General features: G+C 47.0%; 1 protein-coding gene across 2 annotated transcripts; it reads left to right on the forward strand.

The window, feature by feature from the left end:
• The first annotated feature begins 6,399 nt into the window (after positions 1-6,399).
• AFAP1L2 (actin filament associated protein 1 like 2) lies at positions 6,400-60,676 on the forward strand. Of its 2 annotated transcripts, XM_039385127.1 has the most exons (20): positions 6,400-6,415; positions 33,132-33,260; positions 33,777-33,854; positions 38,394-38,485; positions 42,257-42,347; positions 46,051-46,134; positions 48,405-48,610; positions 49,161-49,340; positions 49,886-49,975; positions 50,771-50,855; positions 51,946-52,050; positions 52,690-52,901; positions 54,527-54,672; positions 55,270-55,381; positions 56,053-56,292; positions 56,383-56,560; positions 56,798-56,965; positions 57,230-57,411; positions 57,844-57,966; positions 58,324-60,676. In XM_039385127.1, the coding sequence occupies exons 1-20, from the start codon at positions 6,406-6,408 to the stop codon at positions 58,348-58,350; spliced, it is 2,538 nt and encodes an 845-aa protein (XP_039241061.1). In that variant the 5' UTR covers positions 6,400-6,405; the 3' UTR covers positions 58,351-60,676. The 2 variants fall into 2 exon arrangements, with proteins under 2 accessions (XP_039241061.1, XP_039241062.1); XM_039385128.1 differs by lacking the exon at positions 46,051-46,134 and having other exon boundaries at positions 6,401-6,415.
• The last annotated feature ends 272 nt before the right edge of the window (positions 60,677-60,948 follow it).

The following is a 60,948-nucleotide window of genomic DNA, read 5'->3' on the forward strand; positions in this document are numbered from 1 at the left end:
CCATGTCTGTTAGCATTCTGCACTGGTTAACTTCAGTGGATGTAGTTTTCATATTAGGTTGTTCAAACAGATGCTCTCTGAGTGTAGAAGAGACCTATTTCTGGAAACTGAAGTGGGAGTTGGCAGAGTGGGGGGAAGTGAAATGGCAGTCAAAATTCCCATACTTTATCCTAAAGGCTGAATTCCCATGTCTGGCTGAGAAGAGAAACAAATGCTTTCTAGACCCAGGAGGCTCAGCATTCCCCGAAACAGAATGATTTATTTTTAATTCTGATAGTTCACTGGAGCTCTTAAAACTGTCATTGCTCTTTTGGTTTATTGTACTACTTAGAAATAAGTGCAGCAAGCTTTGGACAATGCTGAGTTGACAAACCTGGGGTGCTGTAGGAAGGGAGAGAGCAGGTATGTCCAGCAGTCGGACATTGGCACCACTGGTGAGTCCATCCAAGCTGGAGCATGGCCTGAGTTGCAGGGGCAGCACTCAGAGGCAAAGATTGACTCTGGCTGAAATTTTGTATTAAACGGCACGGAATTTCGCGTTCATTTCTTTGGACTGGCTACGTCAGCCTTCCTTCAATTCTTTGGCTGAAATAATGACATCCCCTAAGCTTATGTGCTGGGCGTTTTTTCATTTGCTGCTGATACCATTTCAGCTGTGGCCAGCCTTTTATTCTTGTGGTGGTCAGTTACAGCTCCCACAGGAATGCCAAAGCCATAGGGACCGCCAGGAACACAGCTGGGTGTTGAGCACAGAGAATGTTACTTGTGTGAGAGGGTTTGAAGGTCGTATGTTGGGTGTCCTGGTAGTGCTGTGCAGGTGATAAAACAGACTATCCTCACAGTTAACATAGGCTGTTGACTGTCTCTTTGGAACTAGTGTTGCCCCAAAACCAGGATAAGGGCCATGGACTGTTGTGTACGACTTTCAGATTCCACGTTCGTACATCATTTGGCTGCTCGGTGTCTCCATTAAGAACTGCGTAGGTCTGGATGATACTCTGATGCTTCCTTTAAGGTATTCTTCTAACATGTGACTCTGGTCAGACAACTTCACCCTGACACTCCTGATAAGCTATGATAAGCTATGAAATCTTTGCAGTTTGCTTTGTTTCTATGCCTGATTGAGGTTTTTGTTGGAAATGCTCTGTTTCCAGCATATGTTCTTGTTTTTCCTGTGAACATGATTGTCTTTTGACCCACATTTAGGCAAGGTAGAAAGGGCCAAATTCATTCCTTGTGTCATTCCAGCATAGACAATGGGCTGACCACAAGGGTCAGATTGGATCTAAGATTTACATTAGGTTAACTGCAAGTTTTATCCATTTTTATTGATACATTACTTAAGAAATTACTTAGCCATATTTCTGGTGCACTTGATAAAGATGCCTTTGAATTTAATATAACGAAAGCTGATTTGTGATAGAGGAGGAATTTCTTAGCCAAGCAGCCACGCTCACAGTTCCGGGTGCTAATAGCGCTGACACGGCTGACCCTTGCTCCAGACATAGTTATTTGGACTGTGAAAGATGAGGAGGCTCTACTGCACTGGAGACATGCAGCCAAATCATCTGTGGACATCCCACCAAGATCTGAGGTCCCTGGTGCTGAGCTGGCAGTGGAGAACAGACCCCATGCATCCACACCATCTTCACCTTCTCTGACCCTTTAGGCTGAAGCCTCTCCAGCTGCAGATGAAATGGTGCTCCTAAGAATGTTTACTTGTCCCAGATTCTGGGTTGGAATTTCAAATTTTCTTTCAGCCCTTGATTGCACAATTGCCTTCCCTCATTCATACACTTGCTTTTTATCAGTTATTCCCAAATGTGCAGGCCTGCTCTGCCATCATACTGACAGAAGGAAGGATAATGTTCCATTTTGAATATGTAAAGGGAGTTGCTGCTTAGTACAGACAGAACTGGCTTCTAGATGAAAGAGTCAAATACCAAACTGTTTTGTTTCAGTTAGAGCAGGAGAAGCTTTGATCTAGAGGAGATGACTCAATCAGTAGCAGGAAACTATTCTTTATAGCGAGTTTAGAAATAAAATGTGAAGATTTAGGCTATGTTGGCTTTGACACGTCAGTCATAGTATATATTATGTGAAAATGAAAACCATAAAAAAGCCATCTGAAATGAAGTGTGAAGGCTTCTCTGAAAAGAGAAAAAACCACTTCTGATGTTGGTTGCCAAGAGTTTTCCTGAAGTCAGAAAGGACTGGGGGTGGGGGAAGATCATTCCTATCAAGATACGAATAATGAGCAATGTGGACAAAGCAGGAAGGGAAAAGACTTCCCGCAGCACAGCTCAGACCAGGCCAGGATAAAAATTGGGATCTCCTGGCCCCAAGTCAGGCTCCATAATCTATCTGTGCTGCCCCCTCTTCACCCTGCCTCAATGTATCATCCCCTTTGTCACCTCTCACAGCTCTCTGGATGAGAAGGCAGATGCAGCCAGACCTTGCTTGGTCACTGGGTTGGCTCCAGTTGCACGGAGCAGGGATGGGCCAGCATCTTGCTACTGAGCTGCTTTTATCTGGAGCCAGGTGACGGGCCCTGATCAATGCAGCTGTGTTTTGTGGCACTGCAGCTGACAGAATAAACACAGCTGGTCTGCGGCTGGGTCTCTGCGCCTGCTGCAGCTCACATGCACGGCCTGAGCCATGCTGGCGTGGCCAGCACCCTGGGGATGTGGTGAAACACATCTGGCTCGACACAGAGAGATGCTGGCAATTCCCGGTGTGAAAGGAAAGTGTCACTGGTGTTCATTATTTTTGCAGCTTTGTTATCCAGCCACTGACCTGTGTTTTGTTCTGTGCTACTGTCTGTGCTCTATAGGCTACAGACAGATGGGTATCTACCTGAAGGTGGCCTCAGAATGTTTCCTAGTTCTTTTGGGTGACTGCATGCAGGAGATGGGGACTTCTTTGGCACAGTTGCCTTGTGAAGTATCCTGCTATTAACAGTTTATTTCTGCTGAGGAGGATGGCCCAGCCCTCAGCTTCACAATCTCAGCTCCTTGCCTGCACCATCTCTGGCATTACTTCTTCTCACCAGCAGACAGCTACTGGCTTTTCACCAGGTTATTCTTCTGCTGGTTTGGCTTGCTGACAGTCTGGGCAGCAATGGGAGCAGGAACAGCGTGTTGGGGACAGGAACCAGTCTGTTGAGTACCAAAGCACTGTTAAGTGGGCTTACTCAGGATGCTGAGGGTGTGCAGGTCCTTCAGCCATGGCTGGCAGCAGGGACTTCCAGTCCAAGGGCTTTCCTTGTCTGTGTTGTAGCCCTAGTCACAGAATTTGTTACAAAGTAGTAGTCTGATTAGGTGGTCCAAGCTTTGCACCTATGGAGGTGACAAAATTAGAGAGGAAAAGATCCTTTAGGCCATCTAGTTTATCCCATTGTCTGGAAAGTGTGCATATTCTGGTGTTCTCCCTATCTAAATGCAAAATATTCCCAGTGAAGTGACTTGCCTCAGTTATTTCAAGGTCTTGTGTATTGGGAGGTCTTATTACTCCGGGTATGGTGTATAAGGGCATGTATTAGTGTTGGATATATATAATGGAAGAGTCAATTTACTTTCTTGGCATGGCAAGGAAAAAGCCATTTTGATTGATGCCAAAGAACAGCCAGTGCTGTGATGTGAGAAATGGAGATGGTATGTCTGTACCAGGGGATGTGCTGACGATGCAGCTGCCCACCTTGCATGCTGTCCCCAAACCAAAACCACCCTGGCTCTCAGTGTCACAGCCCACCTGCACTCAGCAGGCAGTGGCTGTCCCCCGTGACGTCACTGTGTGATTTGTCAGGCTTGTGCGCACATGAGTGCAGAGACTGTGCTTGGAGATGGGGCAGAAGCTCAAGGTTTGCAAACAGAAAGTGGCAAGAGTGTGGCTGGAGGGCAACAAGGTGCTTAGGGGGGGCTGGCAGCAGGGACCACCCCTGTGGTGGCTGGGAGGGCTCTGCTCAGTGCAGCTGCTGAGGACACGGCCAGGGCAGCCCTGCCGGCCTCTGGCAGGGTGTGCAGGTGAGGGACGAGGGACTGACTCCTTGCAGGTGTGCAGCAGGGCTGATGGATTGCTTCCCTTCCTCAGGGAGAAAGGAACAGGGTCACAGGTTCTCCCACCCTGGAGTGTGTGGGAGGGAGATGGCACCTGCTGTCCATCCTACAGCAGAGAGCGCTGAGAGCTCCCAGATATCATCAAATGCTTCTCTTCCTCTTCCAACTTCCCTTTGTACATACCATTATGATGATTTGTTTTGATGATGCATTTCCAGGAACAAACATCATTTTCAAAGACCTGCAGAGGCAGAAGGAATTTCCTTCTATGAAGGCTTGAGGAGCAGATGATTGCTTTAATTTTATTTTTATTAGTAGTCTTACTGTGGACAGTGGCTCTCCTGCCACAGAAAAGACTTCTTCAGCCTGAGGATCCTTCTATTAGATCGTCTTTCCCCTAAATCTCAATCTCTTCAATAGGATATTTTTGAATGTGTTTTTAATGAGGCTTTACTATTCAACTCTAAAGGGACTTGGAAAAGTCTCCACCCCAGCCACATGCTCAGAGCAGGGCCAATGCTGAATTCAGACCATCTCACTTGGGAATTTGTCCTGTCAGGTCTTGAAAACCTCAGAGGACAGACCTGTCACAACAAATTTTTATGGAGAATTTTTTTCCCCATATATCCAGTTGGCACCTCCCTGTTTCTAATCATGTCCACAGAGCTGGGTCTTCTCCTTAGTGTCCTCCTAGACGTTGGAGGGCTGCTCTTAGCCCCCCCCACCACCATTTCAGCTGTTCAAGCTGAGCCCTCCTGCTTTGTCTCGACTCCTTATTGCCAGGGACTGGGTGCTGCTCTTGCAGTTGTAGATGCTGTAGCCTTTCCTGTAACTTTCTTGAGTTTCTTACCAGGGCAGCTTTTGTGTTCTTGTTGAACAAAGTGCTGATTTGACAAGAAATCTGAACCTTCCTTTACCAGGACTGCCTACGCCTGGACTCCTGAAATTTGGGAGGTGGGTGTGAATACAAATAAGATGGGAAAGGAGGATGGGAAGAAAAGTGCTAGGTGAATTTAGCCTGCTCTCTGACTAGTATTCTCAGATTGGATCAACATTGTAATTGATCTCTCAAACCTTAATCTACAGAAGTCCTGAAGTACTTCTGTGAACTTCAAGTATGGGAATAGCTCTGGTAGAGTTTTGTAAGGTTTCTTGCATTAGAGTTAGCAAGAAAATGGAAAATAAGTTCAATGAATCTGGAAAGGAAGCGAAGGGATATTGCAGGGATACCAAGTGGGTTGTATCTTATTGTGTCAGTGGAGATGTTGTGCAGTTTTGGCTAACCCAAATAAAACTCCAGCAGTCTGTAGCATGACAGTGCGGGTGTACTCCTAGTTTCTGGAGGTGTTTTTGATGTTCCCATGCTCCAATTTACTCCTGTCTTGAGTGCATGGAACTGCCTTTACTATAAAAGAGTAGTGTGAAAGTTAATGGCTTTACCCAGTGGCATCATGTGAAAAATGTTTTCTTGTGAGTAGCACTGGAAATGTGTGCGCTCTCAAAGAGATTGGAAATGTGAGCTCCAGTTCTCCAAGAAACAGCCAAAAGGACTGAACCAAAGGTGTTGGTGTTATCCAAGTGAAGCTGCTGAGAGATCATGATTGTTTTACTTCTTGACAGAGAGTTCTGTCTATTGGGTGGGACACATGCAGTGAGAATTTTCATCTACAGCCATAAAACTTTAACCTTTGCAGTCAGTTGGGGTTTTTGGACAACTTCCAGATCTCATAAAATTGATGTTTATGAATTATAAATAAAAGCAAATGTACCTAAAAACTTGGATGCCATATTGGCTACTCTTAATGTATGTTGTAACAAAATGTAACTTCACTCCAGAATTGGTGGCAATCCTGAAATCTATAGCGGTGTCCATACTGCAGTATTGTCATGGAGGTCTCTCAGATGGAAGGAAATTGATGTCATAAATGTATCAGAAAACCATAACAAGTCTGTAGAAATTTCTGCTTGCAGCAAAGGCCACAATTTTAAGTATAGGACAAAGAGATAATAAATTATAAATTCAGCAGGGAACAAGGAAGTAATGTAGCAACTGCAAAAGATCCAAACATATGGAAAATTCAATTCTGTGGAGAATTAAGTCACTATTACGTAATGAGGATCAATGGAAATGAGCTGATGTCAGTATTGGACTGGCTTAATGCATGGATGGAAAATTGTTTTGTCTCAGAGAGACCTGCTAATAGGAGTGGAAGTTCCATGTATGCTGCATGTCCATTAACTGTTGGGGTTTTTTACCTAGGAGGGGCCTGATCCAAACCCGGCAGAAGTAAATAAGGTTTTCACTAACCTGAATCTCATTTGGGGTCTGAATCTAGAAGATCTGTAGGAGATGGCAAACAGTAAGAGCCTGGGATGCACATCTACCTCATACTGGTTGTTTGGGGTGAAATTTATCCCTTTCTTTCTATCTGTCTGAGCCTTTTGCACTACAGGTTACCTGTCTGTCCCTCCAAGTGGGGCCACAGTGGCCTGGCAGCCTTGGAAAGGCCCTGCCCAGGTAGGAGCGTGAACCCCCACCTGTGGACTGGAAAGGGCTTTACCTGGCCCCAGGAGAGAGGGGTGTTTCCTGTGCCCAGAGAATGGGAATTCCAGAAATGTTGCACACTGATACCATTGCAGAAGTGTCCAAAGACCTTCCTGGCCTTCCTATGGCATGACTGTGATCCTGTGAGACTGAGCATGTGGTGGGGAAGGGATGCAGAGCAGAAGAAAAGCCCCTGCATGAGCTGCATGAGTTGTCCTGGAGGAGGACATGCAGCTGAGGCACCTGGGAGAGTCCTGTGCTTGGTGTTCTGTTGTGACAGGGCTTGGCAGCAGCAGCAGTCTTGGAGCTTGTCCCTGAAAATGAGCCATCATTAGCCTGGCAGCTGTGCAGGGAACACCAGAGTGTGCTCCTTGGCGTGAGCAGGCTCTAGCTGATGTTACTGGAGGACTGTCCTTGGGAAGGAGTGGCAGCAGTGCACAGTCCTAGGTGTGCACATGTGTGTGCTCTGGCCAACATGAGGGAATTGGCACCACAGGAGTGCACAGTGCCACAGAGCCTCCCACCTGGAAGAGCAACTTGGGTTCAGTGGGAGCAGTCCTTCTTTGGCCACTGGCTATTGGGCACTTTGCTGGCCCTGAGAATCCAGCCAAGCATCCTTGCTGCCGATTTGAGAGCCAGGATGAGGTTTTGGGGGGTTCTAGAATGTGGTGGATTTGTGGGATTTTTATGGTTGATTGGTTGGGTTTTGATGGTTTTCTTTCTGGTTTGTAAGTGAGAATAATGGGGAAGGCACAGTATGTAATGGTTTAGTAAGAAGTTCATACTCTGGGTACCTTGGACATTGAGACAGTGGACTGTGACTTACTTGAAGGTGCATTTGAGTGATGAGTATCAGGCACATATTAACTAGAAGGGATCTTCTGGTGGGAATCAATGGGCTTCATGAGAGACTTTTCCTCATATGAAATAGGCTGAATATTCTGAGTTTTACTATGTATAAAAACATGCTTCTGAATCAACAAATTAGGGGGAAATGTCAGCTGTTAAATGTTAGTGGATGGAGCTGTCACATGAACTGAGCGTGTGGGTGGCTTTGAATTAAGAGATGTCAGAGGTGGGGAGAGTGGGGAGAAATAAAAAGGGATGGGATGGTCTGACCTTTGACGGTTCCCAGTCCAGTGAGAGCCTGAAGGGAGTGGATGAAGTAAGTGAGGCTTATAAGGGGGTCATCACAGGAGAGGACCTGAGTTGCTGAACATGTCACAGCCACTGGAAAGGGGAGCTGCTGTCCCTGCCCTTAGCTCTACCCCTAACCAGGCACTTCTAGTTGCTGTGCCTGCTCTGACAGACCACCTTCTGAGCTGATTCACCTGGCCAACCTAACACAGAAAAAAAAAAAACGCAAAACAGAACAACTCAAACCCTTTTGTTGCTGTGTGTATCTTCCTTTGAATGAGAGTTGATGTGGCTCATCATAAACTCAGGATGGATACCATTCCAAGTGCAAGGAAGGGCTGAAGCTATGTAGCCAAAGAGGAAAGAGGAGCACAGGAATTTAATTAGCTCTGTGGGTTCCTTGTTTGGAAGGTTTATGGGTCTGTGAAATAACCTTGATGTTTCCAAAAATGAACTCACTGAAAGGATATGGAGGGGGTTCTGACATGAAGAAAGCAAACAGGCTTATTTTCATTTCCTTATACATTTCTTTTGCATTTCTAGAAAGCCTGTTCATCTTAAGAAATATTCTCTATGATATGGAATAATCACTTAAAATTATGCTACAGAGGTGAAGACACCCTTGGATTTGTGAGCAATATTAAAGTGATTGTGTCCTAATTCTTGCCCAGCAGCTATGCAGATCCATTGAAAGCTGGCCATTGTCTTTCCTGAGAAACAGCTGCTCAGAAATTTGGGAGGAAAAATATTTTATTCCTCACATTCTGGTGGATTTGAGACTCACAGCTGGTTGAGAAGCCTGCCAAGACTCCACACTGTTTTGGAAATGTACAGTAAATGGGCATAAATAGCTCTAAGCCCTTCTTGGACTTAAGGGTGAAAATGTCTTAATGCTGGAAAGGTGTTGAATGTCTTTTTCAAAGTAGAAATAAATCAGAAGGGAATTGTGCTGTCTTTGCCAACAAATAAACTAATTTTGGGGAATTTACTGTCCCTGTTTCCACAGAACCTCTTAGGCTCTGCCTGTTGGCTGGAGCTGTCCAAGCCCTCCAAGGCCTTTGTGATAATGTTTATGTTTGAATACAATATTCAACCTAAAAAATGGTTCTTAAATTAGATTCTTTGACTGATAGTATACATAATTTATGTTACTTCAATCTGAGGACCAAATTCTCACTGTATTACTGAAAGTCTCCCATTGACTTCAAGGAAATTAGACTCTAGATCTAGCAGACTGGGTTAAACCAGGAAAGGCAGACAGGTCTCTGTCAAAATGACTTTGTGCTAGCAAATGCAATTTCTTTAAGTGCCCCCCTGAGTAAACTATTCTGATTTGCTTTTTTGAGCTCTCTTCCCCATCCACAACATGGAGAAAAGTTTATATGAAGTATTTTGTTTGACTGCTGTAAAGCAAGTATTTTGTTAACCGTAAATTGAAAAGAAATATGTTTGCCCCAGTCTTAAAGCCTGTCTCTGGATGAAAAAGTGGATGTTTTCTGGATTAGGATGCAGTGGTGGTACTCAGACATGGGGATGGTCTTGTCCACCTCAGATGTGTGCCCAGATTGGGATGTTATTGTCCAAGGGGGTGGGCTGTGGATGGGTGAGCTTGTAGATAAGTAAAGAACTGGCTAAATTTTGAGGCTGAATAAGAAAAAGATAGTGGTTTGTACTCAGCCTGAACTCCTGCCTTCAGGGTGTGTGGAGAGGCCCTTGCCTGAGTGGAATGGCTGAAGGCTGTGTGAGCTGTATTTAGCCATTTTGTGAGAGCCCTGCATACACATCCTGTCTGTCCAAAGCTGCTCTTATTTGTGGCCAGGAGCTGCTCATGTGTGGCTTTCACAGTGGGATAAATATTGTGTGTGCTGTCAGTATAGTAAGAGTTCTTCAGGTTGACTTCCTTCCTCTGGTTGTAATAGGTCAGTCTACTTGGAGCAACCCTGTCCATTGGTGAAGCTCAAATCAGGGTTTCTTTGATGTAGAGTGAATTGTTCTCTTGGGATGAAGTTCAGGCAAGAGGCCAAAAGCCCAAGACTTTAACAAAGAAACATCAACCTATTTGTATGATTTTTGTATACACTATACAAAAGTCCTGAACAAGATGTTCTTCTAACCCCATGAAAAGAAAGGGCAAGAGAGAAGGTGTGATGCATTAGTGGGAGGCATTCAGATGCTGCCAAAATGGGGTGATGTAACTTGACACAGTGCCAGTGTTTCTGCTCTAAACTGAATGCAGGTGAATGCTGATTAAAATGAGCCCACACAGTATCTATCTGCTGCAACTGTTGTTTGGTTTAAGGTATCATCCAGAAATACAGGTTGGGGAACCATGTTCTGTCTGTCTGATGATATATGGGTATTCTTCTCTCTATATTTTCATCCTAAAGCAAAAATACAAACAACCCACAGATACACAATGTTGCTTGCTCTAAATAACCCCAGACACACCTTACTACTTATGTTTGGGTTTTGATGATTAGACAGCTTGGGGAAATGTTGGCTTTATTTATTACACCCTCTTATCTTACAGTCTTGATGTGTGTAAAACTCTGGTAACCAGCTTGCTAGATGAAGGGAGAGCAGTGGGTGTTTATTGACTTAATTTCGACACTCTCCCATAACATCCTCCCAGGCAACTTGATGAAGTACAAGCTTGAGAAGTGGATGGTGAGGTGAGGCAAAAACTGGTTGAACTGCCATGCTCAATGGATTGTGACTGGAGACATGAAATCCAGCTGGAGGCCAGTCTCAAGTAAAGTGCCCCAGGGGTTGATACTGGGACCAGTACTGTTCAACACCTTCATTAGTGGCCTGGCTGAAGGGGCAGAGTACATCCTTAGCAGTTCTGTAGATAACACCAAACTGGGAGGAGTGGTTGATACACCAGGTGGTTGTGCTGCTTTTAGGAAGGACCTCGCTAGCCTGAAGGAATGAGCCAACAGGGATCTCCTGAAGTTCAAGAAAGAAGGGCAAAGTCCTGCCCAGGTGCCTGTATGTGCTGGGGCCAACCAGCTGGAAAGCATGTTTGCAAAAAAACACTTGGTGGACCTGGTGGACACCAAGTTTGAATGTGAGCCAGCAGTGTGCCCTTCTGCCAAGAGGCCAGCAGCCTCTGGAGATGCATTAGGCACAGGGTTGCCAGCGTGTTGAGAGAGGTGTTTTTAACCCTTTATTTGTCCCTGGTGAGAGACATGAGGAATGGTGGCTCCAATGCCGGTCTCCCCGGTACAAGAAAGAAGTGACCCACACTGGAGCTGGGTCAGGAAAGGGCCATAAAGATGATGAAGCCAATGGAGCATCTCTTACAGGAGGGGAGGCTGAGAGAGCTGAGACTGTTCAGCCTTGAGAATAGTCAGTTCAGGGTGATCTCTTCCATATATATGAACGCCTGGTGTGGGGGAGTAAAGAAGATAGACAGGCTTTTATCAGTGGCACCTGGTGGAAGGACAAGAGGCAATCGGCACAAACTGGAATACAGGAAAATTCCATTTTCTCTGTGAGGGCCGTTGGAAACTGGAATGAGTTGCTCTGAGTAATGTACTGCAGCTGACTCTGCTCCAAAGAGGGGCTTGGATTAGACATTCTCCAGAGGTGCCCGCCCACCTCACACATGGGAGCAGTGAAACCTCTCGGTTGCCAGCTCAATCCCTGTGAATGGATATCTGTGATAGGAGAGAAATCTGGGATGGAGCATACATTAGTCCAGGGAGTGTACATTACTCCAGTCCTAACAGATGCTTCTACATCTTCAGTAACAGAGAAGGAACTTTTAAAGAAAAGAGCACACAAGCCATCCTACGATGCTTCTCCATGGTGGCACAATCTGTGTCAGTCAACGGATTTTTAGCTTCCTGGAGCAGGGCCTGTGTTCCCATAACATGTGATACAGCTCTATGGATGAACACCCATCCCATTGCGCTGGATCTGCTTTTGAAACCCTCCAGGTGTCTCTGAATTTGTGGCTCTAAAGCTATTCTATAGATGCAAATCTTGAGTGTTGACAGTGTGCTGTCAGGGCTGGAAGATGAGGCTTTTCTGTGCTAATGAATTTACTGCCTCCCTGATTTCCTCGAAGCACTGCTAAGTGTGTCATACAGAAAAGTGGTTTCATTAGCAGTTCTGCTTGACTGGAGGAAAAATGCACTCATTTATTTATTTGGTTGGTTCAGTGTGAAGTCTCTCTTGGAAGGTCAGTCACTTCCCAGGCCCTTCAAGCTGCTGTTTTCCATTCCTTTGCTGTGAACAAAAGGTGAGCACCCACCCCTGGCCAGTTGTGGTTGATGTGGGCAGAGCTATTGGCCAGTTTGCCCTCCAGCCCAGCCAAGTGTGGTGTTTGCTGTGTTGATCTTCCTTGGCTGCCCTCTACTTTTAGAGATCTGGAAGTGTCTCTGGGATGCTCCTCACCAGAGGATTGTCACATTGGGTCTCTACACATATTGGAGTTCAGCTGGGCAGGAGGGACTTGTAGTGGAAAGGAACATCTGTTACTCCTTAGGTGTCACCACTGTCAAGGTTTCCATCCCTCCAGCAAAGCAGTCCTTAGCCAAAGGCTTGTTAATCTCTGATTTTTCAGGAGGAGAGGGAAGGGCTGTAAGTCTTTGGGATAACTGATTTTTTTTTAACTGAAGAGATTAGTTTTGTTTTAAATTACAGTATACTGAGTCAGTGTCTTTGACACCCACAGCTGTGTTGCTGGAGGGACTTGGTCAGGCAGGATCCCACGTGTCTGCTGTAGCTTTGTGCAGGATGCACCTTGCAAGGGGCCTTGCACAGCTGCTCATGGAGGATGCCACTGGCTCCTGTGCTCGGTTTTGCTTCTCCAGCAGGAGTGCTCCTGTTGGAGGGTGCGAGTGTGCCCAGCAAAACAAATGACATTGTTTTCACATGGTGTAAAACCACTCCCTGCACCTTCCCTTGCACCGCTGCCTGTATCCCGGCTGTAAATCCTGAGGGGAAGCAGCGGGCTGAGTCATCTGGCGCTGCATGTGTATTTATAAAACAGAAACACTGGAGCACTGCAGGGGCTGGGAGGAGAGACTGGTGCTCAGGAGATCTTGGCCAGAGGTGGTGGGTTCCCCCCACATTCCGTTCCTGTCCTCGGGCTTGCTTGCTGACATGGATTGCCGCTGAGGAGGCATCAAACTGCTAGGCTAATTTGCTTGTTTTTTCCTTGCAAAGCCTCACACGTGAGCTGAAGGCAGGGACAGAAGCACAAAAAAGGCTTGCACAGGGGAAGAGCCTTGCAGATTTGCAGTGCTCACAGCTAAGATGAGCTGGCTGGTTGCACTCACCCCACAGCACCCAAGGTGCTGGGGAGGATGCCTGTACAGCTCTGGCCAATTTGGCTGCTTCTTGCCGTGGCTGCAGCCTGCAGCAATGTAACTTTGATCTCACTTGCACAAGGGGTAAGCAAGAGGGAGCACCAGGGCTTCTCCTGGGGCCTCTTTGGAGTGGAGTAGCCTGTGCTGTGGCACAGAGGGGCTGAGCCCAGTCTGGTCCTGTGCTCTCAGGGTTAACTGGTGGTTTTGCAGCCTACTCACATTCCTTTCCATTCCCTTTCCTCCTGGAATAACAAAATCAGACCAGGGAGATTTGGGTTATTGTGCTGGGTCTCTCCTTCTTCCCTCTGCTTTGGCAGCTGATCTCCTCTTAATGAGCAAAGTTGCCTGGGGGTGCCATTTACCCAGGGGAGGCAGTTTCCCCTGCACTGTTGCATTGATTTCTTGTATAAACTGCATGTGCAGCCTCGCTTGCGGGTGCTGTTAGTTCTGTCCCTGCTTTCCCTGAAAAAGCTGGTTCTCAGCAGAAGGACTGTGTTTGCAAAGCTTCCCCCTTCCTGGAAGGAGCAGGGTGAAACAGCTTGTGATCCTGATACTGTGTGATGGGGAAGTAGAGACAGTGAAGGAGGAGAAGTACAGCGGGGAGGGATTGCTCCTTTCCTCTCCGTATATCCCACACACATATTAGGAGAACAGGAAGTTTTCTGCTGAAGCAAATGGGCAGGAAATGGTGAGTGAATAAAGGAAAGGGCTCCTTCACCTGCTGCGAGTGTGACCTGTGGGACATGCTGCTCAGGCCAAAGAATCCCTGCTCTTAACCTTGCTTGTGAAAAGGGCTTGCTAACTGGATATAACCCAAATCTGCCAGAGCTCAAAGCAGTAAGTCTGCATGGTGCCTTGTGGCCAGGCAAAATTAATCTGCACACTTGCAAGAAATAGAAAGCAAGTGTGACATGGGCTCCTTGCACTTGGGGGGTTGTACAGCAGCTGTCTGGGACAGTGGGGTCTTGCAGGCAGCACCTGGCGAGCTTGAGCCTGTCCCTCAGCAGGGCAGTGCAGCCCCGGCTGGAAGGAGACTGTAGGGCACATTGGCAGTGTCTCAGTAAAGACTCACTCTCCCATCTGGTCGGGGTCGTGTGCCATGCTGAGAATCAGAACTTCCTATGCTGAGACCCAAGATGCGGACCCAAGCCCTGTGTCCTGTTGGCTGTTTCACAGGTGGGTGGCTGCTGCTGCTGCCCGTGAATCTGCTCTGCTGTGGAGCACCAGGTATCGATTCAGGCTTGCTGGCCCAATGGTTTCCACCACTGCTGCATCTCTAGCTCCCCGGGGTCCCCCTGGTTGGGGGTTCAAGGCCAGGGGATTTCTGTTTGTTTGTTTAAGAATGTTTTATTCATTTATTCCTCACATACAGTTCTCATCATTGCTCAGTCTGTGGCTTTCAGCTATCTTGAAATGAAAAGAAAATACATGTTTGTCTTCCAGCACCTTGGGAGCCAAGGGAACCCTTAACCAGAGCCAAGATGTAACGTGGCAGTGCAAACTCTAATATCCGATGTTCCCCCAGATTTGTAATTAAAAGCTGATGATTTTCCCAAGGTTACCAGAAGGACACTAGTTGTCTGGCTGCCATAACACTAAACCTGTTCCTATGGCAATGAGCTGATTGCAGTTGGAGTTTGTGCTGATTTCAGGCCTTTTTTTTTTTTTTTGGTGGTTTTGTGGGTTTGGTTTTTTTTTTACAATGAGTGCTGCTATGCATCTCCCTTCTTCCTGGTGAAACCATGATCCCAGCACAATTTCTGAGGGCTGCAGCATCCCTAAAGGGCTGAAGGCAATGCCAGGCACTCTGCAGGGATGTCATGAGAAGCAGCCCTGTTCCCAGGGGTCCCTCAGTCCCAATAGCATCCCAGAGATGAAGGGGACCAGTGCAGCTCCTGTGGCTTCTGCGGGGAACTTTGCTGGTGCTGCCACTTGGTCATTTTTTCTCATAGTATTTTTGTCAGAGGAATGCACCTCCTGACCCACTGCTTGCAGCGCTGCCTGGGAGAGCAGAGTGCTGGGAGTGGGGGCCCAGCCATGCTCCAGCTGTGACTTGCCAAGTTGCTTCTATTTTGGGAATGGCTGGGTGTTTCCAGGTCTCCTGGGTACGTGCTGAGTTTGCCTGCTTGTCTTTGTTAGTGTTAGCTGGACAATAGTGTGGACCTGGAAACCAGCTATAATTTATGGTCTATGTCTTTATTAGGTAAGCAAGAGACAAAATGCATCCTGCTTACCCACCTCTCCTGTTTTTGCAGAAGGGATGCCTGTTGGAGTGGGAAGTGCATAGGGAGGGCTGTGTTGGTGCAGGTACCACCCATTCTTTTCACCTGGTTGGTGCTACTAACCCACACCTGGTGTAGCAAGGGAAAGAAAAGAGTTTTTTGTTCTATTGAAAATTTGGGTCCTGCTTCCTACCTGTATTAGAAGATGAAATATGTCAGGAATGAGCACTGTATACATCTTAGGAGTTCCTCTCTTCCCTGATGGCTGGTTGGGATGCTTTGGGAGGTTTTAGACTGACTACACAGGCATGTTCCTGCCTGCTTTGCTGCTGAGACATCCCCCCCCAGCCTGAACATAGGCTCAGATCCCATCACAGACTTGCCTAAGAGTGAGTTGTGAGTGCAAGGGTTCACCATGAAGGGATGGAGTTAACCATATGCTTTAGTTGAACCAGGGCCATCAACAGGCCAGTTGCACCAGCACTTCATACGTCTGCCCTTCCAAGTTGCTAAAAATGGGCTTATTAGTGATGGATTAGGGGAAATAGATGAATTGAATGCAGCCTTCACATCACCTCCTACTGTGCTTGGTACATGCAGGGACTAGAGGACTTTGCTTCAAGTTATCCACAACCCCTCTCAGCAGGGATAGCCATGGGAGTGGCTCCCTTGGGGCTCTTCAGCTTTAGCTCCAAGTCCTCCTGTTGCTGAATGACTGTCCGAGGCTCCTTGTTTCCATCTTTCTGTGGGCATCCTGAAATGTTTTAGTCCAGCACAGTTCCCATCTGAAGTCCTTCTGGAAACCAGATGTGTCAGCTCAGCAAGACATCCTGCCTAAATATTTTCAAACAGAAGTTCAAGATTGCCTTGTGACTCTTAGCAGTCAGACCAGGAGCAGCTCATACTGAATTGGGTTGCATGAAGGGGAGGTTGGAACAGACACCTTTGTCCACAGGGCCTTCTGAAAGATGACTGAGGACACAGTGGTTGTTTCCTAAGGCAAATACCTGGGGGCAAGCCCCTTGCAGAAGCTGCTGGGTCTCACCTTGGTAGGATGTGCTTGGTAGAACCACGGTCAGCAGCAGGAGAAGGGAGGGAATGCAGGCAGCTTAGGACATCAGTGAGGTTTTTCCTTCTGTAGCAGAAAAAAGGACACCATGGAAGCACTTCTTTGCAGCAGACTGTAATTTTTGAGATGTGCTGTGACACACAGGAAGAGGCTGTTTTGGGGATTCCCAGCTGTGCCTCCAGGTGGGGGTCCTCACTGTGCATCTAAGCAGGTTTCCATGCAGGATGCTGCACCAGGACACAGGCTGGCATGGCCAGCGCTGACCACTCTACTGGAGGAAAGAACACCGCTTCTACAGGAGATGAATTTGAACAATTCTATCCTTCTCCTGTCACTGTGAGAATAAGAGATTACCAGTAATGCAGCTGGAGTTCATAGGCCAAATTTATTGGTAATTCCCAGCTGCTTTGGGATTTTGAGCTAATGCAAAATGGCCATAAACTTAGTCTGTTAGTGCAGTTAACAGGAACTTATAAGGGCTTTGTAGCACCCCTCTGGGATGGAGTCGCTGGAGCGATGAATCTGGCCCAGGGGAGCTCTGCTGGCATGAAAAGGTCTGGTCCTGGTATCCTCTCACACTTACAGCAAGCAGAAGGTTTTGCTGGATCCTGACCCATTAGGAGCTTGCTGAGGTTTTTTTATTTTTAATATGGGAAGCTGCACAGAAACATTTTTCGTGCAAGTTCCTCAGGTCCTGGCTGGTATTTCTGAGTGTGAACAGCCTTTGTGGTGACAGTACTGACCAGGAAACCCTGGTCTCCGGCCTCTGAGCCTCAGAGGTCATTGCCTTTGTATTGCAGGGGCTCCTACCCCAAGGAACAGTAGCAGCATGTATATATGTATATGTAGGGGAATGGCTTAAATGAGAGAAAACGGGAGAGAGCAGCTCCAGAAGAACTGATATGCAGAGGAGGTGCCTGTGATGCTGTGCAGTCTGAGCTTGGTTTTGGTCCTCAGTCCCTCCCATCCTAGAGAAAAGCTCTACTTGGCATATGGGGTTGTTGTCTATTGAAAGGTGGTGGATTTTGTCTTTTTTTTAATTCTTCAAAACAAACAAAATCCCAAAGTTTGGGCTTCCCATTGAACATGGAGTGGTTTGTGGTTTCCCATTTCAGTGAAGTACAGCTTGCATTTGTTTGGCTTTCATCTTGGTTTTTCTCTGGTGTTTCGGAATCCCCAGAGCTGGACATCTGGATCTAATGTGAATTGGGAAACTTCTTCTGTTTGTGCCTGCATAAATCTGGAGTTTCCTGATGAAAGAGCATCCTTCTCTGTGCTTAAATTAAAACATTTTGATAGGCTTCAGTGGGGCTGCATAGATCTCTATGAGATGGAGATACAGCTCCAGTAGATATCTGTGGTGATTGCACAGCAATACAGTGCTACTGATGTATCCTCCAAGCATTTCTGTGCTCTCAAAGGAATGTTCCTTCTATAAGTAAACCAATTTATTCTAAGTGCAACCTTCCAGCTTCCAGTGCCAGTCCAAAAGTCCAGGTAGACCTGCTCAGCCCGTTGAGCTGACACCTCTAAGGAACACCCATTTCCAGGCACTGACTACAGAGGTGAGTACAGGGAGCAGCATTCCAATTGCCTTTGATTCATGGCCCAAACACCCAGGTGGCTGCTTGCATATGGGTCAAGCTGATGGTACCACTGATATGTCCTGGAGCAAATTTTGAAGTGGTATCTTCACTTCCATAGCAAGATTCCTTTGCCAATCTGCCGCTGTGTCAGGAAATGTGGCACCCTTCGTATACCTTCTTGTGATGAGCCTTTGTTCAACAGTAGCTGCATTTGTACAAAAGATTGTTCTGTTTCCCTCAAAACTGAGTCAGGAGTCTGTGAAAGATAGTCCTCATGAGACCTGTGGGCATAAGTGACACAGGGTGAAAACTTTCATTCCTTTGAGATTATGGTTGGATCAACAAGCTTGAAGCAGATGAGATCCAGCACAGCTTGAACTAAATCCATAAGGAACACTTAAATGCCGAGACAACTTTCAGTAAATACTTTGTGTTATGACATCCTGTGAGCTTCCTCAGAGAGTTACTGGAAGCCTGTTTAAGCTTGCCAAACTTCCACCAATTTTTTTTCCTGCTCACGTGACAGATAAGGAACTTGAGAGCCTTAGCTGCAGTGACCCACTGAGCTGGGAGTGGGGCAGTCAGGAGGGACTGGCTGTGCCAGGAGCTCATTCCTTCAGCCTGACTCACCACATCTCACCTGCACTTGGTGAGACAACACAAGCCCTGTTTGCCTTCAGAGAGCTGTTGACTCATTTTAGTTGTCTCAGTCACTGTCTGAATATGAACTGTTGAGTCTCTACTATAGGGGAGAGGTTCAAGAAAATGGGCATTAATGCCTTCAGGTAGAGAACAGATGTTGGGAAGAAATGGCCTTGGTGGAACACCGACGTTGGCTTCACTCCAAAGCTGCACTTCTTCTGTCCTTGGATTTTATTGCAGAGATCTAGCTTTGGCCTTTGCTTTACCAGAAATGTTGAGACCTCCTGGTGGAACGGGCTAAATGTTGAGTTTGTTGTGAGCCACTTCAGCTTGCTGAGGAAAACCAGAACAGACTTTTGCTTTTTTCAGCTGCAGTTTTGCTGTTGCAACCTCACATTTGTTTGAATCACCAGTTCAAAGCCTCCCTAGCACAGATCTCACAGCAGCAGAAATTTAGCAGTAATCCTTGGCAGCTGGAAACCACTGAGTTTTGCATGCAGTTTGATCTCTAACATCACACTTCTCATGCTGGAGCAGTGCTCCTGGCCTGGCAGGTCACTCACCGGCAGAGCAAACATCAGTGTTCACCAACTCTTGAAGTCTTTGAAGCCTTTGCTTCAAAAACACCCCCAAACCCTGTGATGAAGGAAGATAAACTGTGCTATGTACAAAAAATCATCCTCTAAGAAATGTCTTATCTCTGAGGGGTTTGCAGAAACCCTCTCCTCTTTGGGAATGATGAAAGCAAGACAGCTATTAATAAGCCAAAAAGAGAAATGGGAGCAGGAGGCATCTAGTTTCTGACGGTGGCATCTTTCTCATGTTTTCAACAACTGCAAGGATTTTCTGTAAAAGTGTTTTGAGACACAGAAATTCATGAAACTGCATTTCTAATACAAACTAGAGAGAGCTGGGAAAGCTAAAGAAACTTTTTTTGGCAGCAGTTCATCTTTCTTAGCCTAGTGTACTTGTCCAATCTGTGTCCCTTTTAAATTCTAATTACTTCCTCAGGCACCACAAACACTCAGGCCTTGTCACTTCTCCCTTTGAAGTTTGCTTCTCATAATGCAGCCTCTTCTGAAGCGCTCGCACTGTCGGTCAGCTAACTAGTCCAAAACATTTTCCTGCTTCAAAATCACTTAATTCTTTTTCAAGTACAAAGAACAGCTCTCCTGTTGCTGCCTGCTGACTCATGCGAGAAAAGGTAGCATGCCTTGTGTCAGCCAGGAGACAAGTTCCTGCAGGCACCTCAAATAGGGCAGAAAATTTGAAAAGTGTGATGACTGAGGTGGGAAGCAGAAGTCTGGATGCAGCGAAGTTTATTAAGGGGAAAACATGTCTTGGTGAAACCAGAGTCTGAGCATCAGTGAGTGCTGGGTGTGTATCTTTGCCAAAGTTTAGGTTATCAGCCCTGTTGCTGAAGTCATGTGCTTTGACCTAAAAGGCTGCCTGTGATGAAGGGCAAATATTGAAGAAAGTGCACTTCTGAAAAATCTCTGAAGTATTTAACTGCACAGAAGCCTTTCCCAGGTTTACCTGCACCTGGCTGGGGCTGGGCTCACTGGTCCTTATTGAGATGTCTTGGCCTGCATCAGGGATTTCACTTGTCTTCTGCTGCTTTATACCAACACCCAGCCTCAAATGCCCATTTGACGTGATGCCCTGAGACAGGCACAGAACTCTAGATAAGGATGGATAACCATGGGTAGGGAAAGTGCAATGTATTGTTTTGTTGCTGAGAGGTTCCTGTAGGTCCAGTTTCTCTTATACATCTCTGAAACAGTTTCCTGCACTTGCCTTGCCCCTCAGGAGGGGGGTTTTGTAGAAGCATAAGTTGGCATGTCCCACATGGAAATTTCATTATGTTATTTAAAATGGAGAGGAAATTTAGATCGTACATTTCTTGAATGCCATGAAGGAGGAGTTTGATGCTTGAGCAGCCTTTGAGAGCTTGGCAGCTCTTGTGCCTGTGGTTTTTGGTGCATTTTGTGCAGTGTGTGACCTGCTCAGCAGCTTACCCAGGCAGCTGTAACAGATGTCCCTGCTGAAGGCTGAGATGGAGCTGATTGCTGCTCCCTACCCTTTCCATCTGGCTGCCAGGCCAAGTGCTTTTTCCCCTTAGGTATTTTTTCACCCAGGCGAATGTGGGGAGGCAGCAAACTCCTGTTGGTGTTGTCAGTGTGAGAGAAATCACTGTTCTGGGGTGACTGCCTGAAAGAAACCTTGTTTTGGGGGCAAATAAAAGATTATGTTTGTTTTTCTTTTTAACTAATGTCAAGTGATGGACTAGGCACCACAATATATAGAAGCTTTTCAGTGGAACAGAAAGAGACACATGGCAGTTACATCCCAGTTGCTGTTTGAGTTGGGACTCTGAGGGGGAAAGCCCATGCCCCTCTGTAGCAACATAAGTGGTTGAAGCAGCCTCCAGAGTAGATGAATTCAAATCCTTTCAGTTAGGGGAGGGATCTAAATCCACCTGCCCACCTTGGAAGTAAGGGTGAGAGGGCAACTGCCCCATCTTTGGGAAATTTAGCCTCCTCCTGCCCCCTTTTCTTTTTCATTCTGTTTTCTTTTCCTGAGACAAACAAGTGAAATCCATATTATTGTTACTTTATCTCAAACACACACACATTTTTAATTGTTTTCAGTGACTTCTGCAACAAAATATGCCTAGTCCTAAAAATGGGGAGTGTTTTCCTAGTCATTTGTCTTTCCTTCATCTGAATGGCTGCTTCTTAGAAAGGCTGGGCGAGCAGATAACAATAAAACAAATGAAACTGCAACAAACCACAACAGAAGCAATCTTTGGTTTTTTCCTAACCCAAGAAGATTGAAAGACTGTGGCTTTGTCTCCCTGGCTTTGCCTTTGGGGCTGGAGCTTAAGTTCAGAGTTGGTGGAAGGAGAGTCAAAAGGTGGAGTAGAGGTTTGCAGTGGCAGCCTGTGATGCCCAAGAAGTCCTGCTCCCTAAACAGGTAGGCAAAGCGATGTCTCTGCCTCCTCTTTTTCTCAGGGCCATCAGCAATTCGAATGGCCAGCAGTTTTCTCTGCAGTGGGAAGGCTGCTGGGCTGGCTGTTCCCTCCCAGATGGCAGGCAGTGGTGAGGATATGCATCTCTTTATGCCTTTGAGTGCTAAAAAACTATCTCGAGGGCAGTTCTGTCATGCAAGATGCTAATCATGTCCTCGACAGAACAGCTTCCAGCACTGGAGGCAGAGTGGTGGACTAGCCAGGCTGCACTTAGCACTAAGTAAATAAAGAGTTCCTTCAGGTTATTACTCTCATTAAAAGTTACTAATTCATTAGTGCCAATGCCAAACTATATTGTGTTCCTCTTCTGGATGGAAAACACAGCAATGCGGTTTTGAGTGAGGATGGTGGGGCCTGCCCTAACCACAGGGAGCCAGGCATGAGCTGCTGATCCCAAACCACTGCTTCATGAATGAGATCCTTGGGTACCAAGGATGACATAAGTGTTTATTAGCATGTAATGCTGAGAAAAGAGAAATGCCAGGCTGCGTAAGTTATAGCCAAGCTACAAGGATGCTTTCAAAGTCTCTTAAGAGGAAGATGAAAGAGTCAAAAGTGCGTTTAGAAAAGTTCCAAGGAAACTGAACCTGCTGAAAAGGCTTGAACTCGTTCATCAGCAGTTTCTTGTCGCGTATTTTCTGCTGAAATGGTAAATGAAAATAATGATCTAACTTTTAAATTAGTGATACCTTTGGCCTATTTATGTAGTGGGTTTCAGAGGTTTAATTCAGAGTATTGTTCCCAGTCTGGATAATTGGCTCTCATTCATGTAAACAAAGTGCAAGACAGACAAAGTAAGAAAATCTTTTTTATCCGGTAAATGGTTTTTTTGCTGTTTTGAGAACTGTCTTTCATTTCACATGCCTCACAGTCAGGACAGAAAGGGAGAAGTTTTCCAATTCACATGGAAAAAAAGAAATGCTGGTCTTTGTCTTGGTTTTCCAGTGCCTCAGCCCCCAAGGCTCCTGCCGGGCCCTGCTGGGGAGGGCAGCAGAGGTGCAAAATGATTGTCTTGTCCTGAGCCTCCTCTTTCCCCCTGGACATCTCTGTGAGTCTGACTTGCTGCTGCTTGGAGATAAGCTCAAGGTCAGGGTGCAGGTGGGGGCTTCTCCTGTGGCCCTAATGATAAATCAAGGTTTATTTCTAAGTCTTGGAAGTGTTTTGGGTACTTGCCTCTACCTTACCTTTTAAGAGAGTCCCCCATGCAGTGGGACAGGTCTGTCACCATGGGTCAAACCAGGAGCCATCCATTAGGTAGGTCACTGCAGAAGTTGTTTATCTCAGTGGATAAATGTCCATGGCTTCTCTGATCTGTATTCCAGGAGTGTGGTCATCACACCAGGTGGGACCTGGATCTGTAGGGAGACAAATGGGAGCTCACGTTGTATCTCCTCGTGCCACTACTGGTTTGCAGCGCCAGTAATCTCCAAGGGCACCGGCATCCTGACCCTCTATCTTCCCTGGTTTTACCTTGGTTTGCATAGTATTCTGTAACTTATCCCAGTACATTCATGACTTATGAGAACTATCACCATTTTTCCTGCAAGTATTGTCACCTGTGTTTTAGCAGGACATGTTTCTTCCACGTGGTGAATGGGACCTGTGTTGACAGAGTAATGTATGTGCAGCCACTGCCTAAATTGGGTGGCTTGGGAGAGGTTCTCTTCTGAGGCTCCTCCTCATGAGTGACACTTGTTTTTCCCAAGGTCACCAATACTTGTTTTTATGAGTATTGGACAGAGAGCCTCCACTAAGAAAATATATTTGGGAGTTTCCTGGCAACATCAATTAATAACGTAGATGACAAATGGTACCAAAAACTTGAACCCCATTTGAAAACCTGTTGAGTAATGAAAGCGATGTTTGGGGTGTGAAGCAGGGCAGAGCCTCTCTTTCTCTGAGCATCACATTAGGACAAGGTGTTTCTCCACAGGGCACACGTGTCTTGAAACAGCTCGTGGTGCCCAGCTGCCTTGGGAATCCAAAGCAAACAAGGGAGCTGCCTGCTCCTGGGAGGCTGCTCTGCCACCCTGACTTCAGTGAAATGTCATGGTGGAGGTGTGGGAGAGGAATAAAGGTGGCATTTCTTAAATATAAGAATAGAGACTGTCCTCAGGTCATCTGGCAGCCATGCCTTCCCCTCGCGTGTGGGAGGGTGGGTGGGAGCCGTGGCCTCCTTTGGTGACAGATGTTGGAGCCCTGTTGGGAGGTTCTCACTGAGCACTGGTGACTCATGGCAGGAGAAGGTTTGTCATTTGACCTCTTTGTGGTATTCCTAAACCTTACCCTTCCACAGTTCTTAACCCTAAACTGAAGTTTAGTAGATGCTGCTTTGTTTTGAATCTTGTTAGGAATGAGTGTAAGCTTTGGTCTTTGGTGATGTCTGTAGATTGGGGAATTTTGGGGGGCATATTTTTTGGGGGGAGGGTAGTATTGTCTGTGGGATTTTTAGCAAATTTCTCTGCTGATGATTATACACTGGGTTTCCAGGGCAAAACAATCTCTGGTTTGCACATTGCTACGTGAAAACACTGCTCAGCACCTCAGCTTTATGATACTCCCTCCTGATGTTTAGGCTTTCAGATTACCTTGAAGAGGATGGATAAGGACTGCATGCAGTATTTGGACAAGGGATTGAGCAAGATTATTAAGAAAGAAATCTAGCAATCAATGATGATATTTCTGTAGGCTCTGCCAGCCTATCCTGATACATTCGGGATACTTTCAGAACCTGTTCTTCCCCTGCACTAGTGAAATAGCCTTGTGTGGTCATTCTGCTTTTCAGCTGTAGGCACAGAGGCCCAGCCCTGGCTGTTGTGGCCTGAAGAGCTCTTGCTGCAGAGGAAACAGCAAGCAAAAGACTGGGGACGCCCGGGCTGTGTGTCTGTCTTTCTCTCTGACCCCAGAGCTCTCGCTTTTGCTTTCTCAAACATAATTGCTTTCCCCTTCTGTTATGTTCCTATTGTTTGTTGGAGAAATGATGCCATTAAATCAACAGAGAATGGTGGGAAAATGCTTTGATATGAGGCCTTAGGAGGGTGTGTGCATGTGTATGTGTGTGCTTATCCTCTCTTAAAAAAAACAACACAACCCTATGTGTATCTGGCGGCTTCCTTTAATTTGTGTCTTGCCTGAGAGAGAGAAATCCATCTCAAAATATTTTTGGCAGTTAACCTCCTTTATTTGTGTTGAAGTGGTACAAACTGCAGGGTGTCATTCCAGGGCTGTCGTTCACCATCATTGTGATAGTTAATCTCGTTAGGACTTTGCATTTTCTCAGTCGCTGTTTTGGGAATGTGGTATTCCAGGCTTCCTTTTTCCATGGGAAAGAGGGGTCCTGTAGCTGTAGGCTCGGCAGGCATTAGGACAGTTGTGTGCCAGCTATTCTGCTGCTGTTCTGTAATGTGGACAAGGATGGAAATGTTTCCTCCAGATGCAGCCATGCAGAGTGATGAACAAGTCTACCACACAGATAACCCAAAGTCTACCATAGCATTTTGCCTACAACCATGCTCCTTAACCCAGAAGCCTTGGCAAAGACCTGAGCTGAGGTCCAGGGAGCACGTTGCCCCATTCATGGAGCAAGCACTGCATTGGGGCAGAGGAGAACGAGTCTGTGCTGAGCAGGCAGCTCTGGGTTTCCTTCTTTTCCTGTGTTCCAGCAGTAGAGCCCCATGTGTTTGTGGCATGTATTTGAGTTTTTTGCATGTTTCTTTTTCTTGAAAGCAGCTGTTCTATTTGATTAGACGCCTCTTAGGAGCCCGTTCCTGGATATAGCTGTGCATTACATTGGATAGCAAACAGCGGATGTACTTTAAGTTGCAGGTCAGGTGGTCACCACCACCCCCCCCAGTGAAATCAACCACACAGAGTGATGGAGAGGAGAGCAATACTCACAAGGCAGAAGAAAACCAAACCAACCAACCACCAATCTTAGCTCAAAACTGAAGGAGTAAGGGGAAAAAACAGTAGAAAAGACTGCAGGGACAGAAGAGAATCAATGGTAGAAGCTTCAGAGGAAATCGTGTCTCTCTCTGTCACACCACTGTAGGATTCAACTCTGGGGCTTGGCAGCAAAACATGATTTCTGCTTTGCACAAATTGTTGGGATTGTTTTCCTCCCCACTGGGAAGAGAGCCCACCAGGCCCTGCTCTTGGGGATATTTGCCTTAGAAAGAGTGTTGTCTTTAACATACTCCCCTGCATGACTTGGTCCAAATTTTTTTAGTTGACAGATATCTTGATTTGGATTGATCATTATTTCATCTCTTGACTACTGCCCTGATGTTTCTTTAATTGCTTCCCTGATGTTTTCCTGGCTCAGTTCTGCCCCAGCAGGAGTTAACGTGTTACACAAGTGGTTTGTGACCTGGTCCCCCACACGCTGAGGATGCCGCAGGTCTCAGGGTGACAGTCTGATCCACCCCAGGTCCCAGCACAGTTTTCCATGACACTCTGTGATATGTTCCCATTTGCTGATGCTATGTACATCACTAAGCACGTGAGCACAGACTTGCAGTTTGTAGCCTAGTAAAGCTTTGGGGATCTTCTGAGTTTGATGGGCAGTCTGCTAATATGGCATGCTCCAAAGGGAAGAGATGCCAACTTCTCTCAGATGTCATCCATCAAGTTTATTTGGCAGTGTGAGACCTCCAGTGACTCACCAGTTGCTCTGTCATGGAAAGGCTGAAACCCTTTGCAAAGAAAGACATCACTATATTGAAGTTTCATGCATACACCCTCCATTGCATACTAGATGATCTTTAAGGCCCCTTCCAACCCAAACCTTTCTATGATATAGTAAAGCAATATGGCACTAAACTACAAGAGTCCTCAGTAAAAACTCCTTATGACACAGTAATTTTCATGTTCTGCTTCTCTTCTCTCTTCTTTTTTTATTTTTTTTTGTTAATTTTTCTTGGATGCTGTTTCCCACCTTCCAGCGGAGGGAAGAGGAGTCTGTTGTTTGCTCAGCTAACTGAAAAAAGCTTTGTGTGCATTTTCTGCTGCCGTTTTGTTAAAGTTCAGAGTTCCTGGGTTAGAACTGCCACTTCTCAATACGAGTGTTGTTCGAACTTCCAGAGCAGCCCACGCAGAGCTCCTTGGGTTCATCTGCGCAGTTCACAGCCCACGACCAACAAAACACATTGTTTGCCTCTCTCCTTCTGTGAATCATACTCTGCAACAAAGACAAGCCTAATGCTCCCAACATGAGTGTGAATCCAGGCGGTACTGGATTTTAGGTACATCAATAGAAGCAGTCTGAGTGGGTTTGCTTTTTCTTTCTTTTTTTCCTTGTGAGCACTCACTGTGTCTGAAAGTCAGACAGCTTTGTGACAGTGGTTGTAACTGTCTGACACTTGTCTGGCTTATTAGGAAAACTCTGATAGGAGTTCTTTAGTTCTACAGTTTTGTTATTTTGAGGAATTTTAGCTTGTCTCAGGACTCTGAATTTTGCCTTCTGTTTAATCTAGCAGTGATTCTCCAGTGAGAAAGTTCATTGTTTACCAGAAGCTTGGAGAGGGTTTTTGTGGGTTTTCCTTCAATAAACACAGCACTTCTCATTTTGCTGTGGGGAGATCTCTTTTTTCTACAAATATTTACATATTCGTAATTATTTGTCTGTTGGGGAAAAAAACCGAGGAGTTTTAACTGGACAACAGTGGGCTGGATTTTTATTCTCTTCCCATGAAAAGCTAGAAGAAGGAAGGCTCTCCAGTCATTGTAGGGACAAGTGTGGGAAGTAAAGCATTGTTTCTGATGATCAAAACCAGAGTGGTAAACCATAGTCTACACTCATCTGCTTTATTCTGCTCATCACCCTGGGTGAAGGCTGGTGGAGTTTCAGTGTGAAGGAGATGTTTCTCAGGGGAGCAGCTTTCTGGGTTCAACAGAGAAATCGCTTCTTCTCAGTGCTGTATTTGGACGAGCCATTTGCCACCTGTCCTTCCTTGCATTCCATTGCCTGTGTGTCCCAAAGCCTGTGGCACCCAGAGCAGGGCAGAGGAGACATGCAGAAGGGCCAAAGCATTGCTGTGCCCTTTTCTTCACTACTCCTTTCTCTGCAAGACCCTGAAGCCAGCAGGATGAGGAGAGTTGGTTTGTCTGAGGAAGGATCTGCTTTGCTGTTTTGGAAGGTGGCCCGGTGTAGGGGTCATCCAGCTGTTACAGCTGTCACCATCCACACATCTGCCTTTCCTCACAGCTGAGGAGAATGGCCTTCTCTAGCTGTAACCGTGGGCGACTTTTCCCTCTTGCAAAGCCCAACTGTTACTGTAAGATTCCAAATTAGCCAAGGAGGCCTGGGCTGGGTCCTCCTGCTCTTCTGACAGCACTTGCTATTCAGCAGCCTGAATGCTGCCTCTATGCCCGCCTGTCCTCTCTGCACACTCAGCTGCCCTATTCATTTTATGCAGCAAAGGAAAAAAAGAGACCAGGGCTAGAAAGGAACTGCCTTCTGCCAAAGCAGCCCTTGGGGAATCCCAGTGCTGCCAGCCGGGGCTGGTCAGCAGGAAATGGGGGCCCCGAGGTTGCCGTGGGAGGTACTGCAAGGTGGAGGCAGTCTGGGGAGGCTGGGCATGAGCAGGGCCCTCAAGATACCCCTCAGGAGCCCCCTCTGCTCCTGTGGACTGAGGCCTTCATGAACCAGCCTTTTACCAGTTTTACAGTCTCTGTTTCTGAAGTTTTTGAAGCAAAAAGCTTGGCATGACACAGGCGGCAGGTATTTACTTGGTGCCTGAATCGAGCTGTTTGCCAGCAGCTTAGCACAGCCCCTTCTAGAAAGGAAGGGCGAAGCTGAAAGCACCAAACCCAGACCCTGCTTTGGGCAGGAGGGTGGGATATCTCCCAGCACTTTGGGATCCAAGGACAGGGGAGTTGGGAGCAAGAATTGCAGGCTGGGACACAGAAAAGCTAGGTCATATTCCTGATCTGCTGAAGAATATGAACATATATTATTAGTATCCTTGGACTAATCACTTAATCTCTCTATGCCTTAGTTTCCTGTTAGCAAATGATACTCCTTATCTTTCACCTCTCATCTCAGCAGAGAAAAGAGTTTATCTTTTAGTATGTCTCTTATTACAGTTTTTTGTCTGATGACTGGGGCCCTCTACCTTGATAAAAGAAGTAATTGAATTTAGATTAAATGATCTAACATAATCCTGCCCAGTGGTTACTAAAACACTTGAATGAAAGTTCATTCTGAGCCTGTCTTTCCATTTCCTCATAAGGCCAAGACATGAAGTAATTAGATGTAGATGTAGGTTGTTATTGTAGCACAATGACAGAGATCAGTGGTTATTGGTAGGAATGGCTTTTATAATCTAGTTTAATGGTCATTTACCTTTCAGTGACCTTGGTGTCAGGCAAAATTGGCAGCTCTTTTGCAAGGAATGTGCTTCCTCAATGAGGTCTTTGCAAGCTGCTTCATTCTTGGCTCTAGCTTCTCATGAACTAGGACAGACACTGCTGCAATGCAAGAGACTTTTCTGTCTGCAAAGAAAGGCATAGACTCCTGCCAAAAGAAGCCCTTGTAAGTGCTCTCCCTACTGCCACTGAATTGCTGTTGAAACAGATCAGTTGTGTTTAAAGCATTTCTTTGCTTATTGCTGTGACCAAAGTTGCAGACTTCAAACCCAGAGAGTCTGCAGTGGGCAGAGGCAGCCCAGGAGTTTCTGTAAAAAGGGCTGCATTGTCTTGGAGTAAAAGGAGGGAGAACATATCTCATCATCCAGTTAAGTTCATGCAAGAGGAAGGAGTTGGTAGTTCTGATTGTAAACCCCCCCGTAAGTCCTTATTACATCAGTAAAGACGTGATATTTCTATACACTTTAAAATACACTCCTTTCAATGATGATCATCCACTCACTGCAGATGCAAATTGTAGGTTTTCCAGTGACTGTGATGCTCCTACACCTCTCTCCAATGTGCATTGTGAAATCCTAATGGGTTTTATCCAGTTACTGATGCCTGTTGCCGTGGAGAAGAACATGACATGAGCTGTGATTTCTAATGGTACCCCAGATCTGTGGCCATGCTTTGTAAGAAATTGGAGTAGGTCATATCCTGGGGCTTGAGAGGATTGGACTCAGTACAGGTATTCACAGTGACCTTGGCCAAGCCTCTTAATTCTTCTGACAGTCTTAACCTTAGAGGTAATCTCCTGTTTTCCATGAAGCAAAATGAATTTTAGCAAATGGTATGGATGTATTTATTTGAGATGGTGCCAGAAAGATTACTTGAGTTACAAAGAAGTGCTATGAGAGTTGAGAAGAGTGATGTAGCTGTGGAAAAAGGTTTCACAAAAGCACCTCTAAGAATTGCACTGCCTTGTGACTTGGGCTTCTGTCTACTTCTGATTCTCTCATCCTGCTGCTCACAGCCATTTGATTTTGCAAGTATGTTCCTCGCATCTGCAACTATTGACCTGCAGAGCAAACCTAGCTACAGGGATTACCTCTTTATGTGCTCTCGTTTCTAAACTGCTAAGGTAAGGAGAGCAAAACAGGGCAGCTCAGAGGGAGAACCATTTGTTTCAGGCTGCTCTGGATAACCACCAACCTGGTTTTACCATGAGCATGTTCCATACATCATCACCACAGCACGATAGGTCTTTAGCTGAGATCAATCAGTAACTTCCAGCATTTGAAATCCTGAGATCATTTGATGTATAAGGGCTCTCTATTGTTTTTAATCCTATTGACCTGCTGGGACCTGCTGTGATGCTTGCTTGCACAGAAGATCTTATAGGCCCTCATCGTATTAGTTCTTCTTACTTCCCACATTCATCAGTCTGATAAGTATTAGCTTGTGCTATTAGCTCTGATATAAGAAAAGGAATGGTCAGTGGTGGTTTGTTTTTGCAGGTATCAGGTTTGGATTGGGAATGTCCAGCTGAGATCAGTGAGATACTTGCATAGGAGCAGATGGTTTATATACTGCTTCTTGCTGCAGAAGAGCAAGATTAATCTCTCTTGAGTCCCTGAACTCTGAATCCATTCAAGGCTGACAGAGTCTTTCCACTGACCTCTGTGGCCCCAGGATCACATCCTAAATGAGCTGCTTTGAGTCTCTAGAAGCCTGAGTTCAGCTTTGGTGGGTTGGAAAATGTAACCTACTGTATGGGCTGTGCTATTCATAAGCACTCAGCCCTGTGTGTGCTCTAGCTGTGGATGCCTGGGAGAAGAATAAAGTCATTTTCTGCAGTCGTGGGGGTGGAAGAGGGAATGGGAATTGTACCCCCTTCCCTGCAAACCCACTGTCGTGACATCCACGTGAGCAGATGTTGGGAGCTGACCTGCTTCTGAAGCTTCAAATTCAGGTTAGGTGTTCTTTGTGCTGTTTCTTCTGATATCACCCCGACACATAAACGTCCTGTCCAGCTGGCCTGACCAGCAGGAACTGACTTCAATTTAAATTTTCTGAAGTGGGCCACTGAAGCAGATGAATATAGCAAGGCTGTGACTTCCCCTAGTGGGGTTTTCTTAAACTTAAAAGAAACAGGGACCCTAGAGTTTGAGAGGAGCCAGTTATGAGTAGATTTAACACCAAATCTCACAGTTCATTGCTTAATGGTATCAGTGGCATCTAATATTGTTGTCAGCAAATACTACCTGTTTCCTCACAGTTTATGGAAAAAAGCTGCTGTTTATTGAAGTGATGCTTGTTTTCTCTGGCCAGAGCAGCAGCTAGCAAAACCATTCAAGTCAACACAGCACGATGCAGGTGTTTTCCACTCCCTACTGATCCTAAATCAGACCAAAGAGAATTAATTTGGTGTAGAGGGTATGAAACAAAGTGTGAGTAACTACCAGTTGGTCAGTTCCTCTGGAGCTGTTATTGATTGATCTGGAGTCATTAGACTTTTACAGTCAAGCTAGTGAAGATTAATACAATTTGAGAGCAGTAGCAAGTTTTCTCAATTAGTGTCTAGCAACATAAACCTTTACAGTATAATTTGTGCTGTATTTATCAATTTTCTAACTTGTATTCACCCAAGGAAAGGTTGCCTCGTGGCTAGAGATGGGGGAGTAAGAAGGTGATGTCTATCTCCTGTCCTTTAACAAATGTTCTTTGTGACTTTGGAGGTGATAGCTCTTTGAGCTAGAGATACTCTGATGTTTTGTATTATGAAACCAAAATATTGACACTTTCCTAGTTCATTGGTGTGAACTGTGACTCTTAGGGGTATCATGGGATCATACAGTGTGGAAATGCTGTAAGTAAAGGGAATGGAGCATTGTCCAGTTAAGCTATCCATAAGTCACATTCCCTGGTGGAGTGCTGAGGAGTCATTTCCTGGCTGGCAGCGTGGTGGTGTCAAACCCAAGCTTCACTGCCCATCTCCTCCACAGATCCTCAGCATCAGGGAGTGATGGAGCAGGGTAGCAGGGGAGCCTTCAGAGGGGAGGAACAGTCCCCGCTGGGTTTGGCCTGTTTTTCCCACACACTGTCATTCTTGCGCCGGTGCTTCCTCTCTCTCCACATAATACCCTGTTATTTCCTCTTCAGAATGGGCTCCTGCCACTGCTGCTAATTAGCCCGCGATAAACCTTGGTGTGAACAAAAGCAAGCAATTAAACGTCTGTTGCTTCAGTGTGAGCCCTGTCAGAGAAGTGATTTGTTGGTGGCAGAGATGTGTAGCACCTCCCTGGGAGGAAAACAAACCCATTGGCCTGGCTCAGCTGCTGGTGCTGGTGTGTCCCAGCTGCTTGTTTCTGGTATGCAGGGATGTCTTTGGTACAACAGGGTTTCCCGAGGCTCTGTGAGATGCTGCTGTCTTAAGTTCCACATGGTACAATGATCTGTGATGCCACTACCCAAGCAAGATAGCTTGAGAAGTTTCTGAATTGTGGTTTATGTATGCTGGGGTTTTGGGAAATTTTTTGTGCTCTTTTTGGAAGACACACACAATAAACATTTTCAAATCAATACAGAGAGAGAAATAATCATAGGATGAATAAAAAAATCATAGATTGGTTTGTGCTGGAAGGGATCTTAAGTATCATGTGGTTCCAACCTCCCTTCTGCGGGCAGGGGCACCTTTCACTAGACCAGGTTGCCCAGGGCCCCATCCCTCCCAGGCAAGGAGGAGGCTTAGAAAGAGGAAGCAAAAGGCAGGGCTTTGGTAGATCCCAAGCCAAATGAGGCTTGAGTGATGTTTGCCAGGACTCACGATGCAGGTATCAAGATCTTGCAAACTGCTTTCATGTAATCTCAGCCCAAATGCTCAGAGTTCCTCAGGTTTTCCCACTTGAGGGAAAAGTCCTATTGGAAGAAGAATAGGTACTTACATAGGATTTCACTGATGTATGAACAGACTAAGGGAAGTCGGAGACTTTTTCAGTTTGGGACCCACTTTCTTTCCAAAAATAGAGGTAGGGCTCAAGCTGGAAAATTAAATATGAATTATTTCTGGGCAGAAAAATGCAAAGAGTCTCAGAACACATGGAATTAATGTATGTCCTCTTTTGACACACAACTCAACTGCTTTGCCAAAAGTTGTCTCTGTTTCTGTTGTAGCTCTCGAGCAGCTTCTCACAGAGCTTGAAGATTTTCTGAGGATACTGGACAAGGAGAACTTGAGCAGCACTGCTGTTGTGAAGAAAAGCTTCCTGTCTGACCTTCTGCGAGTCTACACCAAGTCCAGTGGTATGGCATGGAAAACCATGGATGGGGCAGTGGGCTGTCATGGGAATTGCTGCAGGGTCTTGGAGCAGCATTTTTTTGGAGGCTGGTGGGAAGCAGAGACATGGAGAAAATGAAATCGAGTTTATTTTTGCAGTGACCTCTAATTGTTTATGTAAAATTACTATAGTTATGTGTCCAGCTTTACAAGCAAAGGATTCTCAAGATTCCTGATCCTTTCTGTTTTCCATATTAAATCTTAAGTTTATTTAATCCACTTTGTAAGATACACAGGATGTACTGTTTGGCCAAGTTAATGTTTAAGTAGAAATTTTAACTTACGGAATTTCCTGACTATAAAGCACTTAATTTTTTCAGCTTTTTATTATTGCTTGGGGTTTTTCCTGCACGTTTTCTTAACCAACATTCTCTCCCCACATGTACTCAGTGGAGACACTTTTTACATCTGTCTTTGTGGAAAAACTTAGCACTGTAAAAGCAACGTGTGGGTATAGAGTTCACTTTTCCCTTTGGTTGCAGGTGGCGATGAGGAGTATATTTATATGAACAAAGTGACAGTCCATAAACAGCAGGGTGACCAAGACAATCAAGACAAAGGTAGGGAGCTAAAAATTAATGGTTGCATCGTGTCTAGCAGGGTGATGAAGGCACACACAGTTAGAGCCTTCCTCTGCCGGTGCTCTGGCAGCTCTGAGGGCTGGTGCAGTTGATGGTGTGGAAGGACTGCCATTTTTGTAACATTCTCTTGGAAATAGTGGTCCTTGCCAGCATTGTGAGGTTATTCCTGGAAGTAGCACTTTGGAGGTCGTTATTTTGGGATAAAAATGTTGCCTTCTAAGGCTTGAAGCTCCAGTGGCTGAAATATTTAAAGAAGCCTTCATGCTTTCTTTGGCCATGAAACAAGTCACTTCACCTCTTTGAGACCTCAAAAAGCATGTGTCTTCTTGCTGTGTTGCTCTGCTCTGGCCCAGATGCTCTGTGTCATCCCTGAAGCAAGTTCCTGGGCACAGCTTGCACCCTCACCATCGGCACAGGCAGAGTACCTTCATCTCCCAGGGATGCAAGAGTTCCGTGATGTACAAGCCAAGAAATTAAACCTAGATAAAATATTCATTTCCAATTTAGATTAGCCAGGTTTTGAATTTGTAATGCAGCGAAGAACATAATTGTCTAAAAATGCTCTTCCTCTTTGAAGTTCATCGTGAAAGTTGTTCTTGATAATTGTGTGGAATGCGATTATTAGTGACACACGTCCTTAGTGCGCTCCTAGTTAGAGGCTGGTCCTACCCCAGAGTTTCCAATCAAAAGGGATGAGACAAGGATGCCTCTATGCAGCCTGCTGTTGATGTGCTGGTCCTGCAATAGTTGGGATTGCTCCACTTCCGCAGTTGTTTTGGTTTTGTTGCTTTGTGGTGGGGTTTTTTGTTTGTTTGCTCTGTTTTGTTCTTTAAACTACCTGCAGCTGAATTTGGGTTAACTTCAAATGCCCCTGAAGACAGGATGTCCTCCCAGATTACACATGCAGCCCCAGCATGATCTCCAGACAGGGCCCTTTGGGTGATGCTGTAATGCTCTATAACAGGATCACACAGCTTCCCGGTAGCACCCAATGCTTGAGCAGCAACAGAAATATCTCTTTATGCAAGTTCATTTGGGTGGATAAAGCAAGGCTTGCACTCATCCGCCATGCTGAAACACAGGGCAAATTTCAGAAACTTTATTTTTAGGTTTAGGTTCTTTTATTTCAGACTTTTCCCTATCAAGGCCATGAGTCTGCCCACTCCATCACTCCCTGTGGGACCTGGCACTTCTCTCTTTCTCTGTTTTCAACAACCTCCCTATTCCAAGTAAAATTTCTGAGTTATTTGGAAATGCTGAAGTCATTAAGAGACACATGTGTGGGATCTTAGCCACAGCTGCAGCTGGGTGTACACCCTGATCCTGCCTCTGTAACTGGATGGAAAGGTCTGTGCCTGCAGGTTCAGGTCTAGCAGAAGGTGCACCCTGGTGCCCACTGGTGATAGGGATGTGATATGGATCTCCCCGTGATTCTGCAGCTCCCTTTACCCTTTTCATCTACTGCCAGTCTGTGCATCAAAGGCCTGTAATGGGATGGGGGAGAACACTTTTCTGGCTGAGGCCAACAGGACCTCTTGTGCCCTGCACAGAGTTTCTTCATCACAGTAGCTGTGCTCAAGTGTGCTATAGCAGCATAGGGTGAAGTGCTTTCCAAAGTGATAGTACATCAGGTCCAGAAGTCCCACCTCCAAACTTCAAAATATGCTATCTCTGCAAAAACTGTATTTGACTGCTCTCTGTATCTGCTTGCAATTTCATCAATAAGGATTTAAGCTGAACACAACACTGCTTTTGAGGTGCCTTTTTGTGGCACATTAATTGAATTTGCTGCTGTGGGTGATGAAGGCACCATCATTTACTTGATCTCATGTACTAGAGAAATACTGCAAGTCTCTACTCTGTAAGTCCACAGGGCTATTCAGTGAGCCAGATGCTATCTCCTGGAAGTCAGCACTGGGGCAGGAGTCTTGGAGGTGGGACTGATGTGGTGGACTCTTAGCCCAAATACCAGGTAACATTCAGTTTTACAAAGAACAGAGAGCACAGATAAGCACACAGAGAGCACAGTTAGTACAGATGTGAATTTTAGCAGGATTTTGGCTGGGTTTTCTTTTTCCTTCTCTTTTCTAAATTCTCTCCAAACTCCAGGTTTTAGAGAGACATCTTTATCAGAGGACACTTGCAAAGTGTTAGTGCTCATCTAGGGAAAAATACTCCTTCCCTCCCATCCCAGTAAGGAAACAGCCTGTAATTTGTGGCGCTGGCATGTGTAGCCAGAGAAGGAAGGGGTCTGTACAGCATTTGCTGTGTAGACTCTCTGTACTGAAGGCAGGCATTGGATGCTTGTCCTCATACACTGGGCACAGCAATAGCTGCCCTCTGCCACCACAGAGCAGAAAACCCTGGAACATCTTCCAGGGGTCTTGTCAGGATGAAGATTAAAGTGGCAGTTCTTCTTTCAGAGACCCTGAAAATCAAAGCTCCGTCTCATCCTGCTCTGCTCCTCAGCTGGAGTACATGGGCATGTGTCCATGGAGGTGGGCAGGTTTCCAGCAGGGTGAGGACTGAAACTGTGGTCTCCATCTCATGCTCCAAGGTTGGTGGGAGGAGGAGGAGGAACTGCTGGTACAGAAATCAAACAGCATTTTCCTGTCACAGTGAGGTTCACTGGGATGACTGCTAGGTTTTCTGGAGAATCAAGGACAGATGGACACCACTTGTGAAGGGTTTGACAGTGTTTTTTGCTGCTGCAATGATTTCTCCTCCTTGGAGCTGAGCAGGGGAGGCTCTGCCTGACACAGGTGGATGCGAGTTGACTTGTCTGATTCTCTCTGCTCAAAAAAGGCAGAGGCCCCTAAAAAGTTCCCTGTGTAGACAACCATGAGTGCTGAGATAATCCCCTTTTGGGGAATAGCCACTGTGGCTTTAGGAAATCTTAACCTTGTTTTTGGTGTTTACAAAAGTAGCAATGGCCTCAGCAGCTGCTGTTGATGGAAGGTGTCTGCCCTGAGAGTGCCACGTTGTTGCTCCTTTACAGAAAAGGCCAACAACCTGCAACAGCAGCCTGCAGGTATGACTCTGGCAGTATAATCATGGGGTATTTTGGTAGGTGGATCTCCCCATGATCAGTTGTTGTCATAGGCTCACCTGCTTTACTCTGAACAGTCTCACCTGCTTTAGTGTGAACTTTACAAGGCATCCAGCAGCCCTACTTGAGGGGTGCAAAGAGCTGCTTAGAGACGGTGTCTGTTCGTCCGTGGACCTCTATGTCCTCATGACAAGTCAGCTAGTGCTGATGACCAGCATCAAAGGGAGAAATCTGTCACAAGAGACATGTTTTGGACTTCTGTGCCATCAGGCCAGGCGCTGCAGGCTGCAACCTGGCAGGGCAGAGCTGTCATTGTGGCTTCCTAGCCCCATGAACAGAGTAATGTGGTTTTCAGCTTCTATTTTTAAAGCCTAGAAATATGCAGCAAAGTTCTTGCTCATATATTCTGAGCACAGTGCTGACTGTTGCTGGGCACTGTGTGATGTCTTGGTGGTTTCTGTGTGTGCCCAAGGAATGTGGCTGGAGCATCAGCAGGTGACTGGGGAGCTGCAGCATCAGCTCACTCCAGATTTTGGAGCTAATTCCCTTACTTAATTTACTGGACTTGCAATATCTGGTTACCTTAGCCTCATTTCTCTAAGGTATTTGACGACAGACACTGTAAAAGGGAACTTTCCCTCTGCACAAGATAATGCCTTCAAGGTCCATAAATTTCCAACCATTTGTGCCTTGCTTCACTTGTTCCCGAGCATTGCAGTATCTCAGAGGTCGTGGGATTTGGGCACTTAAGTTTGAGACCACCCAAGGATTCTGTGGTGGAGGAAGAGGGGCTGAACACAAGTTTTCTGAGCCTTCAGTGTGCCACTCCAGCTACTGAATCACTCTGCATTCAGCTGCTTGGAAAATCTGACCCTCCAGAGGCAGACACGGATTGCCTGGAGCAGTTGTGCTGCCATGTGCCCTTTCGCATGTTTGGCCTGGGCTGCTTCAAGAGCAGCTCTTTCTTCAGCAGCGATTACTCTGTGGCTGGCTTTTATAAGTCATTGTGTAGTCAGCTAGACAGCCACCTTTGCAATTTGCCCTGGGAGCTGGGTGGTGTTAGGTCCAGTTTTTGGGAAAGGCAGCAGAGGAGCAGATAGTCACCAACCTGTCTGCTCACAGCAGCAAGGATAGAGCTAACAAGGACTAAAGTGCCGTGGATTTCCAGATACTGTGTAGTGTCTGCCCATGCTGCTTCTCAAGACCCTTTAAAGTCTCAGCAGTGGGTCGGGCCTTCACAGAAGGAAAAACATGCCCTAAAACCAGAGGTCAGCTCTTTTGCTGGGTCTCCTAGTGTCACATTCCTGGCTATGGCCTGAAATGACATGGTGGCCCTGCAGCCCTGCCTGTAATTGTCACTGTGCTTCCTCCTGAAATAGCACCTCGCTGCTCCAGCACAGCCCAGGGTAGCGAGTGTTCTGCTGGGAGGTGCCACATGTCATCAGTATAATTGTGATTCTGGCTTGCAGTGCTGGATCAGAGAAACTCCTTGACCAATGGAGACTCAGGACTGCATTTGTCACCTCCTCAGAAGAGCCTGCCAGACCTTCCCCCTCCCAAGGTAAGTATTGTACATCCTTTGCTTTCCCGGGGATCTGAACCCCTTGACGCTTCACTGTTGTCATGCACTGTGCAGCATGGCTGGATGGAGAGACCTCTGCCCACGGGAGTGAGTGAGGCAAAGAGTCCTGGTGAGCTTTATTTAAAAAATAGTAATAAAATATTGAACTAGGGGTTTTCCGCTGTATGTTCCATCTTTATGTAGACTGCAAGTCAGTGTGTGGCTGGTGCAGGCGCTGCAGCTGGCTGGTGGCCTGGGATGGCTGGGCATCCAGAAACCCCTGTGGTTCCCAAGGCTTGTGCATAGATGGAGCAGGTAGCTGTGGGAGCCTTGAGCTTCCCGTGAGTGCGCAGGAGTACTGAGAAAATAGGGCTGTGTTTCCCGCTGGGGAGACCCATATCTGTTGCATGGCAATCCAGGCTCAAAGAAGGAGAAGTGAGATTTTCAATGAAACAAAGGTGACGGTGGTTCTTGGCTGTTGCTTTGGAAATCTCCTGAGTGGTAAAGCAGCTGTGCCTGGACTGCTGACACGAACTTGTAAAAGTCAGAAATCCTTCAGCTGCAGGGTGCTGGGGTGGTCCCTGGGAAGTACCAGGATCTCCCTTGCTGGCAGAGTCTTCCTCCGTTTGGCCATTACCAGAGGTTTGCTTACAGTTGCAGCACCTGGTGCTGTCTCTGCATTGGGTGCTTATGTTATGCTGGTTGCACAGCCCACAGGTCTGCAAGGAGGATTTTCTGGCACTGTGGATTTTTCTGTAGGGCAGCTATAAATCAGGTAAACACCATCAGGTTTCAGTGAGATGTTGTCTCCATGCCAGCCAGCCAGCCTGGCTGTCCTAGAGAGGCACAGGTCATCCTTGAGACCCTGGATGATGTTGTTCGGTAGTTGATGCAATGTAGGAATTGCTGTAGCTGGGATTTCAGGATGTGAAAAGAAAGGAGGGCAGGGAGTATATGTATGGGGAGGAGGGGGAGGCATGGAGGAGGATGGGATGGTGCATCCATCAACCACAAAGGAGGATCTGCTCCTTTCCCAGGAAGGAGGGCAGGGTGAGGCCCCAGGACTTTTACCCAGAGGGCTATGCCTCAGCTGGAGTCAGCTGGAGAATCTGGGAAAGCAAGGGGTAGGATGGGATGAGCTGACAAACCCCTGGATGCAGTGTGGTTGCCTGCTGGGAGCTGCTCCAACCCCTGAGGGCTCTGCCCACACAGCTGGCTGGAAATACAGTACTGGAGCTGGATTTGCCTGGGAGCAGTGACCAGAGCAGGAATCGTTGTTTGGCTCTGGGTTTTGTGGTGGGCAGGAGGACAGCAGAGTGGTGGAAGGAAAGCACAACTGAGGAAGCAGCAGCCGGGTGTGCACAAGGCATTTTACTTGTGCTTGGTGCAACCCAGCTTTCTGATTGGGCAATCAGGAAGTTAAATGAGGGAATTAGAAAAAGATAGTCTGGATTTTAGCTGAGAAGGGTACCTTAGCTGAGAAGGGTACCTAAGCCATCTGTCTTCTCACAGACCTGTGCTGGGAACGACCTTCTCCCACCTTCTTACCATTAGAGCTAACCCTCCTTGGATACAGCAGTCATGTACCTCCTTGCTGTGAGCATCTGAGTGTCAGCGAGCTGTTGGCAGCAGAGGTATCTGAGTGTCCTTCAAGGAGCAGGGCTGGGGAGAGCTTTAACGTGTGGAAATTGCTGTTGTGGGAAAATGGATTCTCCCTATCTGCATTTGCGGCTTCCAGTGTGGACAGGAGCAGAGGTGGAGGAGGGAGTAAACTCCTTACACAGAAACTGGGAGCTTAGGAGAGGCATTCAGATTAGATCTGTTTTAGCTCTGTGGAGTTTTCTGTGGTTTGGTGATGCTAAGGCACCCTGTGGTGTTGCTGTACACTTGTCTTTTGAGACATAGGAGAAATCTGGTGATAAAGCTCTGCACAGCAGATTGTCCCTGGTGTCCACTGACACCAGCAGTCAATGGCCAACCCAACAGGGGTGGCCCAGCTGGATCCCACTAATTTCTTTGGCTTTGTCCCAAAGCAACCTTAAAACAATGAGTTCTACAGGCTGTGGCTCAGACACTGGTGACCTCTCTTCTGCAGCAGCTCCTTTGCTTTCCACAGCCATGCACAGAGAAAGTCACACGGGGCGGATGCAGATGCCCAAGGTGGTTATATTTGCATGCTCATTGTGCCATAATGCAACAGGCACATGTTCTGCAAGGGCCAGCATGGTTAAATGATACAATATATACCCTTTGACTTAAGGTAGAGAGAAAACAACTCCACACTTTTAGAGAAAGAGAAGAGAAAAAAATAGCTTCTGGGGCAGCTAAGGTGCAGTCCCACCTAGTCCCTGTTGGCTTCCATTGTCTGTAGAAAACAAAACAGAGCAACCCCTTCCCTGACACTTGTGGGATGGTGTCAAATAAACCCACAGTGTTTCTTTGTGTAGGCAATTTGTTTATGGTCATAGCAGAATGTGAGCTGGCTACATTCAGGAGGCCACCACAGATGGCAATTACAGACACGTTCCCTGGCCAAGGAAGGGATTAAGTAAAGCTTGGAGTGACTGGGTTTGTTTTTGTTTCTTTAATTTAACACATTAGGACAAGTTCCTAAACCTTTAAGTCTTTGGAGGACAGATGTTTTCCAGCAGTGGCTCCAGAATGCAAGCTCAGAGTCTGCTCACAGCATCTGGCAGACCCACATAAGAAGGGGTTTTTGATCCAAAACACTAGAGAAGTTTGGGAGGTTGGCAGAGCCAGGGGCAGCTCGCCCATGTGGGAGCAGAGACGCATGACTTTGGTGTGGTCAGGGTTCCTCACTCCCACAGGCTCAGCAGCTTCCCTTCCCAGGGTGCTGCTGACAGGAAACCTTTTCCTTCAAAGCTTCCTTTCTGCTTCTGGGCACCAGCAGCAGGAAGGTGTAAATGTCCAGGTGTAAATATACAGGGCAGGATGGGCAGCTTTGAACTTGCATTTGATGATACTGGCATGCTGCAAATGGATTGATCTTGCCTTAGACTGCTCTCATGTTCAACATGTGAAATACCTGAAAAGTAGAAAGATAATTTCTTAACTTCACTTTTTTTTTTCTCATGTGTTGTTATTTCTAAAGGATCAAGGCGCTGTTTTTCCTGCCAGTCCTTGCTTGTATTTAGGGAGGGGTTTGGCAGGCACCACAGGGATTTTCCAGAACTTGGACTCTTTTCAAAGGCTTATTTTCCATCAGTGTTGTTTATCCATTTCCTTCATTTTTTGTTCAGAGCACAATTAAAGACTCCTGATATAGTTCCTAAAGGGGAGGTTTTTAGCTGACTGCTATCAGTCAGAGACTTGGAGTCATGATCAGTGACTGCTCAGGCTGCACTTTCAGTGTAAAGCCAAGATTGCACCAATTGTTCTCCCTGATAAAATAATCCATAGCACAGGGGATCATCTCCAGTTAGGATGAGCAGCTTAGGGGGGGTCAGTGCAGCAGGCAGAAGCCCCAGTTCATGGTAAGGCCAGTGGGTTGCAATTGCTGCTGTGAGTTGATCTTTGCAGGGCTTTCAGCAGTATGAAAGAAAGTACCATTTATGACACAATTATACAGTAATTTCAAAGAACTTCTTTATATTTGAGCTAACTGTACCACATCCTGGTGTACACATCTAAAAGATCTCATCCACTGGGATGCACTTGAGTGCTAAAAAACAAAGGACAAGGAGTGCCCCATTGTTTTCCAGGACATGTTTTTACCTTAAATAATTTTTCTTTTCTGTATTTGTTTTGCAGATTCCCGAAACAAAACAACCTCCAGTCCCCAAGATCGAATCCCCAGAGGGATATTATGAAGAGGCTGAGCCATATGACATCTCTGTAAATGGTATATCGTAAAACTCTTGGGGGCAGGGGTTCATGTGGGAGATGGAGGACTTGAGGTTTATGAGAATGAGTAAATGAAAGCACAGACGTTTCTTGCAGCTTATGTGACAAGTTTGTTTTCTGCTGCTCATCACACTTGATATTACAGATCTCATGCTAGTTGGAAAGCAAAGACTAATGAATTACTCAAATCTTAACTTTCCTGTAGAAGTAGTATGCTTGGGTCAATATAACATCACTGTAAAACCATTGCAGGTTCTCTTTTGATGTTTTTCTGGCAGATAAGCTGTAGTCAAACACAAATTTCTATTCAGGAGTGAGTGGTGAAGCTGTGGTGGCTTGCATTCATGTCCTAGTGCTCTAATTGTCCCCTTGGGGTTCAAAGTCCATGGCTCTGTTGGTCTGTGAGGAGTGATAACCGTTTTTATAATTGGCTCTTTATTCAGCTCTGTCTCTTGTGGCAGTTTAACCATCTTTACACTGGATTAAAAAGCCATGCTCCATGTGAGGGGGCAGCGTGTGTGTTCGCTCTGCACACACTCGCTGCCTGGGTCAGCACCTCCAGCCATGTCCTCAGCAGTGCCACCCACACCTGTCCCCTGTGGGTTCCCCATCCCTCTGGAGGAAACAGCTGCATGCAGGCTGAGCTCCCAGATTCTCACTTTTTAAGATGTATTCTTGCATCCTTCTTTTGGTGAACACCCTTCATGAGAGATTGCCTTCCTCTGATCTGATAGGGGAGCTGATCTTCTCATCGCTTTATAATCCATTTAAGCACAAATGAGACATTGTATCGCTCTACTGCAGAAGCAATGTCTGCTCCTCAGCCTCGTCTGCAGCAGAGTGCATGGCATGGGGCAGAGCTGAGTGGGGAGAGTTGAGGCAAGCAAAGAAGTGAGAGTTAAGGATAAAAGATTTTGGATCTAAACCCTTGGCTGTTGAGTCTGAGCTGCTTGTGAGAGAAGCCGAGTCCTCTCCAGCCTCAGTGTGCACCACTGAGCTTTGAAGCTCCCTGGCAGGGAAGCACCAGCTGTGCCACTATTTAAAGTGGCCGAGGGTTGATGTATCTGAACAGCACTCACTGCCTGTGAGCACCTTGCACTCCAGGACAGCTCATATCTCAGCATGGGTCACTGTTCTCATGAGGAGTTACAGTGCTAAACAAAACAAGAGAGATGTAAAAAGATCTTTGTTTGACTGAACCTTCCCATTTTGTCTGCAACTGCATTACAGCAGTGAACAAGACCAGCTTAGGTGAGAAAAGATACAGGCTCATTATGGCTGGGGTGCAGAGGAGAGGTCCCCCAAGCTCTGCCACGTGCTTTGCTGAAATGCTCTGTGTTGTTTGGCTTGAGGTGAGGGCTGTGATGCACAGGGCACAGGAGGTGAAGCTCTCCTGCAGTTTGGGCAGCACAGGGTGCTGCAGCCTCATCCCCATGGTAGGAGGTCCCAGTTGCCTGTACTGTAAGATAAACGGAGGGGTTTTTTCCCTTGCTGCACATTGGGGAAGTGGATAATGTGTTAAGAACCATGGTATAAAAAGACATATGCCATATTAGCTGGAGTACAGCCATGGATCCATGTGCTGGGATACCCAGCTTATGTTATCCAGGCAGCTCCATAAACTTGCCCTCGGTTCAGAGACTTGGCTGGCAGGAGCGATAAGCACACACACAGCTTCCACCTCTGCTTTTGCTTGGTAACCTGCTGCTCAGAGATGCAAATACACCCACCATCCACTGAAATCTAGGCCAGTCAGATGCCTAAGGAAATGGGAAATCAGAGCCCTGCAAAAAGAGAGAAAAGCCCATATGATGGGAGCACTCTCAAAATGAGGCAGCTGTGGGTGTCAGTGGGTCAGTCTGGGGCTGCTGTGAACTGCTGTTGTACCAGTGGGCTCAGTGTTTTACTGAGCAGTGTCACAGCTGTAAGTGTAGATAGGAGCCTGTGAAGCCAGCAGAGATGGGATGTAGGATTCCAGGCAGTCTCTCACCACTGAGATGTGTGGTGCCTTTGCCTCCTGTGACTGCTCAGCCACTGGTCCCCTCTGCAGGCCCCAGCAGGTCCCTCCCACAGGAACCTCCAGGTGTACTACAATGCTGGTGGTTTTTAAGGTGGTTTGTGTGAGAAGGAAGACAGCATTGTGTCACTGAGAGTCTCTCTGCTTTTTGGCAGCTTCATGCTTGAGGTGGTGCCTTGGGCTGAGCCAGAAGGAGCAGGGAAAGATGTGGAGCAGCAGGTGTGTGGCAGGAGGAGGCTGGGGGGCTCGGGAGAAGGTGAAGTGTGCTGTGCTGTGCAGAGGGGAGGCTGTGCAGCGATGCTGGGTGGATGCTGGTGCCCCAGTTTGCCTTGAGATCAGGCTGCAAGTCCCACGGTGCATGGGCAAACCTGCAGGTCCCTGTCCTGCCCTTTGTTTCAGCAAGCACAAATTGACTTATCAGATGCTGATAGAACCTTGTACCTGTCCTACACAGAGTGATGCTCATTGCTAGAAACTGCCTTGGGACCTTGGTGTGATTGCTGTTGCTAAAAGGCAATCTGAACATGCATGGGTTTGCCCTAGCCAAAGATGCCAAAGCCTGACCCCAGTAACCCCCCAGGCCCTCTGTGCTCACCCCTTTCCCCACAGGCTGGATAGGGAAGGGGCCAGCAGTCCAGGGAGCTGCTGGTGATGTTTCATAGAATGGCCTGAGTTGGAAGGGACCTTAAAAATCATCTAGTTCCCTGCTGTGGAAAAGGACACCTTCCAGATCAGATTGCTCAGAGCCCCATCCAGCCTGGCCTTGAACACTTCCAGAGGTGGGCCATCCACAGCTTCTCTGGGCAACCTGTTCCAGTTCCTTATCACCCTCACAGTATAAAATTTTTTTCTAATATCTAATCTAAATCTACTCTCTTTCAATTTGAACCCGTTTCCCATTGTCCTGTCACTACATGGTCTTGTAATAAGTCTGTCTCCAATACTGTTTTTGACAGTATTACAGCATGAGCCTTGGAAGACACCCATATGTCCCCAAACAAATGGGCGTAGTGAAATCAAACAAAAATAGGAACACCACTAAAATAAGTGGGGTCACTGCCAAGAAAGGACATCAAAGCAAGCTTCCAGATGGGCTGAGGAGATAGAGGTTTCGTGCAGCATCAGAGGTGGGAGTGCGAGGCACTGTAACAAACTGTGGGTGTATTAATTAGAATGAAGCAGGCAGGCGAGTCCGCTGGGTCTTGCAGTCCCTCTTTCATCAGCAGGATTCCCGCCTCTCCGCTGGGGACGCCTCTGCCTTTCATTTTACAGCTCCCGCAAATGCTGCTGCCTTCCCTCCCCTCCTGGGCTGAAATGTGTTAAACCGTTATCGCTGCCTTTGCATAATTGGAGGGTGCGATAAGCAGCAGAGTGAAAGCGCAAGGGGCGGCTGTGGCTGCCAACTGAGCAATAATTATTCAGGCTGAAACAGCTCCTCTGCCCTGGCTGGTTTTAATTACCATGACAATGATTCAATTTTAAAGGGAATCGCCTTGTTTGAGGGGATGGGTTGAAAATGTCCCTGTTTGAAGTCTCACCTTGCATATGTTGTGTAGGGATGGGACAGCCTCACTGGCCAAGGGGAGCCCGGGAGCTGAGCCGAATTGACGCCCTTGTTCTCTGCATTTGCTTATCTGTGCCTTTTTCTCTTTGTCTCCCTTTCTCTTTCCTTTTGATTGTGCAGGTCTTTTTGGTAGGCTTGCTGCAGCTGGACCCAGGCCAGGGTTGCAGGTTACTGAGGGCGTTATTTATGCCACAATAACAATGGGTATGGCATGCTTTCCAAACCTAAAGTGCCTTTTTTTAACAACAACAACAAAAAAAAAAACACCACGAAAAAATCCCCAACAACTCAGTTTTAGCAAAGCTTATCAGGTACCTCCCCCTGGCATTGCCTATTACCTGCATGGAGGGTAACCACCTGTCCCCTCTCCCTGCCTGTTACATACACAAGGTGTTATTTTTTGTGGCTTTCCCTGTGCTCAGGATGACAATGAAGAGAACTTCCCTAGCTCTTGTTCCGCTGGTTCTGTCACTGATGTGGAGCTGATATGTGGTAACACTGGCTGTATTGACGAGTAGCTGTTTGGTGAATGGTTGAAGGTGCTCTGCTGGGGCAGAGGCAGCTTGGGTGTATGAGAGGGTTGGAGCTTCCTGCATCATGGCATTGATTTCGCTCCCTGGGAGGCCATGGGAAGACAAACAGAAAAGGAGAAGTGGATTTAGGTAAAGACACCCAAGATCGTGGCTGCACTGATGACATGGGACTGCATGAGCCTTAGTAGTGACCACAGTGTTGTCTCAAGTCACCCAGGCAAAGTTTGGCCCAGTTTGCCTTGTTACACATCCTGGTAAATGCCTTTCCATCATGAGGTCATAGCAGTGTCACCAGGCCAGCAACGACTGCAGCTCTTCAAGTAGAGAGGAGCTCATCTCTTGAGGAACCGCACTTGTGGTTGTGGTTGATGCACAAAAGAGCAGCCAGGACTCTCACTGAGAGCATGGAAGAAAACTGCCATTTCCCCAGGAGAAAGGTGGCAACCTGAGACCTTATGCCTCGGTGAGGGACACCAGAGACTCCCAAAAGGGGCCAGAGGGGCAGTTAGCAATAGCCCCATGTTGATACGGAGGGAGATTTAGAAGATGAGGTTCCCTTAGGCATCGTTGCTGCTGCATAAGGAAAAGTCCCTAACAGTGCAGAGGTTCAGCTTCTTGGTGTTTGTAGGGTTGAGAAACTTCAACACTTTTACTTCATCTGAATTTCTGCACAGGGTGCCTGTGGACAAGGTCTGCATAGTGAGAATGCATGGAAGGGGATAAAGGTTCCCATAAAAGATGGAGAGCTGGAGATAGTGAGGCAGTAGTGTGCTCCATTCAGAGACTTTGAAAGGGAGTATTTGCTTTTTAATAAGTTTAATTGATGCAGCTTTGATCACTTAGGGGATGTTATAGAGTAAGATTTCAGTGGGGCTGTAGCTTTGTTACTGCATCTCAGTTCCTTTTAAGAACAAATAAACCCAACTGAAATGTATTTCACCGGAGCTCCTAATGTCTTTCTTTTTCTTTGTCTCTTTTCTGACTGCTTTTCCTCTTTTTAATTTGCACCAATCTGATAATATTACTTTTATGTAGATATTAAGATATGGTGAGAATCAAAATTAAATTCCAGTGAGAGTAACTTAACAATATTCCTCTGTGCTGTTTGGTAGGGCAAGAATGCAAAACCCTACACAGATGCTGCCCAAATCTTACCATCTTGCTCTGTGAGCTTATCTTGTGAATAAGAGCTGTACTGTAAATGCCAGCAGAGCATTGCAAATCCCCCTGCAGTCAGAGGGAACATTTTTAATGCTTCTGATGAGTCTGGTACCAATGATCAGCTGAAAACTCCAATAACCTACAATACATTAGATCTGGGTATTGAAAATCCCAATTCATCCTAGTAACATAGCAGTCCTTTTAAGAATGGATTGCTGCTGCAACAGTGTATTACTTCAAAGCCTCTTGCTGTCCCTTAGATGCTGAGTAGGGAGAGGGACCTGTTAGCCCAGGAAAGGGGAATGACATCTCAAATGCAATAGATCCTTGCTTGCTGCATGGCCTTGCAAATACCATTTGTACTTCTGACATTCAGAGGACAAGGGCTGATTGTAGTTTGCTGTTGCCTTAAAAATTGTGTTTGACTTGAAGTGGAAAATGTAAAAAGCATCTTTTCGGAGGGGGGGAAGGAAGCAGCAAACATCAGAAAATGTCTAAGGGAATGTTCTCGAATTTGTGGTCAACTGAAAAGTGTCTTTTGAGCGTTTGCTAATGGAGGCTATTAGGCACAAAATATTGCTATGAAATTCATATTGGGGTAGAAAGAAAAAAGAATCTATGAGGGTTACTTTCCTATTTATTATCCTCCTGTAGGAGAGCCTCAAAAGACACATCCCTGCACTGGAAGCTTTTGCATGTGTGAGCATGGCTGAGGCAAAGCATTAGGCTCAGAGTTATTCTAAAAATGTATTTAATGATAGAGCTTTGCTTTTGTTATAGAAGATGGTGAAGCCATTAGTAGTTCCTATGAATCTTATGATGAAGAAGAGAGCAGCAAAGGCAAGTCAGCAACCCATCAGTGGCCATCCACGGAGGCCACTATTGAGCTGATGAAGGATGCCCGCATCTGTGCCTTCCTGTGGAGAAAGAAGTGGCTGGGACAGTGGGCAAAACAGCTGTGTGTTATCAAGGACACCAGGTTGCTGGTGGGTAGATCCTCTATTCTCTGCCTAAAACAATCTGTTTGCGTGAGCTGGGAAGGGAAGTGGCACCTCAGGCCATGTTAACAAGCTGGCAGAAGCAAAGTACTTCTAGAAGCAGTGTTTCAAAAAATGTGTCCCAGAGATCTCAAGATTCCATTCCATTTTCAGAAGGAATGTAGGCATGGGACTGCTGAGGGAGGCACAAGGGTGCATTTGTGGCCAAAATTCCAATTCCCCAAAATGCCTAGGGATGCTTTTGGGGGAACTATTTGAGGTGGTTAAGCAGAAGGGATGCTTATCCCACAGACTGACCACATACTTGACCCTCTAGTGGTGAGAGGTATTTCAGATTATATGTGCATGCACATAAATATGTGTGTAGTCTCTGTACTTTGTAGGACACAGCTTTGTAAAAGCTATAGGACCTTTTTGTGTTCAGTGTACTTAATGCATATAGTTGGCACTGAGTCACTTACGGGGTTGAGTTCACACTGGTGAGTGAGAGCGAAGGCTCCTCCTCTGCCTCTCACCCCCTCCCATCTTCCTTCCCCAGTGCTACAAGAGCTCCAAAGACCACAGCCCTCAGCTGGACGTGAATTTGCTGGGCTGCACTGTCATTCACAAGGAAAAGCAAGTGAAGAAGAAAGAGCACAAGCTGAAGATCATTCCCACGAATGCTGACGTCATTGTGCTGGGGCTGCAGAGTAAAGACCAGGCAGAGCAGTGGCTCAGGGTCAGTGACATTTTCAGGACTTACCCTGCTGGTGTTGCCATGCTTTGATGGGAGACCATTGCTTATCTCAGCCCTGTCCTTGTGAGCTCTGGCTCCCTTCCTTGCTGCAAGCCTTTATACAAATAATCCACTTCATTTTCATGTCCTGGGATAGCTTCTTCCTGCAGCTCCCTGCCACCTTCAGCATGCTGGAGTCCATGTAGGGGCCTCCCAGCACAGCTGCTATGATGGGGGAGATGTCTGGCGTGGGTGCCCAGCATAAATTGGCTTAGGGCAGGGGTGGCCCTTCCCCTGAGGCAGCAGCAGAAGGAGCCTTTGTGGAGCCCAGGACAGCAGCGAGACGATGGAGCTGCCTTTGCTGGCAGCCTCTCCCAGCTGACTTGGATCCAGCAGTTCCTGCCGGCTGCCTGCTGCAACACCAGGACAGACCCCAGGGTCGCAGGGACTGTAAACCACGGGTTTCCCAGGCTGCTGGGTGGGGGAGAAGTATTGATCCTGTAGATCCTGCAGCTCTCTGACAGGCTATGGCTTCCCCTTCTGCACAGGTAATCCAGGAGACCAGTGGTCTGCTGTGCGAAGGAGGCAGTGAAGGCAACCAGTACATCCCAGATTCACAGCGCCTCAGCTACCCAAAGGTACATCTTGTATCTACAGAGAGAACTAGCACTTAGGCTTTTTAACCCTGTTCCTTCTATAAATAACAGTGTAGGTGCCCTAATTTTACCTGAGCAAAGACTGATATGAGTGTAACCAGACCCCTGTGCTGCTGAAAAGGAGCATTATTGGAACAATCTTAATTTTCCTTTGCAATCTTAATTTTGTTGCCATATCTTTCCCCCCAGATTGACTCAACATGTGGGTCTCCACCATACAGGGCAGCAGCCGCTATCTCATCCAATGGGATGTTTGTGTTCACCAAGAGCTTTGGGAGGGACATAGACCCTTGGACACCAGGGCTTAGGCCATCTCTAGTCCAGGTTTAGGTGACACTACCCTATGAGCAGCTTGTTTCAAAACAGAGGGAGGAGAAAGAAACTTTTGTAAGTCTCTGGTGCACACCCAAAATGGACCTGTTTGGGCACCTGGCTGGTTCCTCTGCCCATGCCCCCTACAGGGACTGTCAAATGCCCCTACCAGCCAGGCTGCAGGGTAGGAGGCCCAAGTGTGACATCAGTGGTGCCACCATGTCACCTCAGAGATGAGCCCAGCTGGGGGAGTACATGTGCTGGATCTACCCATGCTGAGCTCAGGAACAGTGGGAAGGGCACAGTGAGAGGGAGCCAGCAGGGGTTGTATGGGTGAAAGCATCTGCTACAGAGAAGGTGGGACCTTGTAATATAAGAGAGGGGAAAAAGGTCCTTGTGGCACATTCTGTCTGGAGGAATGGGTCACGTGCATCTGCTGAGCTTGTGTCTGGTGTTTGTTGACAGGTGGAGGTATCCGAGAGATACTCTGCAGCCTCTGAGAGCGGGAGCAGCACGGATGGCCACCCAGAGACAGCTGAGACAAAAGATGGTAAAACCTCACCCTGAGAATGACAGGGAGAATGGGCCCTTGACCCTGCATGAGGCGAGGGTTTGTGTAGCTTTTTCTGTTACTGCCACCTCAAATGGACCTGATGCAGGGTGAAAGCTATGTGTGCATTCGCTGCCTGTGAATTTGATTTCAATTTGATTGTTTGACTTCATTTTTCATAGTGAAGTAACAGGTGGATGTTGAGGTTTCTCAGGATCAGGATAGGGCTTGAGAAGCCTGGATGTGGTACCTGGTCTACCACAGAGTTTCTACATGTCTCTGAGCAAGTCACTCTGGGACAGTTTGAGATGGCAGAACTGCCAACTGAAGTGACTTTCCTCAGAGATGTCTGCAGAGAAACGTGGAGTCCTTTGTGAAATGCTGAGCTGCCTCCAATGGGAGACTTACACCTTCACACTAGGGTGAAGCTCTAGTGTGAAGGTGTAATTTAAGCTGGGGCAGGTAAGTACAGCAAAAGAGGAGATGGTCTATTAGAAAGATGTGGGACCCATCTCTGTATCAGAGAGAGATAAATCCATGCTGCGAACCCACTGGAGTCACCCAGCAAATGGACTTCAGCTGCTGAGTCCCTCTATGCTTGGACTTTGTCATTTTGTTATGATAGTGGGAAGGAAAATCTGGACTAAAAAAATCCAAGTCAATGTCTTACCAGGATTCCCTGATGATGACAGAACCTTATGCACACACTGACTGATGTGCTCAGTAGGAAAATGCTGAAGAGGCTCTTTGGACGTAAATTTTCCCTCTCCCTACTTTGCATCCCTGTTTTATAGAAGAAAAGACTGAATGCAGTAAATGTTTATGGTTAATGGTTTTTAATTCAATTTTTTGTAGTATAAGAAAGTGAAGGGAGATTTGCATAGCAAGACCTGTGCAAGCAGCCTTCCCACCGCTCCTGCAGCGACTGGCCTTTGGTCAGAGCTAACCCAAGTTTAAAGCAATTTAGATGAGAATCTTCAACAAATCACTAACTGAGCTTACTGGTGGCATCTTGCTCGTCGACTCCCTGGGCTGTGTGTATGGCTGTGAGCTGGGAAAGCCACACATGTGTCTTTTTCATTTCCGATAGTTAAGAAGAAGGGCACAACTGGCCTGAAACTGAGCAACCTGATGAACCTCGGGAGGAAAAAGTCCAGCTCCATGGATAGCCCAGAGAGATCCTTGGAGACTTCAAGTAAGTAGCAGCGTGAGCCCCTCTGCAGGACCTGTCTCAGGGCTGGATCTCACTGTGCAGGGCAGGATGAGCACCAGGCATCATCCTCCTCAAACATGCCTGTGCCAGACTGTCCTGCTGTTGGCAGCAAAGAGGCCACAGTCTGCTTGGTCCCTGCCAATAAATCCAAGCAGATTGTGGTGCCTCCTGCACATTAAGGTGACTGTTGGGCTTACAAGGGCAGGCATTAGCTCGCAGGGTGACCCAAGAGGAAGGGCAGGTAATACCAGACATGCACACAGAGGGCATCTGTGCTGCTCTTCCTTGACACCAGCCCAGGCTGTGGGAGTCCACAGGGAGAGAGTTGTGTGGCCAGCTGGTATTTGACAATCTAGGACCAACTTTGTCCAGCCGCTGCGGCCAACTTTGCTGCTCCAAACCTAAGCTGAATTTCAAGAGTCTCATTTTGAAAATATTTTTGGTTTTCACACTGTTTTCTACGGATAGGACAGCTTGTCCTTCTGCTTTTGCTCTTTATTTTTGCCTGTGGCTTTGTGTTGTGGTCTCGTAACTTACCCATTAGACATCACACAAATGAATTTGGGTTCTCTCAACTGGAGGGATGGAAAATATGTCTGAGTAAGCTCTGTTTGCTTGCAGGTTACCTGAATGTGCTAGTGAACAGCCAGTGGAAGTCACGTTGGTGTCAGATAAAAGATGGTCACCTCCATTTCTACCAGGACAAGAACCGAAGTAAACTGGCTCAACAACCCTTAAGTCTGGCAGGTTGTGAAATTATCCCAGAGCCAAGCCCTGATCATCTCTACTCCTTCCGCATCCTGCAGAACGGGGAAGAACGGGTCATTTTGGAGGTAGGGTGTATATGTGCAAGAAAGCTCTGCTTTAAGTCATCAGCTTGGGTACCTTAGTAGGTCTAAATGCCAGTGAGGTCCTCCAGAGGAGCCCTCAGTTCAGCAAAACAGAACCTGAAGTGTGGGACTTGGGTTCATCTGCCTGTGGTCACCTAGGATGTGTCCCATCTAGCTGGTAATCCAGGCTGTGTCTGATGCTGGTGCCTCCAGAGGACCATTCAGCCTTCATCTTGGGCACTCATCTTAGGATGGGATTAAGGGTCCTTTGGAGATGCCCATCTTTCTCTTTGAATACTTAAGTTCTGTAGACTGCATTCCAGATGGTTAATGTTAGATAAGAAAAATGTCACTTTAGGGATTTAAGCCTGTAGTTGGGAGGAACAGAGAACATCTTTTGACAATGCAGTCCCAAAGCCATGGGTCATGCATCCCAAGTAAACTGATCACGGATCTGACCCTGAAAGTGCAAGTGAATTCATCTCCATCTGTTACTTTCCTTTGCCTGCATCCAGGACTGTTTATCTCTAATCTTAGTTCTCTCTGACGACAGCATGATTATAGTAGGAGGTGGACAATGTGAGCAATTTCCTGTATTTTTCCAGTGGGTGGAATATTTATAGCTAAACAACTGACTTTGAGGGCTTGCCGTGATGTTTTTTTTTTAGCTTCTGGTGCAGGGTATGTCTGTATCTAAGAAATTTTGCCCAATTACAGATGTGAAAGTAGAGGTGCTGAGAAAATTTACATTTTGTGAATGGAAGAATCTGTATTTTGTTGGGATGTCAGACTCAATGTCAGACTCAATGTACAGACTGGCTGGCTGGCAGGCTTCCCAGGGACTGAAGTCTCTGCTAAATAAAACAGATTGAAAGCTTAAAATATGCTTTCCAGTTTGGAAAGTATATATATGTATATTCCCTTGCCCTGAATTTTACTTTGTGCTCACTGCTCTGACTCCTCAAAACAAAGCAGAAGGTGGCTGCATCAGCCCACTTCTTGCTTCAGGTAGAATCCCCTGCTATCAGGAGGTGCACATGGCTATTTGCTAGAGCCGACTTGAAGGCACAGTATTTAACTCTTCCTGTTGCAAAATGTCAAACTGCTCACCGCAGCTGGGAATTCGACCACGTTAAAGCAAGGGACTCTCTCTGATGCTTTAAACAATTCACTTCCCCTGTCCCCTTGTGCAAAAAGCCCTGGCATCAGGACCTCACAGGCTTGGGTCTCCTTGCCTGTCTGTTTTGGCAATCCCATTGCTGCACTCTGCTGGCGCAAAATAAAACCCGCACCCAAAGCTGTTCCCAGCCAGCATCTCCAGCCCCAGAGACTTCTCTTACTCTTGTAGGCAGCTGAGTTATCACCAGTGAAAGGTAAATGCAAACTGACTAGAAATTTTAGGAAGGAGTTAAGCAAAGAACTGCATTTACGTAGCTGCCAAATTTGTGAATCAGTCCATACACAGAGCAGCCTCGGATAGATTATAAATACCCAGCAGTTCATCTTTCCCCTTGGAAGCCCAGAGAACTGCCAGCCTACTTCCCTACCCAAGGCTTAGCCTGCCTTAGCCTTGTGAGTGCAGAGAAACTGCTGCTGCAGCCTGTCCTGTCTGTCTGATCACCCTATAGGCAAAGTCCTCCGAGGAAATGGGCCACTGGCTGGGCCTTCTCTTGTCGGAATCAGGTTCGAAAACAGACCCAGAGGAATTTACCTACGATTATGTGGATGCTGACAGAGTTTCCTGCATTGTGAGCGCTGCGAAGAATTCCTTCTTGTATGTCAGTGGTAATGGGTTGGGGGCTGCATGGGGCTGGTAGAGGGAAACAAGCCTGAGCAGGGGTCTGTCCATTTGTGGGAGGCTGGCTGCTGTGGGAACAGGTGGTGAATTCACAGCTACAGCTCAGTCCCTTTCTTTAGAAGCTCAGTGTGTGACAGTAAGAACACTTATTGTCCTACCATGGTGCATCTAGACTGAGCTGTAGCTTGGCCACATGCCCAGGTGGCTCTTGCAAAGGCAGGTTGGTGGGGTGGCTTGGCTGGGGGGTGCAGGGCTCTGGGCACGCAGCCCCCAGTTCACCATGCCGCTGGGGCAGGGTGATTGCGCTGCTGGGGTGCTGTGCCCGAGGGCTGGGTGAGAAAGGAAATCGTGGAGGGGAAATGCAGCTCCACTCGGGTGGGCGCTGCTTAACGGGCAACAGGAGCAGTGATCCCACTGCTTGTATGGCTCTGCCTTCTCATCTCCTGCATCTGGTCTGCATGGCTCTGCCCAGACCTCAGGACTGCTGTGCCAAGATGTCCCAAAATGCAGCACTGCAGAGCCACACAGCAAGTCTGATCCCTCCTGATGGGATGTCCTGCTACCTGTTCACAGCCTCATGCAGAGGAAGTACTCTGAGCCCAACGCCTACATCGACAACCTGCCCAAGGGCCGGGTGCAGCAGGAGGAGCTGTACGATGACGTGGATCTGCCAGACCTGCCTGTGGTAAGATGTCCAGTGCCACAGGCACAGGCCCTGCTGCAGTGAGCTCTGTGGGGACCATGGGCAAACATCTGGCCATGGAGAGTCGCCAGCAGTGAAAGGGGAAGTTTTTCCCAACAGTGACGAAGGGGATTCCCAGACCCTGGGGAAATCCTGGCTTTTGCAATGGAGCAGAAGCAAATGCTGGAGAGGAGTTTCTAGGGAATGGGAAAGAGGTTTCCAGGAAGGTGCTATAGAAAGCTGGGATAAAATCCCCCAGTTTCCGTCAGCAAACAGCATGGATTATTTCTTAATAGATAGTGGGTTTTTTGTTGCCTGTAAGACCAAGTCCTATGTGTAAGGGCAAGAACGATGGGTCATGCTGGAATAGGGACTGTTATCCCAGGAAAGGCAAAGAATCTGGCAGAGGTTGCTGGCTGTACAATAGTGTGAGATACTTGCATGGGGCTGCTGCTACTATTAGAGACCTAAAGAAGGAGAGCAGGAAGGGCCTTTCCTTCAGTACACCAAAAAGCCTTGTATGGAATAAATTAGACAATGGGGTTTTAGTTTCTCTAAGGTTTTTGGAAAATACTCCAGATTGTGTGAGATGCTGCTGCTTTGCAGCGAGATGCTTCTTGTACTTCTGATTGCAGCAGATGGTCCCTTTTCCGGGGAACATTCTCCTTTTGCAGGAAGAAGTACCCAAGAATGAGAGCAAATCGGAAGGGGACCAAGACAGAGTGTATCTGGATCTCACCCCAGTAAAGTCCTTCCTCCACTGTGCTGGCAGGATGTCATGCCAGCCTTCACCCCTTAGCTCACCATCTTTGGAAAGGGCTGCCACCAAGGCTGCTGCTGAGACCACAGCTGAGACAGCCCTCGTGACTAAGGAAGCCGAGCCCTGTACCAAGGCGATGGAGCCCTTGGAGCAGGTACTGTCCAAACTGTGGTGCAGGGCCAGGCCTAATCAGTGAGCCAGCTCCCCCCCCACCACATCATCTCACTTCATCTCCCCTCCCCAGAAACACCCAGAGAAGCCAGAGCCCGAGGAGGCGGTGCCACGAGTGCCTGCTGTCAAAATCCAGCCCCAGCAGCAGAGCATCGCCTTCCCCCAGCCAGCCCCCGAGGTGCCAGTGGGCCCAGTGCCAGCGGGCAGCCCCCAGCTGGTGCCTGCACACCGGCCCAAGATGCCACTGCCAGGTGAGTGTGCTGCACAAGTGGCCAGGGAGTGCCTCAGCAACAGGGGCTTGGAGGGAGTTGGTATCCTGTGGTTTGGCTGCTGCTGTAGAGCAGCTTTACAGTGCCCAAGGGGCTAATGAGTCTCCTGGTTGCTGACTTTCCAGACCCTCATATGTGTTGTTTCCAAGCACCTGAAAAGGTTTTCCCTCCTGCTTTTTTCCCCCTGGCTGAGCTTGTTTTGATGTGCTGTGTTTCCAGCAGCAGCAGTGGAAACCAAGCTGGGCAAGAACAGGACGGAGGCAGAGGTGAAGCGGTTCACAGAGGAGAAGGAACGACTGGAGAAGGAGAAGGATGAAATCCGGGCTCAGCTCACCCAGCTACGCAAGGAGAGACGGGAGCTGAAGGAAATGCTCGGGAGCAGCACAGGTAGAGCGGGGCAAGGTGTGATGTGTGGAAATGGGCCCACAGGGAAAGAGGGGAGCAATGAACCTGGGACCAGAAGGGCGAGGGGGAACTTGGTGCTTTGAGTCAAACCATGTAACCCAGATTGCACTAGAGCCAGAACTTGCTCTGCCACAGCCCCTCTCAGAGCAAAACATAAGGAAAATGTATAAGACATGCCCTGGTCCCTCCTCCCCTCATGAGCTCCCCAAGTTCCCAGCAGGCACCACGATACTCCTCCTTTCACAGACAAGAGCCTGGAGCAGAGGCTGAAGGAGATAGACGAAGAATGCAAAAGGAAAGAGAGCCAGAGGGTGGACCTGGAGCTGAGCCTGGTGGAGGTGAAGGAGAACCTGAAGAAGGCAGAGTCTGGCCCAGTAACGCTGGGCACTGCAGTGGACACCACACACCTGGAGAATGCAGCCCCACGGGTATGTGGGGGGCACCCCTGGGATGCACAGCAGCTCTCTGGCAGCTAGGCAGTCACACTGTCTGAGCCTGCTTAATAATAATTAATAATACATCAGTATTATAATATGTAATCTTGTATAAAGTTATAGCATATATGTATTATCTAAGTATTACGTTATATATAACATACATAATGTAATAATCATCTAATGAGGTAACAGCAGTGTTGGAGTCATGAAAGGTGGTTGGGGCTCAGGAGAGTGGCTTAATTTTGTTGGCCTTGAGCAACACCCTCCAAGACTGTGCAGGTCTGGACGCAGCTCCTTCTGCACTCAGCTGAGCCAAGGGGTGATTTTTGCAGGAGGAGCTACAGGCATTTAAATTCATTCTTGGGAACCTGGTTCCCATGAAATTGAGATGCTCACCACCTGAACCTTGTATTGTATATTCAGGTAAAAAGTGCCAGCCCAGCAAACAGCGCAGAGAACTCACCCGTCAACTCAGCAACGGCTTTAAAAAACCGGCCTTTATCTGTCATGGTCACGGGGAAGGGAACAGTCCTACAGAAAGCTAAGGTAACACATCAGTTGTACAGGAGAAAAATCCATCTGGGACAGCCACTGCTTTTCCCTCCTTGCAGTGGAGCAGATGGGCTGTGATGGGAGGGGGGTGGGGGAGGTCTCATATCTTGGGAAGCACCCCTGACCAAGCACCATTCAGAGCACATCAGCCTGGTTTTCCTCCAGTCTTTTCACCTGGGTTTGCTTTGCCTGAAATTTAAATGAATAAATATGTGTATTGCTTATAATGAAGAGATATCCTGCAGCCAAAACCACTGAGGCACCAGATGATCACGTTGATCCTGTGCGCATTACGGCTACTGTGGCTTGCCAGATTTGCATTTTGACTAATTTGCCTTTATTCCTTGGCAGGAATGGGAGAAAAAGGGAGCTAGTTAGAAGCATGTTTTTCAGAGATGGACTAAAGACTCGAATTGCCCGTGCATGGCCCAGAGGATTCAACCATCTGTAGGTGGAGGTTGGGTGTGCAACACAACCACACACCAGGCACCTCCTCCACGTCGCGCCAACTCCTCAGATGCAGCAATGGACTCAACAGCTGCCAAACGAGTTATCCCAAATGATCTTGCTCTTTTTCAGACAAATCCCAATCACGTAGCTAAAACAATAACAACCAGTGGCAATCCTTCCATCAAAGTCCTAACCCAGCTGATGTAAACAAGAATGTTACTGTACATAGGGGTGTTTTGCGTATTTCTACTCTGAAGGTTTATCAATGAGTTATTAAGGTTTCTATATTAGTGACTGTAGTGGGTTCAGAAGGGGCCTCTGCTATTCTTTATACCCTGGTGGGTTTCAACCTATCCCGGTAAATTGCAGTCAATTAAAGTCTCCCCTGCCTTGCTGCCAGTCATCATTCAGCTGCATTTCATCCAGCCTTCAGTCAAGGATGATTCCCACACCTGAGCAATGCTTGAAACATGAATGAGAAGCACACAGAAGCCTGTCCAGGGCATTTTAATCAGTGTCCTGGTGCATTCCAGCATTTGCTTACTCCTACCAGCTGCAGATTTGCCAGAGTATTGAGCTGATCACCTTCTCGTGAAGCTCTGTTACAGACTGGCAGCACCAAGAGCTCTGGGCAAAGAAGGTCTGCAAAGCAGATTCGGTTAATTTTCCTGAAGATCTTGGTCCATGACCTGAGGAGTTTGGTCTGGGAAAAAAAAAAAAAAAAAGAGAAATCATATTTGAAGGCCTGCTCAGCTCTTTTCTTGGAAAGGTGGATCTCAGTGTATCCTTCAGGGCTTGCCCTTTCCCAGGAGAGAGGAGGTAAAGCTGTCCTCATGCTCCTGCTCCTGCTGTAATGGTCTCTGATCCTCACAGAGCTGCAGCTGTACAATCTGCTGAAGAAATCCCTGTGCAGAAGGGGCCCCTCCAACAGGCAGGGCTGAGCAGCCTGCCCTGCAGTGAGGCTGCACTGCCACATCTCTGGTGAGCTGCTGGCCATCTTGGTGCTATCACCCTTATTTCCAAATTATTAAACACTGGGCCCTGGCAGTGTGGCCCACAAAGCCCACACCTCTCTGCCCTAGCCACGCTTTCTAATGAAAATGTTGGATATTTGAAACTGCTAAACTTAGAGACATTGAAATTTGAAGGGGGGGGCGGGTTGGCACCAATCTATGCACAGTCTCCTCCCTGTAGCCTGCTGTCATCTCTGATGGCCTGGGGACACCTCTGCCTGTCTCCTCTGATGGTCCTTCAGCCCTGGAGCCCAGGCTCAGTAACTGGGTTGGCTGTACAGGGCTGGAAGTGTTTTCCAACCCTACAAAGTTAAAGCAGCACCAGTTCCCTGGCTGGGTTCTTCCTGGAGTCCTGTAGCTACACCAGGAAAAATGTTTTACCTTTCTCACCCTTGAAAATCTTTGACAGGCTTGAGATGAGCTCTAAAGGGATGTTCCTTCTCCACACAAAGGCCAAACAGCTGGGGGGTTGCACAGAGCTGTGACATCTAGAGCTGGTGGTGGCACTGGGGTGAGTGAGAATGTGCCCAGAAGGGGTTCTGGACTTGCTGGCCATGGCCATAGAGCCAGGGTGCAACAAAGCACTTGGTCAGGGTACCTGGAAGCAAAAAAGGAGAACTTGCTCACATGTTTGTTTTTTTTTTTTTACTTTAAAAGTATCCACTGTGGTGCAGATGGAGAAATTGCTAATTCCAGACCTCAGGAGTAGTTGCATCAGCCCCAGCTGTCACGTTGTCCCCATGAAAGGTTTTGCACGTAGGAAAAATTCATACAAATAAACCACTGAATCTTATAGTTCAGGACCCTGGGGATTTCCCTCTCCACAGCACAGGAAGGCCACAGACACATGAAGCCTTTGTTTTGACCCATGATGAACTGGCAAGAGACCCTCTCTACACACTAAATATACATGTAGTACCATGCCCTCACCATATACCCGCTGTCATCCTCCAGAAGTTGTCCAGACCTTTCACAGTGGTACTGAGACAGCAATGGAGGAGAACAGCTCCACTTTCCCCTCCACAGCCCAGTCAGCTTCAGTGATCCTGCTGGGATGTCTCCATCAGGGGATGGTAAACATAGGCAAGGCCTGAACAACACACTTCCCCAAAACAAGAAATGTTATAAACAATGTCTCTGCCTCCCCATTGTTTTCCTAACTCAAGGCATTTCCTTTGTTGTAACTGTGACCTATCAAGTGGCGCTTTAGAGGGTTTTATAATAAAATGTTGAGTATATTATGTTATCAGTGTTTTTCTTTGTAATGTGGCTTGTCCCTGCTCTGCTTTTCAGCAGATTTCAAGTATATCAAACCCCAACACTATTAGTTCCTATGAAGTTCCTTAGCTATGCAGCCTACAACTGCAATGGACTATAGCTTAAATAATTTATTCCTCTGTGATTGCAACATGAAGCAAAACAATTTTCAAAGATCTAACACAATGAAAAATAGTAGTTACCTCAACAATTTGTATGAATATATGAATGGATTCCTGCCTGTATCTCTGTAGAC

This window comes from Pipra filicauda, unplaced genomic scaffold (assembly GCF_003945595.2).
Source record: "Pipra filicauda isolate LSUMZ 115617 unplaced genomic scaffold, ASM394559v2 scaffold397_size650280_pilon, whole genome shotgun sequence".
NCBI classification, from domain to species: Eukaryota; Metazoa; Chordata; class Aves; order Passeriformes; family Pipridae; genus Pipra; species Pipra filicauda.

Coding starts and splice junctions, on each gene's coding strand:
- AFAP1L2 (XM_039385127.1), top strand. Junction 49,341..49,885: donor AGGCAGAGCAGTGGCTCAGG/GTCAGTGACATT, acceptor CCTTCTGCACAG/GTAATCCAGGAGACCAGTGG. Junction 57,412..57,843: donor TGGAGAATGCAGCCCCACGG/GTATGTGGGGGG, acceptor TTGTATATTCAG/GTAAAAAGTGCCAGCCCAGC.